Here is a 72089-nt window from a genome sequence, read left to right as displayed (position 1 = left end):
TTAAGAAAACTCATCAGATGAACGAGTTTGGGATGTTTTTAAAATATATTTCCTTATTTTGTCTTTCTGGCTCCATATGAAAAATATTTATGTATATCATTATTATATTATGTATAATTATAAATTATACTGCTTATATTATTCATTTATATTATGTTATTTATATATTTCATTTATATTATTCATTTACAATCAAAAGTCCAAGATATCTATATTATTATTATGTAAAGAAGATTGCATGGCTATTTTTATCCTAACACAGAAAAAGCAATAACAATTTGAAAAGAATAATTATAGCACTTTGGCAACAGAATTAAGTCAAAATCATGTCAAACAGAATATATCTTTTCTTTTTCTAAAATATCTTGCAACTGTCTAATTGTGCCTTTGGTAAAAAGAGGGTTATACACTCTTTCACTGTATATAAACTTAGAAGGGAACTGGGAATTAGAGAAAATTCCTTTTAAGTTAATATTTTATAAAATTAAATAACATTTAAATATGAAAAATAACTTACATATCATTTTACATACTTATTGTTTTTAATTTATTGCCTATTTTCACTAATCCTACATGCTAAGTGAATGCTAGAGGAAGTTTATTGCCTCTGATTACAGAAATTAAAAGTACTGTAAATCCACTAATCTCTAGAAAAGGCAGAAATAACATGGATTATGTCCCCCCAGATATACTCACGGCCTATATTCTGTTTGGTTATTTTTCAGGGGTAGAATGCTATAAATTAAATTTCCCTTTAAACGTTCCTTTTCAGCAAAGCTATGTATTAGCAGATAAGGCAATGCAAATGGATCATAACAGAAATAAACTAAAAAGTTTCTTCAATGCTATATCATTGTCTGCCCCACACCTTCTATGCTATAGATAAACACTGAATTCCCTGTTTGTTTGTTTTATTCCATTTTTTCCCCTTGTAGCCAAGAAGCAAGGAAAATCACTGTCTGAAATCCTTCTTGTGGCATTTGGTAAGATTTCCTCAGCCTGGAGCCTTGGAGATCTGCCCTCCAACTTCTAACATCCACAAACATCACATGATGACTTTCCTTTGGTGAGGGGTAGAGTATTCTCCCTTTGGGACAAAAGGAACAACAAAGTGTGGGGAGCAACAGAAATGTATCCACAGGTACTTAAGGAATAGCTTCCAAATTGACTTCATTAGCTGCCACTGCCCACAATATTCACATTTCATTTATGATTACAGAATTGCATCCCTCAATATTTCAGCCACCACAGCATAGACAGAAGATGATATTCTCTAGCATATAATGCACACAATAGATCACATTTAAAAGTCTTCCTTTACAATAACTGAGCTGAAAAACAAACAAAACAGAAAACAACACTGACATGGAATCTCTTTACAGCAAATAACTGCACTAAAAATCATTTACTTAGTGTGCATGGAAACAATACTGCTCAATGTAGTAGATATTGAAGTTGAGTCATTTCACAAAAAGTTTGTCACAAGAGCATAGAGAATATGTGTAGAGCATATGAAAGACTGGCAATCCATGTGGCAAAAGAAGAAGAGAACGACGATATAGAACATTGAATAAAATAAACCTAGACATGTGTGGTGAAAAGGGAACTTAGAATACAAGGTTGCGGTTGTTCACGTCATTCAAGGAAAACAATGTTTGTTCAACATATTGTTTGTGAAAATTTGTTATCCTACAAGCAAAATATATAAAAAACTCTCAATCTTTATGCATAAATAAGAAATGGATCAAAAATTTATGCAAAAAAGAAAACAAATGTAAAAAAGTGGTTATCATTGAGAAAATTAAAGGTACCAGGAGATACTGGAAAATGTATGGAGGCAGTTTGTTTGAAGGAACATGGGATGTTGGTGGCATGTTTTGATATGAGCATGAAGAATGCTAAATATCTCGGGATGCCAAATACCCCACACAAGGTATTAATAGTGATCCCATTCAGAATCACTGGCCTGAAGACAATATAAGGTTTAGTGAGGTCACATTGGTTTATAAAATTATGTAAATTTCAGATATATATCAATAATTATCCAAGGAACATGAAAACACTAATTTTAAAAGATATATGCACCCCTATGTTCATTGCAGCATTATTCACAATAACCAAGACTTGGAAGTAACCTAAAATAAATGTTTTAAGCTGTAATTGAAATAATATAAAATACACCCATTATAAGTATAGGGTTCAATGAGTTTTGATAAATGTATACACATATGTATCTATCACCAGAATCAAGAAATACAGCACTCTGGAGTGACATCAGCAACATGGTGGACTGAGTTGTTCCCTTTATCTCTTCCCCTTTGAACTACAACTAAATGGACATTCATTGTCCAACAGAGGTTACCCACACAGCACAACAGGACACCTGAAAGACCCATAAAGCTCTACATCTGAAGGTGGATGGACTGACTGTGCCTCCGAGAAGTAGTAGAGATAGGTGAACACTCCCTCATGCTGCCCCATGAAACCTGTGTGGGCACACAAATGCTTTCCTGCTGCCGAGACCAGCTAGGCAGCCAGCTGAAGGGGCAGATGGAATTAATATACAGAACACATCTATATAATAGACAAAACACACTCTATATTATTTAACGGGACAGGGGACCATCAGCATCAAGGACTGAGGTGACATCCCTCTGATCGCCATGTATTTATTTGCAGCCCGAAAAGTACAAGCATAGCAGGAACTCATGCCAGCAGGAATATGCAATTCAAAGCTCAGCAGTTCTAATCTTCCCCCCTTCAATGTACCCTGGCCCTACACAACGCCATTCTTTGAGGGAACATCCTAGGAACAAACAATCTGTCAAGTTATGCAGACAGCGTTCTGTTCCTGCAAGGGCCCAGCGTTCTTAAGCCCCTTGCCTTCATGTTTGGTAAGAAACTACCTTCCGGCCTTTGATTCCAAAGCACAAACTGTCTAACACAGTAATTTATGAGAATCACCAAGTTGCATATTTCTCAGTCACCCATTTTGTAATTTCTTCTTGCTAAGCTTAAAGCCTTGCAATAATGATGCTATGCTCTCCTGCAACACTTTCCCAGCATGGAATGCCCATAGTGACCATGTGGTCCCACAAGTGGGAAGGGACCTTGGCTTGACTGTAAGAAGAGCCAGAGGCAGTTCTAAGCCAGTGCATGAACACTTTCCCAGCTGACAGGGGAGCCCACTATGCTGCTACAGTCCCAATGGGTGGGCCAGGCTCAGATCTCATGAAGAAGTGCCAGTCACCAATCACAGTGGCTGGTCTGATCATAAGAAGAGGTGGCAGGAGACACATCCACATGTATGAAAGTTTGTCAGCCCGTAGGAGCACCAATAGTACTTCTGAGGCCCCACAAATGGGAACACATGTCATTGTGACTGTAAGAAGAAGCAGAGGAAGCCTTGAGCCCATGCATGAATGCTTTCAGAGCTGGGAGAAGAGCCCACTGTGCTGCTGTGGTTGCAACAAGTGGCTCAGGCTCAGAACCCATGAAGAAGCCCTGTCCACCAAGAATAACAGCTGGCACAACTCCCAGAAGAGGTGACAGCAGATCTATGAACATGCATGAATGTTTTCTTGGCTACCAGGTGTGACTATACTGCCACAGTAACCCCACAGGTGGGGATGCATCTTGGTATGACTGTAAGAAGAGATGATGGCAACCCTGAGCTCACCCATGAATGCTTTTCCAGCCAGTTGGGGTGCCCACTGTACCCTGAAAACTTCCACCAGATGGGGTGGGATCAGAAACACAGCTCCTGTTTCCTCCTAGAGGTAGCAGGTGGAATCTGTGACTTGATACTAGCATAAATGTGCTAGCAAAAGATTAGTTCATCAAAGACCATAGGAAACTACAGCAACAATTCAGAGAAGGAAAATAATGAGTTTCCAACATCCAGCTCTGAAGTCACAGGAACTTACAATCTAAATGACAGAAAATTCAAAATAGCTGTCATAAAGGAACTCCATGAGTTAAAAGAAAATTCAGAAAGACAATTCAATGAGCTCAGGAATAATATTAATGAGAAGAAGGAGTACTTCACCAAAGAGATTGAGACTATAAGAAAAAAAAACAAGCAGAAATTCTGGACATGAAGAACACAATTAATAAGAAAAAAAATAAGTTAGAATACTTTAAAAAAATAGAGCTGATGTTATGGAGGAAAGTATTAGTGATTTGGAGGATAGAAATATAGAACTGCTTCCAGCAGAGGAGTAGAGGGAAATGAAACTTTAAGAAAATGAAGGAATTCTTCAAGAAATATCCGACTCAATTAGGAAAAGCAAAATAAAGATTATAGGTATGCCAGAGGGAGAAGAGAGGTAGAAAGGAGCAGAGAGTTTGTTCAAAGAAATAATAGCTGAGAACTTCCCAAACCTGGGGAAGGAACCAGACTTACAAATACATGAAGCTGACAGAACTCTTAATTCCATCAATGTTAAAACGCCCTCTCTGTGGAACATAATAGTACAACTGTGAAAAGTCAATAAAAAACCCCGCAAATATTAATGGCAGCAAGGCAGAAGAAAATAACCTAACAGATTTATCAGCAGCAACCTTAGAGTCTAGTAGAGAATGGAATGATATGTTCAAAATACTGAAAGACAAAAACTTTCAGCCGGGAATACTCTATCCAGTGAAGCTATCCTTCAGATACAATGGAGAAATCAAAGCTTTCCAAGATAAACAAAATTTAAAGAATTTCATTGCCACTAGACATCCCCTATCATTCAGACAGAAAAGCAACGAGGAAACAGTAGACTTAAATGAGATGCCAGAGCAGATAAACTTAAAGATACATGTAGAGTATTCTATCTTAAAAAAGTATAGTAAACATTCTGCTCAAGTGCATATGGAACGTTCTCAAGGATAGACCATACACTGGGAAACATAGAAAGCCTCAATAAATTTAAGAAGATTGTAATCATATCAAGCATTTTTCCAACCACTTTGCTATGAAACTAGAAATCAATTAGAAAAAAAAAGCTGAGAAAGTGACAAATAATAGGGGACTAAACAACATACTACTGAATAACCATTGGATCAATGAAAAAATCAAAGGAGAAATCAAAAATACCTGGAGACAAATGAAAATTAAAATGCAACATATTAACACATATAGGATGCAGAAAAATTGGTACCAGGAGTAAAATTATAGCAATACAGGCCTATATCAACAAGAAACCAAAATCTCAAATTAATTAATCTTAAATTACACCTAAGAATTAGAAAAGGAAGAACAAAGTCAAAGTCAGTAGAAGGAGGAAAATAATAAAAATTAGAGCAGAAATTATTGAGAAAGAGGCTAAGAAAAAATACAAACAATCAATGAAACTAAGAGCTGTCACTTCGAGAAGATAAACAACATTTCAAACCCTTGGCCAGACTCATTAAGAAAAAAAGAGAAGTCTCAAATAAGTAAAATTAGAAATGAAAGAAGAGAAATTAAAATGGGTACAGAGAAATGCAAAGGATTATAAGAGAATACTATGAAAAATCATATGCCAACAAATTAGATAACATAGAAGAAATGGATAAATTCTTAGAGTCATACAGCCTTGCAAAAGTGAATCAAGAAGAAATAGAGAATCTGAATAGAGCAATGACAAAAAAGTGACGGAAACAGTAATCAAAAATCTCCCCAAACACCAAAGTCCAGAAGCAGATGGTCTCTCTTGTGAATTCTAACAAGTATTCAAATATTTACTGACCACCAAACTAATCTGAAATATTAAAGAAGACAGAACGCTTCCTAACTCATTCTATGAGGCCGTTACCCTTATACTAAAACCAGACCAGGATAGCACAAAGAAGGAAAATTAGAGGCCAATATCACCGATGGACATAGTTTTTGCTGAGGATGAAAAACCCTCAGCAAAATTTTGGCAAATCAAATACACCAATACATTAAAAATATCATACACGTTAATCAAGTGGGATTTATACCAGGGATGCTGTGATGGTTCAACATCCACAAATCAATCAATGTGACACACCACATTAACAAACTAAAAATGACATGACCATCTAATTAAACACGGATAAAGCATTTGACCAGATCCCACATCCACTTATGATAAAAACTCTCAATAAAATGGGGAAACAAGGAAATTATCTCAACATAATAAAGTCAAAAAATGACAAACTCACATGCAACATCATACTTAAAGGTGAAAATTGAAACCCATCCTTCTGAAAACAAGAAAAAGACAATGGTGCCCACTCTCACTACTCCTATGCAGCATAGTACTGGAGTTGGTGGCCAGAGAAATTGGGCAAGAAAAAGAAATAAAAGGTATCCAAATTGGAAAGGAAGAAGTGAAACTCTCATTGTTTACAGATGACATGATTCTATACATAGAAAACCCTAAAAATTCCACCAGGAAAGTATTAAGAATAAGCAAAAACTACAGCAAAGTTTTATGGAACAAAATCAGCTTACAAGAAACAGTTGCATTTCTATACATTAATAAAAAACTGACAGAAAGAGAAGTTAAGAATACAATCTCATTTACAAACACTACAAAAGGAATAAAATATATAGGAACAAATTTGAAGGAAGTGAAAGACATACACACTGAAAATGATGACATTATTGAAAGAAATTGAAGAAGATACAAAGAAATGGAAAGATAATGCATGCTCATGGATTGGAAGAATGAACATAGTTAAAATGTCCATATTAACTAAAACAATCTACAGATTCAATGAAATACCAATCAGAATTCCCATGATAGTCCCCATGGAAATATAACAAAGATTTCTAAAATTTATGTGGAACAAGAAATACCTCAAATGGCTGAAGCAATCCTGAGAACAAAGAACAAAGCTGGAGGCATCACAATTCTGGAATTCAAAATACACTGCAAAGCTATAATAACTAAAACACTATGGTACTGGCACAAAAACAGAGAAATGATGAATGGAACAGAACTGAAAACCCAGGAATAATACCACACACCTATGGAAAGCTAATCTTAGAAAAAGTAGCCAAGAACATACAATGGAAAAAGGAAAAGTTCTTCAATAAATAGTGTTGGGAAAACTGGATAGCTATATGCAAAGGAATGAAAGTAGACCATTGTCTTACACAAAACACAAGAATTAACTCAAAATGATTAGTCTTGAATATAAGACCTGCAACCATCAATCTCCTGGAAGAAAATATTTGCCATACACTCTGACATTTGTCTTAGCAGCATCTTTTCAAATACCATGCCTACTCAGGCATGGAAATAAAAAAATAAGTAAACAAGTGGGATTACACCTGACTAAAAATCTTCTGCAAGGCAAAGGAAACCATGAACAAAACAAAAAGATAACCTAACAACTTGGAGAAGATATTTGCAGAACAAGTATCCAAAAAGGAGTTAATTTCCAAAACATATAAAGAACTCATACAACTCAACAAGAAAAAAACAAACACCCTCATCAAAGAATGGACAGACAATATGAACAGACAATTTTCCAAAGAAGGTATACCAATGGCCAACAGGTACATGAAAAGGTGTTCAACACCACTAATTATTAGGTAAATGCTATCAAAGCTTCAATGAGATACCACCTTACACCCATCAGAATGGCTATAATTTAACAAGACAAAAAATAACAAATGTTGGTAAGGATTTGGAGCAAAGGGAACCTTCATACACTGCAGGTGGGAACGCAAACTGGTGCAATCACTATGGAAAACAGTATAGAGATGTCTAAAAATATTAAAAATAGAAATACCATATGGCGCAGATATCCCACCCTTGGGTATTTATCCAAAGAATGTGAAATCAATCATACAAAGAGATTTATGTATCCCTATGCGAACATGAATCACAGCATTATTCATCATAGCCACGATGTGGAAGCAATCCAAGTGCACATCAACTGATAAATGGATAAAGAAGTGGTGTATATATATATACAACGGAATACTACTCAGCCATAACAAAGAGATTGCCATTCCATTTGCAACAATATGGATGGTTTTGAGGGTTTTATATAAACTGAAACAATCCAGATAGAGAAAGAAAACACCATATGATTTCACTCATTTGTCGAAGATAAACAAACACAGAGATAAGCAGAAGAAATTAGTAGTTACCAGGGGGAAGGAATTTGGGGGTGGGCAAAAGGAGTAAAAGGTCACATATGTCTGGTGATAGATAAAACCGAGAGTATTGGTGGTGAGCGTGATTCAGTCTATATAGAAATTTATATGTAATAATGTACACTTGAAATTACACAATGTTATAAACCAAGATGACCTCAATAAAATATTTCTAAAAATGATTCCTAAAATAAAAACATGAAAAAATCCTTGAGATGGATGGTTATGATGGTTTCACAATAATTTTAATGTACTTAATACCACTGAACTGTATGCTTAAAATTGGTTGAGTCGAAACAATTTATGTTATGTGTTTTTATGACAGTTACAAATATTGAGTATACAGGGACATAGTAACTGAGTTGTGGTTTCCAGGCATTTTCTTGTATTTACAAATATAGAATCATTGTTCTTTGCTACTCATCACCTAAAATAGGTCCAAAGAACAAAATAAACTTACTTTAGCAAGAAAGAGAAATAATTATATAAATGTAAATGAATAAACTCTCCAATTGAAAGGCAGAGATTGGTGGAATAGATTAAGAAAACATGATCCATCTATATGCTGTCTATAAGAGACTTGTTTTCGATCAAAACACACAAATAGGTTGAAAATTAATGGACAATTTAAAAAAATTCATGCAGATAGAAACCAAAAGGAAACCTGAGTGGCTATCGTAATGTTGGAAAAATGTATTTTAAAACTAAAAAAAGTTATAAGAAAGTAAAAAGACCTTATATCTTGGTAATATCTCAAGACAATATAACAATTCTGTACATATTTATACTAAACAACAGATCCTCAAAATATATTATATAAATTGTGGCAAAATTGAGAGGAGAAATTGTTAAGTTCTATATCATAATTGAAGACATCAATACCTCACTCTCAATAGTAAATACAACATCTCAACAGAAAATCAACAAGGATTAGAGAGCTTGTAAATCCAATAAGCCAAATAGACTTAACAGGTATGTATATATAGAACAGTCTACCAACAACAGAATTCATTTTCTTCTCATGCACTCATGAAATATTCTCCAGGGTAGACAACATGGTAGACCACAAAACAAGAGTCAATAAATTTTAAAAAGATTAATATTGAAAAATATAGCTTCTCCAACCACAATAGAATAAAGCTGGATATTAATAAATGAAGGAAGCTGGAAAATTCACAAATCCGTGGAATTTTAACAACGCAATCTAAAACAACAAAAGAGTTTAATAAAAAATTGCAAGGAAAATTAAAAAATAGCAGAAATGAAAGAAATTGAAAATAGAGCATTAAAAAATGTGTGAGATGCAGTGAATGTGGTCCTCAGTGTAAATGTATATCACTAAAAACCTCTAATAAAAAGAATACAATTCTCAAGTCAATAGGCTAATTTTATATCTTCAGAAAAAAGAAAGAAGAGGGAATAAAACATGAACCTAGCAGAAGGAAGAAAATATTTGAGGCCAGGCTTGTCACACAGTTGTTAAGTTCACATGTTCTGCTTCTGTGGCCCGGGGTTTGCCTGTTTGGCTCCCGGGTGCTGACCACAAACCTCTCGTCAAGCCGTGCTGTGACACGTCTCCCACATATAAATTGAGGAAGATGGGCACAGATGTTAGCTCAGGGCCAGTCTTCCTCAGCAAAAAAAGGATGATTGGTGACAGATGTTAGCTCAGGGCTAATCTTCCTCAAAAAAAATAGTTTTCATGTAGATAACTCAGAAATAAGTATGGGTGGACAAGGTGAAGAAAACTCAGTACTAAAAAGAAAGATAAAGAATTCAGACAATGCAATAAATAATAGTCACTAAATGGCAGAGACAAACTACATCATGGAAGATTTTCATAAATCGTGGACGTTAGTGTGAAAGCTATAATTATCATATATAATGGGCAAATAATGGAAAGAGAAAATGCTTTAAGAATATAGAATATATTAAAGACAGAACTCAAACAAAATAAAAGTAAAATGTTTATTACAGCTTTAGCATACGAAGAAAATTATATACACTCTCAAACTAGTCATATTTCTCATTTATTCTGGTCATCAAATCTGACTTTTTTTTGTTAGTAAACATGAATTTGAATGTTGATCAAATTAAACAGATATTCTAGGAAAAGTAAACTGTCCCAAATGGTGATCAAGTATTTTTCACAGAAATAAAATTGATTTAGTTTTGAGAAAACCTTACTCTTTTACCCTTGTTCATCATTTATACTCTCCTGTTAATTTAAGCTGTCTTAAAATCAGTGAATTTTATTTTGGCATCATTCCCTGGCTCTCTATTGCTCATATTTTTTACATAGACTTGATCTGGAAGTAGAGCTCAGATGGATGTCTCTGGATTATTATTTTATTGTGGCACAAGTTTGATTTTGTAATCTGGCTCATTAGTTGATGTATGGCATTGTTCATTAACAGCTTTCTGCTCATTTTCAACGCATGTGTCATATTCTCTAACAAAGAAATGGAATTCTACTGTCTTTTTTCCTGAATAAATAAATCTAAATAAATTTTTGCATGTTACTTTTGAACAGATGAGACTTGAAGGAAAATATTAATTCAGTCTTCAAATTAATTAGCTTGTTTGTATGTGAATAATATATTATGCAGACCAAGAACTTATTTTTAATTTCAAATGCAGTACCCTCAACATTAGGCCTGGGCAGATAAAGATTCTGTGATGAGACTCTAATTCAGAGGTCTGAACCTCTGGACAAGAGTCTTGACCTCAAATACTACCTTATCTTCTATTATTTCGAATTTTATGGCTTTGATACTAATGTGATCCATTGCCCTCTTCTTAAAAAATCAACAGACAGGTGCCATCTCAGGGCCTTAATTTCTGAGTTCCATCTACCAACTATCCAGTCTTTGATTGCATTTGTACCTAAACTTGTAATCACTCCCAATCACTGTAATTCAATACAAAGAAATACAAGTCAAGAAAACTGAATGTAGCAAAATAGAAAGTGAAAAATACATTCAATCTTGATTATGTGCAGATTTCTGAGCTGGCTGTTTTCACTGTATACAAAGATTTTATATACATATTTAGTGTTCACAAGAGCAGATTGGTAAGAGGGTTAAGATAGGCAAATGAGAGTTTGAAGGACATTCCATGTCATACACAAGCTTCTTTAGATCAGCTGAAAAATAAAACAACATTCTTCCATGTGCTTTCTTTGTATCATTGTGTATTTGTTGAACTGAAACAGTTCACAGGGGATAATAAAGAAAACTTTAATGCTGGGCTGGATAAATAAGCAACCAAGAGTTCTCATATAATGGAGTCTTAACTTTCACAGTAACGTAGGGACTATACTTTTCTGAACAAAGAAATATTTGTGAGAATATATTTGGTGTTTCAAGTTGTTGAAATAATTATGCATGTCTGTCTAGGGGATAGGATAGTTATGATTTACAAAATTTTCATCCACACTGAGAGCATCGTTGAGATGACGGCTCATTACGATCATAGTATCATATTTACCTTTCCTAATTGTCACCCTTCTGTTCTTCAGCAGAAGAAACTTACACGTAGGAGATGGCCAACCTCACTGATATGTCAGACTTTATCCTAATGGGATTTTTGGAGATTCATAAGCTTCAAATCTTTCATGCTACACTATTCTTAATTATCTACATGACAGCTCTGTTGGGAAATATCCTCATAATCTCCCTCACCTTTCTTGACCAATGTCTTTCTACTCCTATGTACTTTTTGCTGAAGCCTCTCTTTTAGATTGTTTTTTCATCTTGGTCACCATATCAAAATTTATTATTAATTCAATAACACATGCCAGGACGTTCACTTTCCTAGGCTGTGCTACACAATTTTTCTTTGTCCTTTACCTGGCATTTTCAGAGCTGGTCTTAACTGACAGTGATGTCTATGATGACTTTGTGGCTATTTGTCATCCTTTACACTACAAAGTCACCAAGAAGAGAAAGTTCTCTATGAATTTAGCAGTAGCTTTCTGGCTTACTGGGGGTATAATTGGTGGCATGCACATTTCCAGCACTTTCTCATTAGCCTTCTGCAACTTCCTCATAGAGCAAATTTTCTATGATGTTCATTCCTTAATGAAGATCTAATGTATTGGTGCACATTGAAAAATCTATCATAATTGCCCTAGTATTTTTATTGAGCTTGGGATGCTTTGTTTACATCATAGTGTCCTATTCTTATATATATTTTGCAGTACTAAGAAACTCATTGGGACAGGGTAGAGCAAAAGCCTTCTTCACCTTCCTGCCTCATCTCTCTGTCGTGACCTTATTTGTCTCAACTGGCAGTACACCCTATTTGATCCTAAAGTCAGATGTCCTATCACTTTTGGATCTTTTTTTAAATTTAATTCATTTTTAAAATTATTTTATTGAGGTCATATTGGCTTACAACACTGTGTAAATTTCAGGTATACACTACTATGTATGTTTCTGTATAGACTGTTTTGAATTCACCACCAACAGTCTATTTTTTATCTGTTATGATACATGTAAGCCTTTTCATGCCCCTTTCACTCTCCCTCCTACCCTCTTCCCTCTGGTAACCACTAATCTGTTCTCCTCATACACATGTTTGTTTATCTTCCACATATGAGTGAAATCATGTGGTATTTGTTATCTGTCCCATACACAGTGGTGATTCCACCTCTGAATCCTATGTTCTACAGCTTGGGAAATAAAGGTATCAAAGATGATCTAAGAAAGGCAATTTTGGGCAAAATTTCCTTACATTGTACTCTTTTGTCTGAGCTGTCTCGTGTATAATACTTACTATCGATATTTGGTGGGATTTCAAATTGAGATGATGCAACATTTGGATTCATGTAATTGGGTCACAAGTGTGGAATTGTGACTGTGGATGACTCCACACTGGTGTGTATCTATTGTTTGAATCATTGGTCATGAATTTTGTCATTTAGTCTCAACATGTTCACTGTACTTTGGAATACATTTTTGAGAAAGCTAATCATTTTTCCTTTTCTTTTTTTTAACTTTATTCAAAGCAGGTAGTTCAAGTTAAATATTTTCTTTCCCTGGAAAGATAATTTTGAAAAGAATGGCAATTAATCTGATAAACTGGAGCTAATTTATCTCATTCCTATCATTTGAAGGCCTCTTTCTGCAACAAACCAAATCTCTGGAATTATCCTGTTATTTTCCTTTCTGAATCTGGTAATTTCACTCTGACTTCGAATCTCTGAGCTGCTTTACAACACGCATTGCCTTTCTCATTCGGATAAACATCCTTGAACTGATATAGGATTTAGCAAAAGAGAGAGATGAGTGTCAGTCAATATATGTTCATAAAAATATTATTTTCAACTGATAATCTGGCAAAAAAGAAGTGTAAAGCCACAAAACTTCAAGTTAGGTTCTCAGAAGAGACATAGATGATTTCACTACTTAAATTTTCTACGGACAGAATCTGATGTCATGTGGTCACTGAAGAGACTTTTCAGCAGGCCTGGTAAACTCATGACATAGAGCAATGTAAAGGCTGTGAGTTATTTCAAGAACTAGGATGGATTCTTCTGATAGTACTGAGTGATATAGAGCAACACTGGTCAATAGACATTCTTCAGTGGTGAAAATGTGGCTAGTGTGATGGAGGAAATAAAATTTTAATTCAATTATTTTTAATTGATTTAAATCTAAATAGTCACATGTGACAGGTGACTGCCATAGGGGACATTCACAGATTTGGAGTGAAAATGATAACATTCTGACATCAAATAATTAAATACATGTCATATATTTTTTATTCTATTTTGTGAAAAACATTCTTGTTTCAGCCTTTAGTCCACAAGAAACAGTATGTATATAAGATGATGAGGCTCACACTTGCCTTAGAGATAAAAATCCATCCTATCAGGGACCTGCCATCTCACTGACATTTTTAGAAACAGAAGTGAAGAGATTTATTCAAGGTGCTAGTTTCCATTAAGAAAGAAGCAAAAGGATTCTTGAATGTTTTAGAAATTTATTATCTGTTGTTTAATGCTACTCTGAATCATTAGCAATCAAAAAACAAGCACATAATTGAAGCAAAATACTGACCAATTTCAAGGAAAACCCAAGGAGAAAAGGATTTTCTAACCATGATTTTACCTATTCATCAGAGCCTATTGAAATGCTAGTGACCTTACAATAAAGCGTCACATAAAATGATTAAACATTTAAAATATTTTAGAAATTGCTCCTGATATAGCTAGTTTCTCTCAAAAGAGGGTTCTGGCAATAATCTAAAATTTGTTTCTGTTGTGCACAAATGAGTTTGTACTATGATAAAAAATGATGAACAGGGCAGTTTCCTGCATTCTGGTGAGTTTCTTGATTACGGCAAAGTCTTCAACCTCTCCCTGTTGTGCTTTAGCCAGTGTAAACAGAATAGTGTCTTGTGCATTCAAGGGGCCTCACTTGCCCTGTAGGAAACAAGGTATGATGCAAATCCCAGCAAGGATATGGTAAAGGTCAAGAGAATGCAACTTTGTTCTCATAATAATGAAGTGATCAAATAAACCCTTTCTTTACAAAAAATACGTAAATCTTATAGGAGAAAAATAAGTCTTTTTTTCATTTTTAGTTTTTTCGGATGTACGTCACATTTCAAATTCAGGATACATTACATCATGTTCACCACACAAACACTAATTATAGTGCATGCCCTCACATGTGACCCTAATCACCCCTTTTGCCCTCACCCCTCACCCCTTCCCCAATGGTAACCACCAGTCCAATCTCCAATGCTATGTGGGGGTTTTTTTGTCATTTTTATCTTCTACTTATGAGTGAGATCCTATGGTATTTGACTTTCTCCCTCTGACTTATTTCACTCAGCATAATACCCTCAAGGTCCATCCACATTGTCACAAATGGCTGGATTTCACCATTTCTTATGGCTGAGTAGTAGTCCATCGCATATAAATACCACATCTTCTTTATCCATTCATCCCTTGATGGGAACCTAGGTTGCTTCCAAGTCTTGGCTATTGTGTATAATGCCACAATGAACATAGGGCTGCAAGTATCTTTACGCCTTTGTGTTTTCAAGTTCTTTGCAATAAATACCCAGCAGTGGAATAGCTGGATCATATGGTAGATCTATCCTTAATTTTCTGAGGATACTCCAAACTGCTTTCCATAGTGGCTGCACCAGAAAAATAAATAACAACTAAGTGACACAAAAGAAAATATGACAGGAGAGGGAAGACATGCATTCTTATTTTGGTTGACTAAATATAATAGTGATTTCAATTCTTCCCAAATAAATCAATTCAATAACAATCAATATTAAACAATATTTTTGGGAGGGAAACAGAAAAAATTATTCTGAATCTCCTATGGCAGTTGGGAGGCGTAACACCATGAAATGGCCAGGACATTTTAGGGAAAGAACAAAGTATAATAATGCCAACTTGGCTTACAAGATGCCATATTATATTGTTAAAGTAATATATTAGATGAAATCACATACAACTGATAATATTTTACTATTTTGTCCAACGAAAAAAGACCATTTCATGTGTTTAAATATAATACATGTTTAAGCAGTGTGTATATCCTGGAAGAAAGCCTAAAACAGAGTCATGGTAGAAATCTGGACTTGAAGATGCTGCTGGTAAGAGTCTAAAAAGAAGTGTGAAACATGATATTGGAATCTGTAGTTAGAGGAATCCTTGATATTCAGTCACAGAACTCTTAGTAAAATTATGTCTTGCAGTTATATAGAAAACGGAACTCACAAACAGTGAACTTGGACATTTGGCTGAGGAGATTTCCAAGCAAAATGCTGAAGTTGTAACTCAGTTTCTCCTTTCTGTTTGTAGCAAAATGTGAGAGGAAAATGATAAATCAAGGGATAATATGTTAAAGCAAAAATAACCAGAACTTAATATGGGAAACTATAAGCCTATGCACAGAGCAAAAGATGCTAAAATTCAGAAACGTCTGCTGAAAAGATGACATTGGGAAACAGTTGAGTGTTTGGTTGTACTACCTTTTGCAGACACGTTGTCAAGATCAAAACCTCAGTGTATTCAGTCACAAGAGAGTTAGGATATTCGTTACAGATCTTTTCAATCAAACTAGACACCCTCAAGGAAGTTTAGGAGCTGGATCCCAGACATCTCAACAGAAGCCAAAAATAGAGAAGAGGTCATCTCAAAAATTCTGTGAATTTGACTCTTGTCTAATGGAGTTATTTTCCCATACAATTTATGCAAGATCCCCCAGCATTCTGTGATTTTTAGATGAAGAGAACACTGTCAGCTGGGACTGAAATACACAGAGTACAAAATGAAGGAAAGCTGTTGGACATAAAAAGTTTTACTATCATGAAGCTGACTGATAAAGCTACATACCTACTAAAGGGTGCTAACTTTCAAAAAAATAAGAATGTAGCTTAGAATCTGGAACTAAGGGATTAGAGAGCATAAGGAAGAGCACAGATAGTGAAACCAAAAGCCCAGAAGACAGACCTGAGAGCCCAGAGCAGAGAGCTAAACATGGAGGATTGTCCCCAGTCCTTAAAACCTAATTAAGCAATTTTCAATTTTTTAAAAGAAAGTTACATATGCAATAAACATAAGGAAAGTTTTTTCTAATTTATCATTAATCAATTAATTGCAGAAAAACAGTGAGGTAGGTTATTTTCACTCAGATTAAGAAATTTTAAAGATTAATAATAATCACTTAATAAGCGTTATAACAAATGTTTCCTTTTCACTCTGTGTGCCTTTTGTTTCATATTTTCATGTTTTATCACGCTGGCTAGAACTTCCACTATTGTGCTGAATAGGGTAGTAAGAGCAGAATCTTGATTTTCATGGAGTGTGATGATTAATTATGTGAGTTAACCTGGATTGGTCACAGTGCCCACATATTGGGTCATACATCATTCTCAATGTTTCTATTTTTTCTTCTAAATGTTTTATATTCACACTTTATATTTCAGTCAATGATCTATTTTGAATTATTTTTACATATAGTGTGAATTTTAGGTTGATATTTTTTATTTGTCTGTTCATGTCTAATTACTTCATCACCTTTTGTTACAAGAGCTTTACCTTCCTGCACTGATAGATTGACCCCTTTGTTAAAAATGAGCCTATTTCTGTTTCTTTATTCTGCCCCATCGATTTATGTTTCTATCTGTAGTGGATAAAATGGTAGTTCTGCAAGTATATCCATATCAAATTCTCTAAAACCTTAAATATGTTAGTTACACGGAAAGGGTAATTAAGGTTACAGATAGGTTTATGGTTGCTAACCAGTAGATTTTAAAATAAAGAGATTATTCTGAATTATCTGGCTGGGCCAAAAGTAATCACAAGAGTTCTTGGATGGGAAAGATGGGGGCAGAAGTGTCAGAACCAGAGAGATGGTAAAGTGCAAAAAAATTGACCATACATTTCAGGCTTTGAGTTGAAAGGGGAACATGAAGCAAGAAATGTGAGCACTCCTTAAATCTTTGAAAAAGATGAGAAAATGGATTCTCCTCTAGAGTTTCCACAAAGGAATGCAGCAGCCTGATGCCTGGACTTTAGCCTAGTGAAGTGAATCTGGCATTACTGACTACCAGAACTTTAAGTTACTAAATATGTTATCTTAAATCACTATTTTTTGGTAGAAAAATAAAATAAAAATAGATATGGAAAAACAAGATACAAGCAGACTTTAATTTTTAAGATTTTATTTTTTCCTTTTTCTCCCCAAAGTCCCCTGGTGCATAGTTGTGTGTTTTTACTTGTGAGGCCTTCTAGTTGCACTATGTGGGATGTCGCCTCAGCGTGGCTCGAGGAGCAGTGCCATGTCTGCGCCAAGGATCTGAGCTGGCGAAACCCTGGGCCGGAGAAGTGGAACGCGCAAATTTAACCACTCGACCACGGGACTGGCCCCAAAAAACAGACATTTTACTCAAATGTTTGAAAAAGGTTAAACGTTAATGAGATGTTAAAACAGAGTGAAAACACAAATTGCCAACACCAGGCTTCCTAAAACTAAATGCAGCATTACTATATATCTCACAAATATTTAAAAGATAACATGATACAGCATGAACTTTATGTTAAACAATGGCATCATTGACGAGATTGGTATATCTTTTGCGAAAACATGCATAACTTTTATGATAAAAAATTTTGATCAACATCTTTAAAAAAAGCTACACAGAAATTTATAGATCCACATGATCTCATGAGTGAACTTTTATGAAAGAATATTTATGAAGATATAAGATTTTTATTACACAAAGCATTTCAGAAAATAGAGAAAAAGAAGCCCCCTCACTCAATTTATGAACTCAAAAGAATAATTATTATAATTGCAATTATTATATGATTATAAAATAAAATTATATAAATAGTATGCACTTATAATAATATTACACATATTTATAGTATTTTTTAAATTAATAAAATGTAATCATAACTGAAAAAGACATCAGAAAACTAACAACCAAAGAACAATACCTGTCATGAATATAAACAAATAAAATTAAAATTATTTAAACTATAAGCAAAAGTGATAATGCTCTACATAGAAAAATAATACATTACTGATGCTTATTCAAGGAACAAAAATTTGCTTATATCTTTTAAAATTAATTAAATAATTTATTATTTACCTTAATGTATGAGGAAAATTATATGATCAACTCAATAGATGAAAAAACTACTTATCAAAATTTAAAATCTATTCATAATAAAAACCATGATAAATAGAAAAAGCAACTTCCCTAATCTCACAATCTTGCTAATAGTGGATCTTTTGAAGAAATAGAAACATAGTATTTGCTAGCATGGAAGTCTTTATCTGTGGAATACTTTTGGCAGGATGTACCTAACTGCCTAGGATTTCTTATAGTATATAATTGTTGAAACACTTGAATCTATGTATTTATGTGCCATGACTCCCTGGAAAATGTCATGTAAGTTAATCAACAATATGTCTATACAAGACACATACTTTTTTAACTAAAACATTAGATTCAATATAAGAGCTGTGATTGCACACTGCACATATCATATATAGACATCATATGCTAAATTGGGTTGAAAGGATGTCCTGATATGGATAGTACCTATCTGCAAAACTACATTGGAGAGCTTAGATTTCATTAGCTATATTTAATTGTTTTTATATTTGAAATTATACATAAACTTGATACTAAGTGAGATGTCTAAGTTTTGTAAGTGTAATTTGAAAATTCAGTAATTTGTCTTATCTTAGAGGGAACTATATATAATAGAACACAATAAAGGAGAATTTGTGGGACAAAAGAAGAAAGAAAATTTAAGGTAGATTTAAACTTGAAATATAGAGAGACATCAGCAAGATGAAAGACTAAGAAGCTCCTTTCCCCACAAAGACAGCACAATGACACCAAATAGGGACCAGAATAACTTTGAGAACTCGAGACACCAGTTGAAAAGCTACAGCACAAAGGCCACGGTAAAACCCTGAAGGGATTCAAGGAAAAGGGGCAGGAAAATTTAGAGCATTCACATGCTCACTTATGATACAACCCTATCCTTTTAGAGCATTTCAGCTAAGAGGAGCCTTCCATACCAGGGCTCTTCCCGTGGGATTGAAACAAAGAGGAGACTGTATGTTCAATGTTCTCCATGTCTGGTGACAGCCCAGTGGACTAGTCTATGGCTAACCCTGCTCAGAGTGCTGATGGGCCCTGTGGCAGTGTTTATTTAGCAGCCAGTGAAAACAGAGAGAGATACCATGGCACTTTATGGGTGCAGTTCTGCAAGCAGACACCAGGGGCAACAAAAGATCAGAGAAAGTTTCTGAGGTCTTACAAGCTCTTGCTGGGATGAACGGTGAAGGTCTTCAAATTTGTAAAGCCAATGTATGAAAAAGGAAGTGGTGATTGTTTTTTCAAATGCCCAAATCTCATAACAGGACCACAGAGCATAAAAGGAACAGGAAAACAAGGCATGCATAAAGGAGCAAAATAAAACTACAGACATCAAACTTATGTAAAAGCAGATCTATTATCTGCCTGCCAAAGAATTTAAAATAACTATCATAAGAATGCTCAACGAAATAAAAGAGAATACAGATAGACAATGAAACAATTCAGGAAGACATTGCATGAGGTAAATGAGAATACCAACAGATAGAAAATGTAAAAAGGAACCAAACAAATTCTGAGGCTGAAAAATAGAGTAACTGAGCTGAAAAATTCCCATGCAAATCAGTCATTTGAAATCATCATCAGGAGCAAAAAGAAAAAAAAGAAGAAGAAAATTGGGAGGCTAAGGGACTTATGGGATATTATCAAATAGACCAATATTTGCATTATGGGAGTCCCAGAAGGAAAAGAGAGAAGGAAAGGGTCAGAGAGCATATCTGAAAAAAAATAATGGCCAAAAATTTCTGAAATCAGGAAGGAAAAGGAAATAAAAATTATAGAAATTTTAATGAAGTCCAATTTACCAATTATTTCTTTCAGGCATCATACCTTTGTTGTTGGATCTAAAATGTCACTGCAATACTCTAGGTCATCTAGGATTTCTCTTATATTATCTTCTAGGATTTTTATAGTTTTCCATGTTACATTTAGGTCTATGATTCATTTTAAGTTAACTTTGTGAAGAGTATAATGTCTGTGTCTGGATTTACTTATTTATTTTGTTTTTGAAAGTAGATATCCAGTTGTTACACTACCGTTTGTTGAAAAGTTAATCTTGGCTCCATTCTATTGCCTCTGTTCCTTTGTCAAAGGTCAATTAACTATATTTATGTGAGCCTATTTCTGGGCTCGCTAGTCTCTTCCATTGATCTATTTATCTATTCTTTCACCAAAACCACACTGTCTTGATCAATGCAGCTTTATAGTAAGTCTTGAAGTCAAGTAGTGTTAGTCCCCTAACATTATTTCTTTGATCGTTTTTTAATCACACAATTTTATTTTGTAGTTGTTTAGTTGTAGGATTTCTTTATATATTTTAGGTATTTTTTCCTTATCAGATATGTTTTTCAAATATTTTCTACCATTCTGTAGTTTGCCTTTTCACTTTTTTTCGTTAAAGAACTTCAGTCTGACGTAGTCTCACTTGTTTATTTTTGCTTTTGTTCCCTGTTCTTTTGGCATCATATCCAAGAAATCTTTGATAAATCCAAAGTCATGAAGCTTTCTTCCTGTTTCCTTCTAGGAATTGTATAGCTTTGGGGCTTAAGTTTAGATCTTTAGGCCATTTTGAGCTAATTTTTATGTGTATTGTAAGAAAAGATTCCACCTAATTCCAGGTCACTGAAGAAGAACATGTCCATGTGCAGGAGAGTAGCACACCCCAAACTCCCTGAGGACAAGAACAAACTGTACTGGGCTTGCAGCCCTGATCTTGTCCTATTGATCTTTTCATCTGGCTGTTGATTTATATTCTTTGAAATATCCTTTATAATTAATCAGTAATAGTAAGTAAAGCATTTTTCCTGAGTTCCATGATCCATTCCAGCAAATCATGAAACCTGAGGAGGGTGTTGCAATTACCCCTAATTTGTAGCAAACTTGGACAGAAGTGAGAAACCTGAGGAGATGCACTAGCTGTGATTGGCATCTGAAAGGAGGTGGGCAGTCTTGTGTGACTGGGCCCTTAACCTTTGTGATTTGAAGCTAACTCCAGGCAGATAGTATCAGAATGGAACTGTTAATCTGCTCATTACCCACAACTTCAATTGCCACGTGTGTGTTTATGAATTTTCATTCCTTCTACTCTGACCTAACTCCAACTGTATACATTCACCTGCATAAATAAAATACAAACTTTGTTGAACCCTAGGCTTCAAAAACTCAACATCTACAGAATAGATCTAGATTTCTTTCCCCAGTGGTTTTGTTTCCTGTATTTGTTATTCATTTGTTCATTTATCAATTCAAAATATAGTTTCTGAGTTGACACAGAATGTCAGAAAATGGTCTTAATATTTGAGATACAACATGAGGAATATAAACATGGTCTGTGTTCTCATGAAATGTTTTCATTAGCTGCATAAAAGTATAATACAAATTATAAGAAATATTATATTATAAACATTAGAAAAACAAGAAAAATGCAATAGTTTTATATAGAAGGTGATCTACCATAGCTGAGAAGCTGGTAATGTAGACAGAAGGAAAAAGTATAGGAATATACCTTTATAAGAATACACAGGTTTTGAATTGAAGAAGGTGGCAGGATATAGTAAGACTATTCCAAGAAGAAAGAGTTTTATTTGTGTCAACAATCATTTGAAAAATAGCCTGGTCTACATGAAGAAATAAACTAAGTCTGATAAAGTTGCAATATGGACAGTAAGGGAAAGGAGAGAGGAAATATGGCAAGAAAGAGGAAAAAAGAGAGTCAGGAAAAAGATTACGAGGGTTACCAACATTTGGTAATTCATCCTAAAGGCAAAAGAGGAAAAAGAGTAAAGGCAAAAGAGGAAAGAGAAGAGTAAGTATTAAATGCCCAAAACAAAGAAAAATATGTATTCTGATTTTTTATATAAATAAGAATATGCCTGTCTAAATGATGATGTCTGTTGATTGGAATATTCATATATAAAATTTCTGTTTTTATAAGTAATATGGCTCCGATTTGTAAGCCAGACAATTTGTTTACTGAAATGTTCTCTTGAGAACATTATCTCAACACATTTGTTTTGTGTGTTTTTTTCATTCTTGAATTATTTATATATCTCTGGTGGCATGGATTATATGTATAACTTAGTGTATCAAAACATGTATCAAACATTCAATAAATGTTAGTAATTTATTTTTGAAAGTAATGCTTTATATTAGATAAATTCATACTCATATGTTTCTGAAATTTTAATATATTTGATTTATTAATTATGTGAAGTAGTTATAATAAATCAGTTTGATAATCAATAATCAGTTTGATATCAACAACAAAACAATCTATATCATGTTTTTTATAGTTAAAAAAACTGCACAACTTTTAGAAAATTACCTAGTATATAGTGAGTATTCAATAAATGTAGATAGTGATGATACTGTTGAGGAGGATGATTGCAATACGATGGTGATGATGATGAAAGCACATCTCATTACCTGATGACTATATATGACATTATAGTGCGATTAAAGGATTGATTTTGACTAAAGGATTGATCTCTAGTGATGCTGCTGTGTTTTCTTTTAGGCTCAATATATTCATTATACAAATTGATCTTAGGGGCCAGCCCTGTGGCTGAGTGGTTAAGTTTGCGCACCCCGGTTTGGTGGCCCAGGGTTTCACTGTGTTGGATCCTGGGCACAGACATGGCGCTGCTGGACAGGCTTTGCTGAGGTGGCATCCCACGTGCCACAACTGGAAGGAGCCAGAACTAAAATATACAACTATGTACTGGGGGGCTTCGGGGAAAATAAAAAATAAATAAAATCTTTAAAAAAAAGAAATTGAGCTTATAAGTTCTCAATTCTAATTTGAGATATTTTAACTTTTCTTTTAATTAAAATTGTTTTTGTAAACTATTCTCTGGAGACTGTTCTGCTGGAAGTGCCGCCGCTAGGGAAGCAGCAATAATTAGCTCAGGCTTCCCTCCTGTTTCCCCGTTCCAGTAATGTGCAGATGTGATCACTGGAACTTCACAGCTTTGAGTCATCCATTTCCCCACAAAAGTCTTATAAAGTGTCCGATAGTCATGTTTGTATTCTCAGCTCCATCGTTTCTTAGCATTCAGACTGTCGGAAGGAGGAACTAATCTATAGAAGTGATTCCAACCATGGACAATACCTAAATCATGTAGTTACAAAGAAAGAATATTCTGCAACCATGCACTTGAGCACTCATAAAAGGTCTGAGGTACACTTCAACAGGTGAGTAAAAACTTTATAGTCTTCTTCTCTTTTAATTGACGTTCTGATGTTCTTTGCTCTCATTTCTTTTTTTTTTTTCTATTTTCCCCATCACTCTGATTTTCTCCTGTTCTTTCTCCTCTGCTTTTCACTAAATGATAACTTTATGCAGAAACAGGACTTGACTGAAGGTATGTCTTCACTTGAGTGTTTAGTTTTTGCCTTACATTGCCAATGCCCTCAAGACACCACCAATTGCTCATATTGAAACCAACTATTTATTGGACCACAGGAAAAGCTCTTTCAAGTAATACACTTTACCTCACCATTATTTTCCCTTTCTCACCAAATCCATTAATATTTCGTTTTCTTTCTATAATTACAGGAAAGTAAACTGATCACAGTCTTCATACCATGTCACTGTATTGAGAAATTTAGTTCCTATTAACTAAAATATTGAATTTTTGTTATTGCATTCAAAGTGGTCATTATAAGAAATCACGGTGAAAACTCCAACTCTGATCCAAATTATTTCTCTTACTCATACCGTAAAGCAAATAATATGCATAACTCTGAAATTTATCTGTGCCCTTACTTGCTTCCTCATTATGTGGCAAACACTTAATAATAAAGAGAGCGAAAGAATAAACTAATAAATATTTTGGGTGAGGAAAAAAAGCAAAACATAAAAAATACAAAGTCTTGACTTATTTCCAGTATTGGCCCTCTGTGATGTAAATTTTAGCTAGCCTCTGCCACACCCAGCCATCGCATCTACTAAAAAGTAGCAATACACATTCTCACTTATCTAAAATTAGCCCTTCCAACACCTATGTATATTAAATTTTTATGTGTCATAATTTGAGATTGGAAATAACTTTCTGATCCAAACCCTTATTTTTGCCTTTAATTGATAGACTTTATAATACAATATACATACTCCAAAATCTACATAGCCAGTAAATTAAAAAAAAAAAAAACACAAATCTTTTCCAGCAAGGTTCCTGTTTTCTCTGTACTTTGGCCTTGGATTTCTTGTATGAACTGTACAAAATTAGGCTTTTTCTGCTTCTCTTAAAAGGAGTCAAAATTCAGAAGTTCAATTTTGTATCCCTTTTGCTAAGTATTTTCGTTATTTGTCTGAATTTCAAGATAAATATCATCAACAGTGATAAAGTCATATGTTTTGTCCTTTCCCTCCTCTTGAAAGTCCTGTGAGCATCTCATTCACTATGAGATGTGATTCTGTATGGAGATTACATGAGGCTGACTTCCTTTAGTGGTCAGCTGAACAATATAGATGTTGGAACCTGTAAGTCAAGGGTGATGAGCCTATTATGTGATCATATCCAGTTGTTTTTTAACACTTTTTTAAAATGAAAATGATAAAAAGTCTTTAAAAAGGCATTTTGTACATACATATTAATATAGAATTAAACTTTATTGCAACTCTGCCTGCCAGAACTCTGAATGAATACCAGTACATCTGAATGGATTAAGGTAACTGTGATGTGTCTATCCCAAAGAGCACCATGAATGCATTCACATGACTTGTGAACAGCTGAATTCACTGTTAGCCTCCCTACACTGAGGGGAGCCCCACAGGTCTTTCAAAAGAATAGTTTGTACAATCTTTCTGTAGAACTGATTCAACTATTATGAGTGAACCTCACACTTGAGCTCTTACATCTTGCACAGTTCGTCTCAATATACCCTGGGAAAATAATATTTTCCTTTCATTATCATCCCTCTATTCAAAACAAAGATAGTTAATTGCTATATGTGGAGCACTTCCAAATTTAGATGCAGGGACCAATGATAAACCTCTCTTTTTTATTATGCCACTGGAAGTGGGAACAGTATGGATCACAGAAACAAGACCAGAGTCACTGAGTTCATGCTTCTAGGATTTCAGAATGAGAAAGAAGTAGAAATTTTTCTTTTTTCTGCATTCCTGCTCATGTGCATGACATCTCTGATTGGCAACACCGTGATCATCCTTTCGGTGTGCGGTGACTACCGTCTGCATTCACCCATGTATTACTTTGTAGCCAAGCTCTCTTTCCTTGAGATTTCCATCACCTCCACTGTAGTGCCTAAGATGCTGACCAACATGTTTTCCTCAGAAAAGCAATATCTTTTGTGGGATGTCTTACTCAGTCTTTCTTCTACTTTCTCCTGGGATCCACAGAATTCTTCATCCTGGCTGTCATGTCATTTGATTGATATGTTGCCATCTGCAACCCACTGAAATATGCCATCATCATGAACAAACAGACATGCATATTGTTGCTTCTGGGATCTTATGTGGGTGAATTTTTGTCAATTTTAGCATCATCAATTTTAACTGCACCTTTGCCCTTTTGTGGGCCAAATGTCATCAATCACTTCTTCTGTGACAGTGCTCCTGTGCTAAAGCTAGTCTGTGCAGATATCTCTCTGGCTGAGCTGGCTGATTTTATCTCATTGGCTGTGTTGCTCTTGGGCTCGTTGCTTCTGACTGGAGTGTCTTACATATTCATTATCATTACTATCATTAGTATTCCCTCTGTCCAGGGACGGCAGAAAGCTTTCTCCACCTGTGTTTCACACATCACTGTAGTTACACTTTACTATGGAAGCTCCATCTTCATCTATGTCCGTCAAAAAAAGGTCAGCGTGATGGATGTTAACAAATTTGCCACAGTGCTGAACACAATTGTAACACCCATGATGAATCCTTTCATCTACAGCCTCCGAAATGAGAAAGTCAAGGAATCCCTAAGAGATGCCATCAATAAATATGTAGGAATGCTAACAAATTTAAGATCTTTACAATCTCAAAAATGACCTTTTTAAACAAAGATGTGTTCATGTCTGGCAATAAAATGATTTTATCATGTAACTATGTAAAAATTAATATTCTTGCATATGGAAAAAATTTAAGAAAACATATATTACTTCCTAATCCCTGATCAAGTTCACTTAACAGTGATTCCTATAGATCCAAAAATGTACACATCCATTCATAATACATACACATATATTGACAGGTATACACTTATACTCATGTGATTATTATTGTTTCCATTCTCATGTGCCTCCAGTATCTTAAACATAAAAGTATTGCACAGTCTAGTGATTTGAACTCAGACAAAGCCAGAATTGGGTGTCTCTGCTTTAGGTTAGTTCTTAGCTTTATTACAAAATTTTCCTAGTTTGCTTTCTTTTTATAAAATTTATCTTTTTCATTTGATGCATTTGAATTCCCTTTAGAAGGAAATAATACTAAATATGGTCTGACTTCAATTTGGAATTTTTGCATATAAATTATCTCACTTTTTATTTAAATTTGGATTTTAATTATAGATTAATCTCTTCACCACTCCATGTCTGTTACAGTCGATAGCAGTTATGTTCCTACTCCAATGCCAGAGTGTGAGGGTACATCTAACGGTGGCAAAGGAATATGTCAGAACTTATAAGTCTCTACTTATTATGTGGAGAAGGAATAGGGAAGTAGCAGAAATATATCACATTGGTATGTCCACAATACTTTTTCAGAATGGTAGGAAATTACTTCAGCTACTGAAATTCCACCATAAAATTTTTTTATAAGAAGAGATGTTTTGAAAGTCTGTCACTAATAAGGACCTTGCAATTTCAATACAACTAAGGTCAGATTGTACTGCTTTTCACTAATTGAAAACACATTTAAAATAATCTAAATGGATGTGTGAGGAAATCACTCCAAAGTACATGCTTAGATGAACATGAAGTATTATCTATCATCATTCCTAAGAAATATATATATTTACAGAGATTGAAGTGTCTGTCACAAGGAAGAGGTAATTTCAAACATATTCTGTTGTCATAAAAAGCTTACTTAAATATACAAATCACAAATATACTCTTCTCATATACATCATTTTCTGACCATTATATACTCTTTAAATGTTCCAGTCATGCCTTTAGTCTCTGTTTACAGAAACCAGATTAAAGAGCTATAATGATCTGCATTTAATTTGTCAATTATTTCTAGCTTTTTTCCAGTTGATATTTTCTGATCCCTAGCTATTAACTTATCACCTCCAACTCTCAGACATTAAAATCTTGACTCTTCTTCTTTTAGTAAAAAATAATGATTAATAATTGTGCTTATCCCATTTTGTTATCATTCCCTCATGCTAGCAAGGCTTCTAGGGCATGACTGGAGCCCATCCACAGGGTTCAAACCATTATTCGCAAGGAGAAGGAAAGTTAGAATTTTTATCCATAAAAAACTATGGAAGTTATTATTTTACTTTACTGTCATCAATAAAACCTGAAAATATCGTTAGTGATTGCGTGGAAGTGAGCATAACAGCTCTGAAGAAAAACTCTGTAGCAGTGGGCCAGCTTGCTGATCAGAAAGGATGACCAGCTAAGAGAGGTTCCCAGCAACAGATCCCACCTTTTTCATCATCAGCCTCAGACAAGGCAGACCTTTCTTCATGTTCCCCAGATATTGCCACTGCTTGCAACTCTCACATTAAATATATTCGAGGTTTTTTGAACATATGTCACCCTCCTTGTTGCAATTGATTAGTGAGTTTTATTTCCTAGAATACAGAGTTTTCAAAAGAGGACATTAATGGTGACTATTTTATTCATTTGTGTATTTCCATTGCTGGCTAAGTATGTTCAGTTGGTTCAGGGTGATATATCTCTGTCTATATCGATTTATCTATGTACATATATGAAGACGTGTTATATAAAATTTAAAATATTGTTCCTAATTAGTAAATGCAACTGAAACACAATGCTTTTAAAATTGGTTGTATTCATTTGAATTTTTAAAATGTTTTTTGTAAATATACACTTTTGCATCACTCACAGCTATATGTAACAACGCTTTAGGAGGAATGTGAAAAATGAATAAAAAGGTTTAGACATTTCAAATTATATATGTTTCTATTTCCCTAAAACACTAATAAAACTCAAATAAATCATGCCAAGGTAAAGTCATCACATAACTGCTTCAGGTTTTAAGGTGAGTTCAACTATTTCTCAACAGGATAACAGAATTTTTTGTGTCTGAAAGAGGCATTAGAAATATTTTATTTAAACTCTCTATATAAAGATGATGGGCATGAAGCAAAAAGTTATGTGTGATATTCAAGATCACAAAAGAAGTAAAAGTAGGAGTTTGAATTCACATTTTCAGTTATGATTTCATTAGTTTAATATTTACTTTTAGTCCTGTTATGTGCAAGGATGATTCACAGATGCTAAGGAAATACAGTAAAGAAGGAATCTAGGCCAATGTCAAAAGGACATGGGGAATAGGGATGAATAAACAAGCAATAATAGAGTTTCACAAATGATCTTTCATCCTTTATTTTTTTGGCCAATAATACCACCACATTTCACTTATATTATATATGTATATATTAATATATATACTCATTTAGAGTTATTCCTATGAACATTCACACATATTTTAATGAAAATATCTATTCCTACATGCTATTTTATTATGTTAAAATATATATAGCATAAAATGTATAATTTTTTTCATTTTTGAGTGTGCAGTTCATTGGCACATTCACATTGCTTTGAAACCATCACGAGAGCTTATTCATCATCCCAAACTGAAACTCTATGCACATGAAAACAATAACCCAGAGCTCATGTTGCTTCTCAGCACCTCGCACAGTGGCTGCTACATGTCATGTGATCAACAGACTTTTGAATATTGAAAAAAATGCCATCGTTGATATAACTCATAGAAAATTTGGGAAAGTTTCTAGAGAAAGAAATATTTATAGAGAAATGTTACAAGCTTATCTGCTTATAGCTACATTCTTTACCATTCATCACAGTGAAATTACTAGTAATGTTTACACTTCAGAATGTCAGAAGTTGCCACTACCCTAATTTCCATCAGCAATGGGATCTTGGTTGCCACTTGGCTGGTAAGAAATCCAATTTCAAATACTATTTTGAGAAAATGACTCCAAAGAACAGCTTAGGAAAGTGAACTGAAATCCAACAGAGAACTCTTGGAACCACTAGAAAACACATACCCCAGGGCTATCCCATCAGTGAGGCAAGGTACTTGGTACACCAACTCCTTTCTGTCACTGGTGAAGAGCTGGGCACAGAATATATTATATTTTAGTACATCTAGTCTGCTGCACAGCTGGGTTCATGAGGTCAGTAACATTACTCAGGCAATAAATACAGCCATTTGAGTGAAAGTGAGCTTGTATACATATAGTGCTAAGAACTAATTTATATGAGTGAAATGGTATCTGCTGTTTCCTATTGTCATGGCATATGTGGAAAAAGTAGTATACAAATTTCCAAAAAAGAAACCATGCATATCTCATTTGTATTCTTCCAACCATCCAAATAAATAATAATTATCATTTGGAATTAATTTTTCAGAGAATTGGAAGAGACAAAATGCTTCTTTAAATCACTATATTAGGCTAATACACCCTTGTTATTAAAACCAAATAAGGATAGCTCAGTTACACAATGTTAGAGTATACTTGCACTCACCAATATAGAGACAAATATTATAATGAAAATTTTCAGAATTAAAAATTGAAGCATGTAAAAAGATCATGCATATAATCTAGATGACTATATAGAAGAAATGTTATTTGATTTAATGTTTAATTAATATAGGATGTAATTCACCACTTTATTATGAAAGGAGAAAATAAAACATATTTCAGCAGAGGAAAAAACAATCAGTATATTTCAATCAACATTTACTACAAAATGTTTTAAAAATAATAAAAACAGACATGGCCTAGGTTGTCACATCTGATGAGTAAGTGAGGAATACAAATATGATCCCACTACTGCCATTCATATATCCCATTTTGTCCCTGGGTCCAGCAGGCTTGGTTGGAGTTACCTATGGCAAAGATAGCCATACAAAAGGAAGCAAGCTCACTACCACAAGTGGTTTTCAACACTGTGTATCATGTCCACTAAATTCCAATTGGCAAGGCAAGTCATATGGTTTAGACCAAGGAAGGCAATTCTGTCCCACCAACATAGAGAGGGTGCTATCACAATATAAGAAAAAAGACAAATAGGATGAACAAAAATGCAACCTACCACTGGTGGGTAAATCAATATTTACCCCCTGTGAACTGGAAGGAATTGCTTTCCTGAACTTAGGGAAGATGACAAATGAAAAAGATAATTATGGAGACAGCAGAACTGTAGGGAGACAAGATGGATGGCAACCAAGATTGCTTCTTACAATTCTTATTTACATTTTCTGCATTTAGATACTCAGCACTAACCTTTGTTTCAGAGGGTCTCATCCAATAATGGTAATTTTTGGATTAAAACCGTTCAGTGCTCTTCCAGTAGTTTGTTTTTCACAAAAAAGATAACTTCTCTTCACTGTTATGCCATTATGTTGTAGGAATTCAACACACTTTGGCAATTGGCTTATTCTCTTTTTATCTCAAATGCCTTGTTCTTAACTATGCTAGTTACATCATATGGAGTATATTTCCCATTTTGAAAAACAGTGAGACATGAAAAAAAAAGAGTAAAACACAAGTTACCAAAATCAGACTTTTAAAAAGTATGTTACCATAGATCCTACAAATATTGGAAAAGGTAATGTGAAACAGCTTGAAGATATTTATGCCAATAAAACTGACAAATTAGATGAAATTTATAATTATTTTTGCAAAATGTAGTTAATAACAACTGGTTTATAACAATGCTTTAATTTGTCTTATATCTTTAAAAAATTATCCAAGAGGAAACTTTACATCTTTGTGGCTCACCACATGGACACTTCTGAATATTTGGGAAGAATTAATATTATACAAACTGTTTTCATAAAATAAAAGAGAAGAAACCTCTTACAACTCATTTTATGCTACCAAAAATCCACATTCAAGTAATAATAATAATGGATGACAAGGACATTGCAGAGAAACACAAAGACAAATATTCTTCATGAATGTAGACAAAAAAGTCTATAAAATAATAGCAAATGTTGTCAGCATCTACATTTAAATAATGATGTATCATATATTACTTAGTTTTATTACAGATAAGCAATGCTGCTTACTCCAAGCTAATCATCAACAAAAGAAAGCAGGTGTCACTATGCTAATGTCAGACAAAGTAGACTTCAAAGCAAAACAGGTAAAGAAAGACAAAGAGGGACAGTATATAATGATAAAAGGGACACTCCACCAAGAAGACATAACACTGGTAAATATATACGCACCCAACACAGGAGCACCAAAATTTGTAAAGCAACTCTTAACAGAACTAAAAGAAGACATCAACAACAATACTGTAATAGTAGGGGACCTCAACACCCCATTAACACCAATGGATAGAACATCCAGACAGAAAAACAACAAGGAAATTATAGAATTAAATGAAAAATTAGACCAGATGGACTTAATAGATATATATAGAACACTTCCTCCAAAACAGCAGGCTACACATTCTTCTCAAGTGCACATGGAACACTTCATCCAAAAACAGCAGGCTACACATTCTTCTCAAGTGCACATGGAACATTCTCAAGAATAGACCATATTTTGGGAAACAAAGCAAGCATCAATAAATACAAGAGAGTTGAAATAATATCCAGCATCTTTTCTGATCACAATGCTATGAAACTAGAAATCAACTACAAGAATAAAGCAGAGAAAGGTGCAAAAATATGGAGACTAAACAACACGCTACTGAACAAACAATGGATTATTGAAGAAATTAAAGAAGAAATCAAATATTATCTAGAGACTAATGAAAATGAGAACATGTCATACCAAAACATTTGGGATGCAGCAAAAGCAGTCCTAAGAGGGAAATTCATCACAATACAGGCTAACCTCACAAAACAAGAAAAAGCTCACATAAGCAACCTCAAACGACACCTAACAGAATTAGAAAAAGAAGAACAAACAAAGCCCAGAGTCAGTAGAAGGAGGGAAATAATAAAAATAAGGTCAGAAATAAATGATATTGAAACTAAAAAGACAGTAGAAAGGATCAATGAAACAAAGAGTTGGTTCTTCTAAAAAATTAACAAGATCGACAAGCCCTTGTCCAGACTCACCAAGAAAAGAAGAGAGAAATCTCAAACAAATAAAATTAGGAATGAGAGAGGAGAAATCACAACAGACACCAAAGAAATACAAGGGATCATAAGAGAATACTATGAAAAACTATATGCCAACAAATTGAACAACCTAGAAGAAATGCACAAATTCCTGGACTCTTACAACCTCCCCAAACTGAACCAGGAAGAAATGGAGAATCTGAATAGGCCAATCACAAGTAAAGAAATAGAAACAGTAATCAAAAACCTCCCCAAAAGTAAGAGTCCATGACCAGACGGCTTCTCTGAAGAATTCTACCAAACATTCAAAGAAGATTTAATACCTATCCTTCTCAAACTATTCCAGAAAATTGAGGAAGATGGAGTACTCCCTAACACATTCTATGAAGCCAACATCACTCTGATCCCCAAACCTGACAAGGACAACACAAAGAAGGAGAACCACAGGCCGATATCACTGATGAACATAGATGTAAAAATCCTCAACAAAATTATGGCAAACCGAATACAGCAATACATCACAAAGATTATACACCATGATCAAGTGGGATTTATACCAGGGACACAGGGATGGTTCAATATCCGCAAGTCAATCAACGTGATACACTACATTTACAAAATGAGAAACAAAAACCACATGATCATCTCAATAGATGCAGAGAAAGCATTCGACAAGATCCAACATCCATTTATGATAAAAACCCTCAATAAAATGGGTATAGAAGGAATGTACCTCAACATAATAAAGGCCATATATGACAAACCCACTGGCAACATCATACTCAATGGACAAAAACTGAAAGCCATCCCTCTGAGGACAGGAACAAGACAAGGGTGCCCACTTTCACCAATCCTATTCAACATAGTACTTCAGGTGTTGGCCAGAGCAGTTTGGCAGGAAAAATAAATAGAAGGAATCCAAATAGGTAATGAAGAAGTAAAACTTTCGCTGTTTGCAGACGACATGCTCTTATATATAGAAAACCCCAAAGAATCCATAGGTAAACTATTAGAAACAATCAATAACTACAGCAAAGTAGTGGGGTATAAAATCAACATACACGAATCAGTAGTATTTCTATACACTAACAATGAACCAACAGAAAAAGAACTCAAGAACTCAATCCCATTCACAATCGCAATGAAAAGAATAAAATACCTTGGGATTAATTTAACCAAGGAAGTGAAGGATTTATACAATGAAAACTGCAAGACTTTGTTGAAAGAAATTGTCGACGACATAAAAAGATGCAAAGACATTCCATGCACATGGATTGGAAGAATAAACATAGTTAAAATGTCCATACTACCTAAAGCAATCTACAGATTCTATGCTATCCCAATCAGAATCCCAAGGATATTCTTTACAGAAATTGAACAAAGAATCCTAAAATTCATATGGTGCAGCAAAAGACCGCGAATTGCTAAAGCAATCCTGAGTAAGAAAAACAAAGCCGGAGGCATCACAATCCCCGATTTCAAAACATACTACAAAGCTACAGTGATCAAAACAGCATGGTACTGGTACAAAAACAGGTCCACAGATGAATGGAACAGAATTGAAAGCCCAGAGATAAAACCACACATCTATGGACAGCTAATCTTCAACAAAGGAGCTGAGGGCCTACAATGGAGAAAAGAAAGTCTCTTCAACAAATGGTACTGGGAAAACTGGACAGCCACATGTAAAAGAATCAAAATCGACCATTCTTTTTCACCATTCACAAAAATAAACTCAAAATGGATCAAAGACCTAAAGATTAGGCCTGAAACAATAAGTCTTCTAGAAGAGAATATAGGCAGTACACTCTTTGACATCCGTTTCAAAAGAATCTTTTTGGACACTATAACTCCTCCAATGAGGGAAACAATAGAAAGAATAAACAAATGGGACTTCATCAGACTTAAGAGTTTCTTCAAGGCAAGGGAAAACAGGATTGAAACAAAAAAACAGCCCACTAATTGGGAAAACATATTTACAAGCTACTTAGCAGACAAATGATTAATATCCATAATATACAAAGAACTCACACAGCTTAACAACAAATAAACAAACAACCTGATCAAAAAATGGGCAGAGGACATAAACAGACATTTCTCCAAAGAAGATATAAGTATGGCAAATAGACACATGAAAAGATGTTCATCATTACTAATCATCAGGGAAATGCAAATCAAAACTACACTAAGATATCACCTTACACCCATTAGATTGGCAAAAATATCCAAAACGAAAAGTGATAAATGTTGGAGAGGTTGTGGAGAAAAAGGAACCCTCATACACTGTTGGTGGGAATGCAAACTAGTGCAGCCACTATGGAAAACATTATGGAGATTTCTCAAAAATTTAAAAATAAAAATACCCTATGACCCAGCTATCCCACTACTGGGTATCTATCCTAAGAACATGAAATCAGCAATCCTAAGAATCCCATGCACCCCTATGTTCATCGCAGCATTATTTACAATAGCCAAGACGTGAAACCAACCTAAATGCCCAGAAACCGATGACTGGATAAAGAAGATATGGTATATATACACAATGGAATACTACTCAGCCGTAAAAAAGGACCAAATTCTTCCATTCGCATCAACATGGATGGACCTTGAGGCTATTATGTTAAGTGAAATAAGCCAGAGAGAGAGAAAGACGAACTCTATATGACCCCACTTATAGGTGGAAGTTAACATATAGACATGGAGAACCGATCGGTGGTGACCAGGGAAAAGGGGGGATGGGAGGAGGCACAAATGGTGAAGTGGTGTACCCACAACATTACTATAAATAATGTACAACTGAAATCTCACAAGATTGTAATCTATCATAATCTTAATAAAAAAATCCACTAGTTAATCTACATATAATCATTAAATAGATGCAGAAAAATTTGCAAAAATTAAACACCTATTCATAATAAAAATTATAATAAAGAAGGAATAGAAATAACTTTCCTCAACATGGTGAACATGCTATAAAGCAAACTGATTGTATTTGTTACCAGGAGATTCCTTATCTATGGAGAATTTTGGAAAAATATATCTGGTTATCTAGGAATGTGTACAGCATCTGCTGCCTTATACTATGTATTTATGGGATATGGATTCCTCAAAAATGTCATGTAGTGTTACCAGCATAAAACTGGAAAATATTTATGTTTCTTAACCCAGACATTGCAATCTCTGAAAGTGTTTCAATTCCAGATATCATCCAAATACTTGTTTAGTAATGGTTTTTTCATGTTTGATATTCGTTTAATTCATTTGAATATTCACTTACTTTTTTGATTATTTTATTAATTGCAGTAACATTGGATTATAACATTATATAGCTTTCAGATGTACATCATAATATATTTCGAATTCTGTGTAGATCGCATCATGTTCACCACCCAAAAACTAATTACAGTTCATCCCCTCACATGTGAGCCTAATCACCCCTTTTGCTCTCCCCTCCCATCCCCTATGGTAACCACCAATCCAATCTCCAATGCTATGTGTTTGTTTGTCGTTTTTATCTTCTACTTATGAGTGAAATCATACAGTATTTGACTTTCTCCCTCTGACTTATGTCACTCAGCATAATAACCTCAAGGTCCATCCCTGTTGTCACCAATGCCCAGATTTCATCATTTCTTCTGGCTGAGTAGTAGTCCATCGTGTATATATACCATATCTTCTTTATCCATTTGTCCCTTGATGGGCACCTAGGTTGCTTCCAAGTCTTCACTATTGTGTATAATGCTGCAGTGAACATAGGGGTTCAGGTATCTTTATGCCTTTGGTTTTCAAGTTCTTTGGATAAATACCCAGGAGTGGAATAGCTGGATCATATGGTAGAGCTATTCTTAATTTTCTGAGGATACTCCAAACTGCTTTCCATAGTAGCTGCACTAGTTTGCACTTCCACCAGCAGTAAAGAAGGGTCCCCTTTTCCCCACATCCTCTCCAACATTTGTTGTTTCCTGTCTTGTTAATTATAGCCATTCTGACCTGACTGAAGTGATACCTCATTGTAATTTTGATTTGCATTTCTGTGATAACTAACGATGTTGAGCATCTTTTCATATGACTGTTGGCCATCCATATATCTTCTTTAGAGAAATCTCTGATCAGATCTTTTGCCAATTTTTTAATTGGGTTGTTTTGTTGTTGTTGTTGAGCTGTATGAGCTTTTAGTATATTTTGGACATTAACCCCTTATCTGATATATGGTTTGCAAATATCTCTTCCAATTGTTAGGTTGCCTTTTCATTTTGTGGATGATTTCCTTTGCTGTGCAGAAGCTTTTTAGTTTTGTTCCCATTTATTCATTTTTTCTTTTGTTTCCCTTGCCCGGTCAGACATGGGACTTGAAAATATGCTGCTCAGACCTATGTCAAAGAGTGTACTGCCTATGTATTCTTCTACAATTTTCATGGCTTTGGGTCTTACATTCAAGTCTTTAATACATTTTGAGTTGGTTTTTGTGTATGGTGTAAGGGAATGGTCTAATTTCATTCTTTTGCATGTGGCTGTCGAGTTTTCCCAACACCATTTATTGAAGAGACTCTCCTTTCTCCATGTTATGCTCTTGGCTCGCTTATCAAATATTAGCTGTCCATAAATGTTTGGGTTTATTTCTGGGTCTAGATTCTGTTCCATTGGTCTGTGTGTTTGTTTTTGTGCCAGTATCATGCTGTTTTGGTTACTATGGCTTTGTAGTGTATTTTTAAATCAGGGAGTGTGATACCTCCACCTTTGTTTTTTTTCTCAGGAATCCTTTGGCTATTTGGGTCTTTTGTTGTTCCATATAAATGTTAGGCTTCTTTGTTCTATTTCTGTGAAAAATGTTGTTGGAACTTTGATTGGGATTGTGTTGAATCTATAGATTGCTTTAGGAAGCATGGACATTTTAACGATGTTAATTATTCCAATCCAAGAGCATGGAATTTCTTTGTCTTCTTCAATTTCCTTCAGCAATATTTTATAGTTTTTGGTGTATAGATCTTCCACCTCTTTAGTTAAGTTTATTCCTAGGTATTTTATTCTTCTCATTGCAATTGTAAATAGGATTGTATTCTTAATTTCTCTTTCTGCTACTTCCTTGTTAGTGTATAGAAACACAACTGATTTTTGTACGTTGACTTTGTATCCCTCGATTTGACTGTATTCCTTTATTGTTTCTAAAAGTTTTTTTAGAGGAATCTTTAGGGTTTTCTAGATATAAAATCATATTGTCTGCAAAGAGTGACAGTTTCACTTCTTTTCCAGTGTGGCTCACTTTTATTTCTTTTTCTTGCCTGATTGCTCTGGCTAGGACTTCTAGTACTGTTAATTAAGAGTGGGGACAGTGGGCATCCTTGACTGGTTCTTGTTCCTAGAGGGATAGTTTTCAGTTTTTCTCTATTGAGAATGATATTTTCTGTGGGTTTGTCATATATGACTTTTATTATGTTGAGGTATTTTCCTTCAATACACATTTTGTTTAGAGTTTTTATCATAAATGGATGCTGTATGTTGTCAAATGTTTTCTGTGCATCTATTGAGATGATCATGTGATTTTTATTCTTCATTCTGTTAATGTGATGTATCACATTGATAGATTTGTGGATCTTGAACCTTCCCTGCATCCCTGGAATGAAACCCACTTGATCATGATGTATGATCTTTCGAATGTATTGTTGTATTCAATTTGCTGGTATTTTGTTGAGGATTTTTGCATTCATGTTCATCAGTAATATTGGCCTGTAGTTTTCTTTTTTTGTGTGTTGTCCTTGTCTGGTTTTGGTATCAGGATAATGTTGGCTTCAGAGAATGAGTTAGGAAGCCACCCCTCCTCTTCAATTTTTTCGAAGAGTTTGAGAAGGACAGGTGTAAAGTCTTCTTTGAATGTTTGGTAGAATTCACCAGGGAAGCCATCTGGTCCTGGACTTTTTTTTTTTGGGAGGTTTTTGACTGCTGTTTTGATCTCTTTACTGGTGATTGCTCTATTCAAATTCTCTAATTCTTCGTCCAGTTGTGGAAGGTTGTATGTTTCTAAGAATTTATCCATTTCTTCTAGATTATCCAATTTTGTGGCGTATAGCTTTTCATAGGATTCTCTTATTATCTTTTGTATTTCTAAGGTGTCCGTTGTAATTTCTCCTCTTTCATTTCTGATATTATTTATTTGAGCCTTCTCTCTTTTTTTCTTGGTGAGTCTAGCTAAGGGTTTGTCAATTTTGTTTATCTTTTCAAAGAACCAGCTCTTGGTTTCATTAATTTTCTCTCTTTTTTTTTTTTTTTTCTCTCTTTTTCTTTTATTTGTGCAATCATGTTTTATAATTTCCTTCCTTCTGCTGATTTTGGGTTTTGTTTGTTGTGCTTTCTCCAGTAGATTTACATGTGCATTTAGATTGTCTATTTGGGAGTTTTCTTCTTTGTTGAGGTAGGCCAGAATTGCTATAAACTTCCTTCTTAGAACTGCTTTTGCTGTATCTCACAGATTTTGGCATATCGTATTTTCATTTTCATTTGTCTCCAGGTACTTTTTGATTTCTCTTTTGATTTCTTCATTTACCCAATCGTTGTTCAGTAGCATTTTGTTTAATCTCCAAATTTTTGTGGGTTTTCTGGTTCTCTTCCTGTAGTTGATTTCTAGTTTCATACCTTTGTGGTCAGAAAAGATGCATGGTATTATTTCGATCTTCTTAATTTCATCAGACTTGTTTTGTGGCCTAATATGTGATCAATCCTGGAGAATGTTCCATGGGCATTTGAAAAGAATGTGTATTCTGTGCTTTTTGGATGCAATGTTCTGTATATATCTACGAAGTCCATCTCATCTAATGTGACATTTAAGGCCAGTGTCTCCTTATTGATCTTCTGTTTGGATGACCTATCCATTGGTGTAAGTGGAGTGTTAAAGTCCCTTACTATCATTGCATTACTGTCTATTTCTCCTCTTATGTCTGTTAATAATTGTTTTATATATTTAGATGTTCCTATGTTGGGTGCATAGATATTTGCAAGTGTTATATTTTCTTGTTGGATTGTTCCCTTTATCATTATGTAGGGCCCGTCTCAGTCTCTTGCTACAGTTTTTGTTTTAAAGTCTATTTTCTCTGATATAAGTATTGCTACTCTTGCTTTCTTTTCTTTGCAAATTGCTGGAATATCTTTTTCCATCCTTTCACTTCCTTTGTGAGTGTCTTAAGGTCTGAAGTGTGTTTCTTGTATGCAGCATATACATGGGTCTTGGCTTTTTTTAATCCAATTGGCCATCCTATGGCATTTGATTGGAGCATTTAGTCCATTGACATTTAAAGTAGCTATTGATAAATATGTATTTATTTCCATTTTGTTACTTTTTCTTTCTAGGTGTTTTAGTAGTTCTTCTCTGTTCCTGCTTTTTCTCTTGCTCTCTTCCCTTGTGGTTTGATGACTATCTTTAGTAAGATGTGTGATTTCCTTTGTCTTATTTTTTGGTTGCATATAATAGGTTTCTGATTTGTGATTACCATGAGGATCCTATTTAATATTCTATGCATATAACAGTCTATATTGAGTTGATAGACTCTATAGCTTGACCTCTTTCTAAAAGCGTTACTTTTTCACTCACCTCCTCCTACATTTTATGTTTTTCAATTCATATATTGTCTCTTGTTTAGTATGTGTCTATCCATTACCCTCTTATCATTGAAATAGGTGATTTTAGTAGATTTGTCTTTTAACCTTCATATTATCTTCACAGGTAGTTGATCTGCTACCTTTACTATATTTTTACTTTTACAAGTGATTTTATCGCCTGTTTCTTTTTTTGATAATTTTTTAAATCTCTATTTGTGGCAATGGCCTCCCCACTTAAATAAGCGCCTTCAGCATTTCTTGTAGAACTGGTTTCTTGGTGATAAATTCCTTTAATTTTTGCTTGTCTGGGAAGCTCTTTCTCTCTCCTTCCATTCTGAATGACAACCTTGATGGATAGAGTATCCTTTGCTGTATGTTTTTTCCTTTTAGCACTTTAAATATGTCATGCCATTCTCTTCTCCTCTGTAGAGTCTCGGCTGAGAAGTCCACTGATAGCCTTATGGGGTTTCCTCTGTATGTCACTTGTGGCCCTTCTCTTGCTGCTTTTAGGATTCTCTCTTTACCTTTAATTTTGGACATTTTAATTATAATACGTCTTGGTGTGGGACTCTTTTGGCTCCTCTTTTTTGGAGCTCTCTGTGCTTCCTGTACTTGGATGTCTGTTTCCTTTCTTAGGTTAGGGAAATTTTCATTTATTATTTCTTCAAATAAATTTTCTGTCCCTTTGTCTCTCTCTTCTCCCTCTGAGACACCTATAATCTGAATTTTACCATGCTTGATATTGTCCCAGAGTTCCCTTAGATGGTTCTCATTCTGTCTAGTTCTTTTTTCTTTTTTCTGTTCTGCTTGGGTGGTTTCCTGTAGTCTTTGTCTAGCTTGCTGATCTGTTCTTCTGTATCCTCTGCTCTGCTATTGAGTCCCTCTAGTGACTGTTTCATTTTCAGTATTGTATTCTTCATTTCTGATTGGATTGGTTCTTTTTTCTATCTTCCAGCTCTTTGCTGATGAGCTCACTGTGTTCATCCAATCTTCTCCCAATATCTGTGAACATCCTTATGATATTTTGTTTGAGCTCTTTGTTGCATAAGTCACTTGTTTCTGTTTCATTTAGTCCTTTTTCTGGGGATTTGTCCCATTCACTTGCTTGGAAAGTATTCTTTTGCCTCCTCATTATGCCTCTTTCTCTGAGCTTATTTCTATGTATTAGGTGAGTCAGCTATATCTCCTGATCTTGGAGAAGTGGTCTTATGTAAGAGATGCCTTATGAGGCCCAGCAGTGTGCTTCCATCTTGTCACCAGTCCAGATGATCCAGGAGTGACCACTTTGTTGGTTACTTGTGTCTTTCTGCTGTGGCAGGGTTGCTGTTACTGCATGTACCCAGGGAGTCTAGTCTTTCCTTCCCTGGTCATTTGTTTGTAAATCCAGTTTGGCGAGCCTCAGCACCATTGGCTACAAAGTCTATCAGCACACTCCTAGTTCAGTTTTCCTCTTAATTGGGTTGGTGCCCAGTGTAGCTGGTTGCTAGCCTCAGGGGCTTACAGTTGAGATAGGCCCCAGTCCTACAAGGCTGTTTTCAGATCTCTTTGGAGTGCAGTTGAATAGAGTTAGCCATAGGCAGGGAGAACTCAATTGTTTCAGGCTTTGGAATGTGGGACTGATCCTTTTTATGGCTATTTGTGAAGCACAGGTCTTCTGCTGCTGATAAGCCTCACCCCCCACACGACCACACACACCGTCAACACAGTCCTGGTCCATGCACACTTCTCAACTCCCTGGAGCATGCTGAGATGCTGCACTGCAGAGGCCCCGACCTCTCCACCAATGCCCCCCACCATTCAGCTGGTCCTCACACAGGCCCTGTCCCACAGAATCAGATACCCTTGACTGCCTGTAGAGGATCAAAGCACCCAGTCAATGCAGGCTGAAAAGTAGCCTGAGGGCTTGCTGTTAGGTCATGCCAGTTCCTGGGGAAGGCTGCCTACCCTGGCTGAACTGGATTAAATCTCTTCTCTAGTGGGCATTGCATACCCCTGGGCTAACAGGTCAAGGTAAGAATCTCACTGGTGCCCACTGGGATCCGTGTTTGCATGCCTGGACCAGCTTATTACAATGGCCCACACCAATGTCTCCGTCTCCAGAGAGGTCCCTCCTCTCACCAACATACCCACAGAGCCCACCAGTTGAGCCTCATTTCACCAATGGACTGTCAGCCTTCTCTCTGGTGATTTTAGGTTGCTGCAATGAGTGAGTTTGTGCGTGGGCCCTTTCAGACCCAGGTCTTTTTGGCTTTTGGCCAATAGCTTTTCTGGGGGTATCATCGCTGCAGTTAATAACCAACAAGCCAGACAGTAAGACTCTTGTCTCAGTTGGGCTGAGTCTGAAGGATGCTTATAGGAGTATTGGCCCCAGCTCTGGACCTCACTCCTCCAGGGAGGGCGGCATACCTTAAGGTGGCTCCCACCTGGCCAGCTGAGAAGCACAACTGCTCCCAAAGCTTTTTGTCTCTCCAGCAGGAATTTCTCCCTCTTCTGCCTTAGTCCAGACTGTTTCTTGTTGTGGGGGTTCTTTTTATCCAGTTTTCAGTTTTACATCCAGGGTAATTTTTCCAAAAGTATTTGTAACCTGGTTATGTTCATGGGAAGAGATGAGTTCAGAGTCTGCCTACCCTGCCATCTTGACAATAGCTCTCAGAATCAATATTGTTAAGGGATCAATTCTCCCAAAATTAATCTGTACATTTGACACAATCACTATTAAAATTCCAGGAGGAATTTTTTTAACGCACATTGAAAAGCTGAGACATTCATATGGAAATTCAATTGTAAATGCTAAGAATCTAGAAGAGTCAAAATAACTTTGAAAAAGACAGAACAAATTTAGCAAGCAAAAATTGCTCAATTTTTAGAATAATTATAAAGTTATAGCAATCAGAACACTGTGGCATTGATATAGATATAGACAAAACATTACATGGTACAGAATAAAGAGTCCAGAATCATATCTGTTTATATGGATAATTTATTTTTGACCAAAATTCAAAGTAATTTCAATGATAAAGGGACCTTTTCCAATAAATTGAATATCCGTATGCAAAATAATCCACTTTAATCCATGTGTCCTATCATATACAAAAGTTTATTCAAAACTGGATTTAGACCTAAATGACAAGCTTAAATCTACAAAACTTCCAGAAGAAAAAATTAGGAGGAAAATTTTGTGGCCTTGGTCAGACACTGATTTTGATTGTATGAGATCAAAAGTACAATCTACAAAAGAACATTCATAAATTGGACTTCAGAATAAACTTGTTATTTAAAAGACAGAGAATGAAAAAATTAGTCACAGACTGATAGAAAATATTTGGAAAGCAATATCTGCTAAAGGACTTTATCCAGAAGACAAAAAGAAATATAAAAACTCAGCAGTAAAGCAACATATAAACATGGAAAAATTGGAAAATAGATTTTAACACAAATTTCAACAAAGAGATATTCCACTAACAAATAAACACATAAAAATTCCTCAATGTAAAACTTAAATTGGATAGAATGACCAATATTAAAACACTCATCATATCAACTGTTTCGAGTAATGTAAACTAATGGGACCACTTCAAAACCACTCCAGGTTTGTTTTGTTTTGTTTTAGATACAAGCACCACATATCTACCTTATGATCCAAGCATTCCACTCCTAGGTATTTACTCAATAAGAAAGAAAGCATTTTTTCCATGAAAATTGGGTACTAAAATGCTCATTTTAGCTCTGTCAGTATCTAGAATAGGAAATAATTGGGGAAGAAATTGTTGAATATATCTAAACAGTGGAATACTAATCAGCAACAAAAAAAGACCTATTGTAACATACAATGCCAGATGTGAATCATAATAAAATTTTGCTAAGTGAAGGAAGACAGTAAAAAAAAACTAATGTAGTCATTTTATAGTGACAGAAAACACATCAGTGGCTACTGGATGGGGGATGGGAATTTGTTTATGAAACACGTAAGATTTTGTTTAGTGATTGTATCATTTTCTGGCTTAGTGTGGGTGATGATAGCTGATAGATAAACTTCTCAATCTAATATTCTTAATACAATATAAATATAATTTTTACTCATTAAAAATCTAGTTGATATGTTTTCATATCTTGGCTATTGTGGATAATGCCTCAATGAACATGGAAGTGCAGATGTTTCTTTGATATACTAATTTCCTTTCTGTTTGATATATATCCAGAAGTGAGATTGCTGGGTCATATGATATTTCTATTTTCAATCATCTGAGGACCCTCCATACTGTTAATGGCTGTGCCAGCTTACATTCAGACCAACAGTGTGTAAGGGTTCTCTTTTCTCCAAACTCTTGCCAATGTTTGCTTTTCTTTTCCTCTTTTTTTTTTTTTTTTTTTTTGCTGAGGAAGACTCACCCTGAGCTAACATCTCTGCCAATCTTCCTCTATTTTGTATATGGGTCACAACCACAGCGTGGCTGGTGAGGGGTGTAGGTCCATGCCCAGGATCCAAACCCATGAACTTGGTCTGCTAAAGTAGAACACATTGAACTTAGCAACTATGCCACAAGGTTGGTCCTGTTTTTCTTTTTCTTTTGTTTCATTCTTGGTAATTGCTATCTGAACAGGTGTAAAGTGTTGTCTCATTGTGATTTTGATTTACCTTCCCTGGTGATTTTTTATTTTGAGCACCTTTTCATATACTTAATATAGTTTTGTTTATTCTCTTTGGGAAATGTTTACTCAAGTCCTTTGTTCATTTCTAAATTGGGTGTCTTTTGGCTATTGAGTTGTCTGAATTCTTCACATATTTTGGATATCAACTCCGTATAAGATAGTTTACAAATACTTTCTCATTCTCTAGGTTTCCTGGAAGCTGTTATACTAAATGAATCAAGCCAGACACAGAAAGACAAATACTGTATGACATCACGTATATGTGAAATATAAAAATGTCAAGCTCACTGAAGCAGAGAGTAGAATGTTTGTTGCCAGGGGCCAAAGGAAAAGAAAAAGGGCAGACTTTGGTCAAAGCATATAAACATTCAGTTATAAAAGGAATGAGTTCTGGGCATCTAATATGCAGCATAGTGACTATGGTTAATTATATTGTATTTTGTACTTGGAGTTTATATGGAGAAGAGATCTTAAGTGTTCTTACCAAAAAATAAAAAAAATAAAAAGGTGACTAAGTGAGGTGATGGACATGTTAACTATTATGCTTGTGGCAATCATTTTACAATGTATATGTATACCAAATAATCACGTTGAGCACCTTAAATATACACAATTTTTAGTTATCAATTATAGGTCAGTAAAGCTGAAAAAGTCTAGTTGTCCTGTGATGGGGGTTTGACTTAAGGAACTCTGTTTCCTGCAATTATGCAGTGACATAGGCTTCTATACCTTTGACTTCTAAGGTCACCATGAATATTGATATCTAGCTATCAAACTAGAAAGAAACAGAAAATATATCCCCCACAAATTAATTAAAGCAAGATACATACTATTGTTATATTTCATAGTTTATGAAAACAGTTTATGATTCACATTCCAACTTTGCTATTTTGCTCTACTAAATCAGTTTTTCAATTTTGATGACACATCTAGGTATAAGTTTGCAAGTCTGACACAAACTTAAAGGTATTAAAATAATTATATGGTAAGAACATATGTATTCGTTGTGCTATCATAGTTAATCTTTAAAGAATTCAACCATTTTTAAAAATTGTAACCATCTCTTTCTGTGTCCTCCCTTCAAATATTTTATTTTATTTCTTCAAAGCTTTTTATTAATTAAAATGCATTAACTTGCCATTTTTCCTCTTGGGGAGATTCTTCTCCCAACATCACACAATTTTGTACGCACCAATAGACACTCCTGATGCATTTCTTCCACCTTAAAGAAATAGTCGACACTATCCACTTTTAAATACCCCCGTATTAAATGCATTGGGGGGGATATTCTATCTCGTTCTCCACTTCTAGTTTTGTCTTGTCCAAAGCAGGAACATCTCCACCTAATTTTAATGATGGAACAAAGAGTACTGCTTAGGTCACATACATGAATTTCTCAAGGATGCTAAAGTAGGAACAGAGCCTCCTTCCAGGGAAATGTGTATAGGATTAAGGACTATGACAGAGGTGGGATTGGCTGAAAGCCTCATTTAGAATTTATATACAATGCACAGTCCCAGTCTAGGCGTAATAGTAACAAAACATGTGTTTTAATGGATATCAGACTATTTTCCTATTTATTAAATTGTATAAACCCAGGGAGAGGCAAGTGGTTGGCAATCTCAAACCTAAAGTTGTTAATATAAGTATTGAAAACAGATATATGTATATTTTGGAAGAATTTTAATTTAATAAAGGTTTTTAAAATCGTAAACATTGATATCTTTATTTCCTAAATTTTTCAGACAAGGATTAACAAGTAATAGTACTATTTTCCTGAGAAGAATTTATGTAAATCATTTAATTAAAATAATTTGAGTGACAATCCATTAGTTAAAATTACTTTTGTGGGGGCTGGTGTTGTGGTGGTTAAGTTCATGTACTCTGCTTTGGTGGTCCAGGGTTTTTGAGTTTGGATCCAGGGCATGGACCTATGCACTGTTCATTTAGCCATGCTATGTCAGCATCTTGCATACAAAGTGGAGGAAGATTGGCACAGATGTTAGCTCTGCAACAATCTTCCCCACCAAAAAAAAAAAACCCTCAAAACAATAACAACACACACACATATAATTTTTTTAGGGTTTCAAACTCTATAGAGATATAGGAAATGTATGCCAAGAAATAGATTCAAAAAGAACCAAAATTAGTAGTCACAATGTTGAAGAAAAATAGTTACCCAAAGTTTTGTTGAACTTTTTTTCCTAGATAATTACTTTGATCTTATTTATGTAGTATAGATATAGCCAGATTTCTTGGTATTAATAGCCCTCTGTGAAAATTTCTTCCTTGGGTATTCCCTCTATCTTCCAGGAGTTCTCCCCAAGAGCTGTTGAAATAAATTCATACTGCTTGTTTCTCTGAGTGATCATATTTTCTCAAACAATAAAAGGATGCCTTCTATTTCCACCTTCTCTTCACCTCAGATCGCCAGGAGGGTAAGGTTATAGTTTATCAGCTCGTTCTATTGTCCCTGTTGAAAATCTCCACACATCTGTAAAAGGCTACCTCATTATTAACATATTTGGAAAGTACATTTTATATTTAAGAATTGACAAAATCACCAAGGTAATGATGATGAATGAAGTGCTACTAATGAACTAGTGCTAGGTAATGAACTAAATGAAGTGCTGGTTCTATACTTAGAAAGCACACACACACAGACATTCACACACACCACAAATCCTTACAGAGTGTACTTAAAAGGTTGGTTATATTTAATAAACCTAATATTGGCTATGTTTCTGACAAGTCAATGTGTTAATAAAAAAGTCAAACAATTTAAAAAAGCATATTATTGATTCTGATGAATAAAGGCAAAGCAATAGGATACATTACAGCATATGAGGAAGTCATTTGGTTTAAAACTAATTTGTCCTGGCCTTGTTTTTCCAGAAGGGTCTGGCATGGCCTATTGAGCATGCATTGTACATCTGCTTTAAACATTTACAATGTCCTAAAACCAAAATTGATGTCCTTAAATGTAGGGATGTTGCCTCCCCCAATATCATCATTTCTTTAAGGATAAGTATTTCTTCCCAGAAACTACGGATTAATTTTTGACTGGTTGTGTTCACTTTGTGACCAGTGATCTGCTGACCACTGACCTGCTATGCTGGTAAAGCATCTTGTGACTGTAAGAAAAGAGATATTCTCTTCAGATGTGATATATGTTCCTTGTTCCAAGATGATATATAATCACTCTGTATATCTCAATTTTTAGAGTTCTTCCTGTCTTGAGAAGTTCACTCCAAGTCCTCAAAACTGGCTTATATATTAAACTCATCCAGACTTTGATTTGCAAATTGATGAATGATAATTTCATTGACAATTCTTTTACTGAGTATACAGTGTATTTGCAATCTTTACTTTGCTCATTTCATACTGTACTGGATTTATTTTGGTTTTGTAGTTTTCTTATAAAAGATGCATCTAGGTCTCAAGTCTGTAACAATATCTATTGTTTTTCAAATTTACTTTGCTCTTATAACATTTTGAACCTGGCCGAGTAATACTTATTTATATTTATGTAGGTGGAAAACAGAGAAATTTTCGTCTAGACAGGAAACAGACAATGGGAAGGTTTATGAGATGTTTTGCCCTCATGTGAGAAGTTAGCATTTAATTCTTCTGCTATGCCAGAAGTAATAGTTTCACTGTATTATTTTCCTTTAAAGTTTCTTGATAAGCCAAATCAAACTGATTAAGAAATATCAAAGAATATCTATCTTCAAAAAATGGGCAAGCACAATTTTCAAAGAGTTATACACCCTACAATTCTATGTATTAATAATGGAAGACAGTCAAATTCAACCTTCTGTTGTCCATGTCTGTTCTTCACTCAGATGTGTGAGTATTCCAAAAATAAAGAGTAACTTTAAATTGTGTACACAGGTGTAAGTTTGAGCCTATCCTAAAAAAAAAAACAAAAAACATAAAACTGTACATTGAAGCTAAAGAACCTGACCTGGATCAAAAAGCTTATCTAACTAAATTATTCTTGTATTACATGTTTGATGATGTTTTGGAATACTAATTTTATTGTGTTTCATTCTGCCTCAGAATTAGATAAACGTATTTTCTGATTAAAACAATTAATAATTATTATAATTATTCAGAAAGAACATATCATATTTGGAACTCTGAGAAATACAGCACAGTATTTCCTGAATGAAGCACATGGTGTTTTACAGCAATTCCATAAATCAACATCATAAGTTTATGAGTGAAATTTTTGAAAATTGATATTATTGAGTTTGTAGAATATTGAGATTTTTAGAATCACGAAATAGCATTTATTTGCGTATGTGTTGTAATGATGATTTCAAAACTCTAGAATATCTATTGTATAGTTTATACCAGAAATGCTATTGAATGGAAGGTACACTTTTAGATACATTTATATATAACACATCTTGTGTCTCTGTTTGTATACTGCTTTTGGTATTCTATTTGTTAAAACATATTTTAAAAATTCAATTGCTCCTCTCCCCTGTTAAGAAAAGTAAGAGATTAAAACACTTGGTAGTGGCAATTGATGAGCAGTGCTTGAAAGGAGTGGCTCCACAGGCTTCATTTACATAAAACTGCTGATTATACTGCAGAGATTCATGAATCTATCAAAGGAGAATTAAGCTTAGCATTTGTAAAACACAAAGATATTATCTGAAGCATTTTTATCTGGAGTTAACATATTCTTTCAAAGTAATGCCTCATTCAGTAATACTGTAAATTAATTTCCAAATTTAATCTAAATATACCCAATGATAAGTGAAGATTTCTCCTACTGAATGATTTTTCATTTCATCTTATTCTATTAGTAATGCTTATTCAAAAAATGTATTGAGAAATGCTTATATTTTTGAAATGTCAATATCATAAGACTGCTGAGTTTACCATAACAGAAACTATATGACTATTACTAATATTGATTTTTTATTCCAGAAAGCCTCTTGTAGTGGCTACAGGATTCTACAAATTAAAGACATTATAGTAAAAAAGTCACGTGTTAATTCCAATAGCAGAAATATATTAAAAAAAAAAAAACATTTGGAATGCAAAGGAGATTAGCGACTACCTTAGAGAGGAGCAGTGAGAAAACTACCCAAACATTCAGAAATAATTAGGATCAGATTTTAAGGACTGGGTAGTCTTGTTTGATAGAGAGGTAAGGAAACTGAGACACCCAGTAAAGCATGTATTGAAGAGTTATTTCTGGAAGACCCTGTAGTCTTTGAGAAAGAGCAGAAAGGCCATTTGGCTGAGACACAGAATTAAGGGGTTGATTTGGTTATACGTATCCAGAAAAGAATTTCATAACAAGATGCTGAGAATAATTTTCTGATATCCCCTGGAGTGTATAATAGATGGCAGGGAATTTTTATATTATATAAACGTGCATATAAGAGCAATGTAAAATGCTACATTGGCTAATTTAATCAATACAATAATAATAGAATTAACTTTCTAGTTATTGTGCCCTTTAGTGTCAAAGGAAGGCTGTACTTTCAAAACGACTAGGATGCTATGGGGTCACTAGCAGTAGAAGACATATGTGGTTATTCTTTGCCAAGATGAGTGAGGCTGGTTTATTTCTCAAGTCCAATGCCTCAAGGAATCTGATGTCTCATTGAGGCAGCTGTCCCTATTCCTGGATCAGTCTGCTGTTAGTGAGGATTGCCTGTGTACATGGAGGGATGCAGAATCTACTACAAATAGGGCACAACAGAGTCATTTCTACCTAAGAAGCTTAAGCAACTTGTGTCTATGAAAGGAAAATAACTTTGGCAGTCTCATTTCAATGAATACTAGGAGGACAATCTGGTGTCTGATGATAATTTATGAGACACTAAAAATTAAAAAAATATATAATTGGGGCATTTTCTAAAGACTATTTACTAAAAATACAAGAAGAGATTAAGGTTAATAAACATTTCTGGAGTAGATTTATTAAGAAGTGATTATTGCTTGAATGTGGTAGCTAAGGTTTCACTAAAACGAAGAAAGCATTATTAAAGATGTCTGTCAAAAGAAATTTGGGTCATGATGGAGTACACAATAGAAAAGGAAGGTAAATAAATCTAGAAAAAGGGGCCAGACTAGCCAAAATAGATCGTGTTCATTTAAATGTTGTTGTAAATCAGGTTATTGAAGGAGAGGTTGGGCCATGAGTCTAGACCTCCAGAGATTAAAATAGGAGGATAGTTTGGCAGAGATATTTAACTAGAAATTGAAACCTTGAGATCAGATGAAACCATTTGTGGAAACCATAAACAAAGGCTAAAACTGGACTTCAGTGACAACCATGAGAACAAAGTGTATAATCTGCCACTTTGAGAGGTGGTTTAGGTCCTATGTTTGATGTATAGAAAAGGCATATAATTAGTACAGTTTTATAACATGTGGTAAAGTTGCATCAACACCAATTATTTATGTTAAAAATAATTCTAAACCTGGAAAGATATGGCCAGGAGAAAACTTGCTTTTCACTTTCTTTAGTTAATTCATTCATTGGGCAATAGCCTTCAACAATGAAGCTACAATTGTGACAGAATTCATCCATCTTGTTTTGCTCACTACCAGGAACATAAAGATCTTTCTTTTCTTCATATTCCTAAATGTGTATGTGCTGACAGTTTTACATAATGGTTCAGTAATCCTACTGGTGTGGAGTTATAACTGCCTTCCCTCACCATTTATGTGTTCCTCACAATCCTCTTATTTCTAAAAGTCATGCTCACTTCTTCCATCATTCCTAAGATGTCTGCCATTACAATTTCACAAATAAACACCATATCCTTTGAAGACTCTATTATCCAGTCTTTCTTACATTTTCTCTTTGGGACAGTAAAGTTCTTTATCCTGACAGTCATGTCATTTGACTGATATATTGCCATTTATATCCTTCTGGGATACCCCACCATTATGAGAAGCCAGGTCTGCTCTTTGGAAACTTAAAATTACCATTATGTGCTCCAAATGTTAAAGACCACTTTTTTCCCGTGGCACTGACCCCAGGTTGAAAATGTGGTAGAGATTGTTCATTTTATCTGTTCTGCTGTTTTCCTTCTGAGCTATCTCTTCTTTACCCTGACCCCTTATATCTTCACAGTTTTTATGATTGTCAGGATCCCCTTTGCCCAAGGACAGTGAAAGGCTTTCTTTGCTTGTGCTTCTCATGTGATTGTTGTCGCTTCATCTTTTAAGGTGCCCATTTTTTTCCCTATGACCAAGCCTCTAAGGGCAATGTTGTAATTTTCAAGAACTTGAAGACTAATTTGAGTACAATAGTGATATCCTAGTTAAATGCATTTATCTAAACTTTGAGAAGTGAGTTGTCATATAGTCCCTAAAGTAGATAGTTATGCAGCTGAAGAGTACAGACAAATGTTTATTTGATATGTAATATTAGTAATAATATTTTAATTGTCTTTGGAATTGTTTATTTGCTTTTCTGTTTGCATATGACACAAGTAGAAAGCTTTTATAAAGGATATATCTGATAAAGAACTGTTATCTAAAATATACAGAGGTCTCAAAGAAACTCAACACAAAGAAAATGAGCAACTCTACTAAAAATTGGGCAAAAACATGAAGAGGTATCTCACGAAAGGTATACAAATTTCAAATAAACATATTAAAAGATGTTACGCATCATATACCACCGAAAAATATATATTAAGACAACAATGAGAAGTCACTGAACACTTGATATAATTGCTGAAATCCAGAACACTGACATCACCAAATGATGTTGATGTTGTGGAGAAACAGGAATTCTCACTCTTTGCTGGTGGGAATGCAACATGATGCAGCCACTTCCAGAGACAATTTGGTGGCTTCCTACAAAGCTTAACATACTCTTACCATACAATCCAGCTATTGTTCTCCTCGATATTGACTCAAGTGAGTTGAAAACATGTCCACAGTTAAAAATATTCACAGAGATGTTTATGGCAGTTTTATTAATAATTGCCAAGGCATGAGAGTAATGAAAATATCCTTTAGGTGAATGTGTAAATAAACTGTATATGCAGACATTGGAATATTATTCGGTATTACAAGCAAATGAGCTATCAAACCAGGAAAAGATATAGAAGAATCTTAAATGCATATTGCGAAGTAGAGAACGCCAATCTAAAAAGGCTACATGCCATATCACCCAAGTATGTGACATTCTGGGAAAAATAGACTACAGAGACAGCAAATATATCAGTGGTTTCAAGGAGAGAAGGGAGAGGGAGGGATGAATAGGCAAAGAATAGAGGACTTTTAGGGCAAAGAAACTATTCTGTATGAGACTATAATAGTGCATGCATATTACACATTTGAACAACACCAAGAGTGGACCCTAGTGTAGACTATGCACTTTGGGTGATAATGATGTGTAAATGTAGGTTCATCAGTTGTAATAAATATATCACTTTGGTAAGAGATACTGATAGTGGGGAAAGCTTTGCGTGTGAGGGGCAGGAAATATATGGGAAAGCTTCTTGCTTTCTGCTCAGTATTGCTTTCTCCACCTGGCAACAGTTCAGCCAATAAGAAGCCATTGCTACCCAGAACTGTTAATTTCCCCCAATGATTTTCATTTAGAACAGCCCCTCTCTACTCTCCCTTTTTCTCTATAAAAGCAGCTTCCCTCCTTAGTTTTCTGGATTCGCTGTAGCATGCACATTCCAAATTGCAATTCTTTTGGCTATTCATGAATAAACCCATTTTGAGGATAAAAATACAAAGTAAATTTAGTTTTTAAGTTGAAATATATGGTTTCATAAAACTGGGATCCAAAGGCGGTGACCCCCTGAGAGACATCACCTCCTGGAATCAAGGAATGTACCCACACTATGCTCCTTGTGCTTTTCACTTCTCTGAGTTGCCACCTGCTCTCAGTTTGGTGATTGTCGTCTTGTATTTCAAGCTCTACTCTGTTTGTGTTCTGAGCTCTCAGACTTTATTTGGGATCAGAAGACGCTTTGTTCTCTTGAGGGAGGAACATTTTCCTCCTGGTTCAACGTTCTGTCCTTGGGTTCAGGGTATCATCCTTGATTATTACTCAGTTATTTTCTGAAGGTAGTACAGTTCCTTTTGTGGGACTTGGGCTTGCTGAAAATCAAGCAGTTTTCTTTTGTTTTCAGGTTCCTTTTGGAATCAGGGCTGGGATACTAGCAACTTTCTTTTGTTTTTAGATTCCTTTGAGTCTACGACTCTGGCAAACTTTTTGGGTTTTCAGAAGAAATTTCAGAAATGGGATCCCAGTCATTGAAACATTCTGAGAGAAACTCTTATGTTAGAGACTACAGACAGGTTTGTGTTTATGAACATTGAATCCCCTACATGTGCTTTAAACAAAAATATTTATTTATTTTTAAAGAATTGACAACTGAGCTAACATCTTTTGCCAATCTTCTTCCCTTTTTTTGTCTTCTCCTGGAAGCCCCCGAGTACATAGTTGTATAGTCTGTTTGTAAATCCTTCTGGCTCTGTTATGTGGGATGCCACATAACATACCACAGCATGGCCTGATGAGCAGTGCCAGATCCATACCCAGGATGTGGATCGGTGAAACTCCATGCCACCAAAGCAGAGCACACAAAGTTAACCACTCAGCCCTGGGGCCGGCTGCAGCATGTGTATTTTTAACTAAGCAGGGCAAACTGACCAAGGTTAGTCCAGACTTTCAGTGGCCAATATGGGGAAATTCTGCTCTCCCCAAACTATCAGTTCTTAATAAGAAGCTCTAAAATTACGCAAAATAAATGATATTTCTGTTTTAATTAGTATCTGGAGGCTTCTGGACATACACAAACCTATAAAGTCACCTGAATACAATATAGTTTGTCTGAATTAGCTGTAAAAACTAAACATAAAAACTGAGAGAAAACAAAATGGCTTCTGGAGCTTCATGTTCACCTCCCCCTTTCTTCTTTGTCTCAGGTACCATTTTGTTTGTCTTCCCAGACTCCTTTGTCGCACACTATGTCTGGCATCCATCTTGTGCTCAGGCTCTGACCCCAATGCCATCATTCTCTCCTCCTTTCTGCAAATACTTGCCCTGTTTAAAATCAGACTTTTTGAGGATTCAAACGCTAAACCTCTAGTTATTATTTCTTAGATATCTGGGCACAAATAAAAATCTGATGGAAAAATTTAAATAACAATTACCCTAGACTTTTGATAATAGACAAAATGACTCCAAAAACAGTTCTAAAAGGATCTTTGCAGCATGTAAATTAAAGTCTTTTGATAAAAGACTCACTATCTAAAGAAGTAACCTTAAATTAGTCCATCTACTAGAAATACAGTTTGGATGCAACTATTCTTTTGAGTTTTGTACATGAGACATAACTAAAGTTTTCAAATGAAGCCTATGAGAACTCCATTTGTGCCTGTGTTATGTATGTCTATGTATATATGTTACAAAGATGTGATATTTTTCTATCTGCAAATGATGTCAAAACTAATTTGTAAAAAGTTCTTTTTAATTGGCTTGGAACTAAGCACCTACAAATTAAGTATTCCAGAATCTCATAAATATAATAGAAACTAAATCAAATGCTTTTCAAATTTATATGACCTAGAATAAATCTTTAGTAAATAAAAGCTAGCTTAAAGTTGTTTGTGGGGGAAAAAAACGCATGTCTTCAGAGTTGTTAGTATTGGGTGTACTGCAAACATGCGCCTTTACTCTTTGCCTTGGTTTACTAGATAACTAGGTTCATTCTGTCACTGTTACAAAATTTTTCAGCAAGAAAGTAACTTAAGATGATAGTTGGCTGTTTAATGTCTAATCCAAGCATGATTTTTAAAAATAAGTAATTAAAATAAATGTAAATAAGATCAAAGTTTATACTCTGCTAAACTAAGTAATGGAGAGTCAGTGAATACCTAAATCATTTTCCAGAAAAGTACAATACTAAACATTAATTACTGGATATAGGTTTACCTACTTTTGGCTTCCTAGTGCAGAAATTAAAGATCAATTTCATTCTGTTGGTAACCATGTATTGTGCCACATTGGAAGGTTGCACTATTCAAAGGGCACATCCTCCTTCAAATTATGAAATGTATTTGTAAATCAGGCAGTTCATGAATGCTTACTTAGTTTTCACTAGGAATAAGGGATACTAAGGGCTAAGAATTCTAATATACATGATCAGAGCTGTTAGAAACAAACAGGGAAACATCTTTGTATGCAAGAAAGTAGGATGTGGGTTTCAGTAAAAGAAATTATGAGAAATGGAAATGCATTCTGTTGAGGGAAAAGAAAGTAATTTTGTTCCAAAGAAAGGCTAATTATTACAAATAGTAAACAAGAAGACATAGGACAAAATATGAATGTAAAAAGAAAGCTGTAGAAGGTTTATGGAAAGAAATTTTTGGAAAATAATTTTATGAAGAGTGAAGACTACCTAAGATTAGAAGGAGTGAATTTTCACATCAAAATAAGTTAATGCAAAATTAAAATTTGGCTCTTTTTCTGTTTACATGAGAATGTTTCGTGGGATATAGGACTTATGGCAATACAGGCTGTGAGGGCCTTTTTACCTTTAAGCAATATGATTAGAAAATAGAGGTTTTATGTTGTATCAAAATAATTTTCTGTGTTCTTTTTCTCTCTATCAAATCTTTAATTCCTTAGAAAAATTGCATTTTCTTAGGATTGAAGGACTTAAGTTTGGCTTGCAACTATGTAACCTTTTGTATTTGCTTTTGAAACGTGATTGTTTCTTTGGTCAAATAGATACCTAAGTATTATTTCATAATGATCTGTGTCCAAGTCTTTTGGCATTTTTGACAATCTTCCAAAAATGTTCAAATTATAAATTACCTGGATGTAACTTTGGAATTTTCCAGAAGGCAGTGGAATATCTCAAATGATTTATTCCTCCTTCTTATGAAAAGAAAGATATGCACTTATTAGGCTTATCTGGTATGTCAAATTACATGAGACGTAGGGTTGACTGAGCAATAATAAGACATTTTAGGTTATATTGTACTAGTTAATGTTAGTAAAAAGTGTTCTAGAAATTGTTTAAAATATCTAAAAATCAGATTTCCTGATATAATGTTATTACCTGTAATTCTAGTGACTATCTAAAATGTATGCCACAAAAATACCCAAATTTTCCTGTCAATTGTATTTACCCATTGCCTTTAAAAAAGAATTTTTTTGTCTCTTACAGACAGTTATTGTTTTATTCTCTTCCTGATTCTTTCAGAATTTGGAAACTCTCAAGTATTCTTTCCATGACGATATTTGTATATGCATGTGTTCAGTGAAGGTCTGTCCTTGTAACAGGACACAATTGGGAATATTGGCTACATCACCAAAGCTTTGACTAGAATATCATATTTGAGAGAGATACACAGACTCAGATATGACCAGACAGCTTTAAGGAGCTGCTTGAAAAATCAGCCTAGTTCGTTGCTTAGCAGATTCCAGCAAGCAATTTTAATAAAGAGCTTGTATAGTCAGTCACTACTTTTGCTGCATATATATAAATAATCAGTCAAATTTAACAGACAAATTAGTCTTACTATGATTATCTTTATTAAAAAATGGGAGTTATCGTGGCAAAAGAAATTATGTTTGCACCTTTGTAGACATTAAATTCTAGCCCTAGTGTCTTTAATGTTGTGCTATACCTGTAAGTTGTAGTGGATCCTAAATTCTTCTATTTTCCTTAAATCTGAACATGATACTCCAAACTGACATTGGCAATTTTACCGCCCTTGAAATCTCCTCAGAGATGTCTATGCAAGTCCCTCCTCACTACTGAGATTGCAACCAAACTTCAGGGACTTGAGACTTTGTTACACTTCTCACAGCTAAAGAAGACTCTACCTGACATCCAGTTCTTTTACAAATGCTGGAGAAGTCCAAAGTAAATTGACTAGGAAGAGAAGCAGCTCAATTCGAGGCAGATAGATTTTCCATGGTGACTGGAACAAGCCTCTATACCGTCTTTCCACTGCTTCCTACTTTGTTTTCTCTCTCTCTTTCCTGAAGGAGAAGGCCATTCTCCACATTTCCTAATCCCTTGCAAAAGGGGGAGGCCTTTCTGCTAGATTTGCCATCAGAAACCTCAGTCTGTTCCAGAGAGTAATGGCCCCTTAGTTCACACTGTAAATAATTTCACTGAGATTGCAGATGTCATTGTTTGTCTCAATTGATCTGCAGACCCATTCTACTAACTCAGGATGCTAGGCCCACCTAAACTCATTCCTTGTTTTAATTTAACTCATACATTGGAGGAAAAAAACAAGATCTTTTGGATATTTCTGTGAAAAATTCTGTTGGGCTTCCAATGTAACCCAGGCCATCTATAACTTTCGTGATATACCCATTTATTCAGGCAACTTTTGGTATGTAACAACACAGCATCTGAACCTTGGTTATAAAATGCTAGCACCTCTATGTCAATGAACAAGTCCATGGGTGATATCACTTATGTGGTTGCCTTGTGTAATCCCCCTGGTTATGTCTTCATTGGTGGAGGCTTCAGGAATGGCCTCTACAATTGGGCAACTCATTGCCTTGACAGATGCTGAATGCAAGGGCAGTGTACAATTGCTGCATTCACTGTCCTGTTCTATCTGCATTACCAAACAATGAACTCTCATTGGTATCTCCCACTGAATCTCCATAGTCATGTTAAATGAGAACTTCCTGTAGGTGTATGTGACTCTAGGTTTGCCTCCATGAGAAGAGCTTTCTTCCTGTGGATCAGATTGAGTGCCTATGAACAAATGATCAGGAATCTCTCCCTAACTCTAGAAGTGTTGGCTGACTCCCTAGTCAAAACAATTTCAGTTCAGTAATGGTCACTTAACTCAGATAGTTTTGGATAAATGTAGTCAGGTCAAGGTAGTTTTGGGTAAATGTATAGCTCTTGATTACTTGCTGAGTAAGGAGGTGTCTCTGCATTGGCAAACACCTTCTGCTGCACACGGATAAATACGTCTGGGGAAGTAGAAACAGTAGTACATAAGATTAAAGAGTAAGTGCATTGGCTACAACAAATTGCACCTATCAATCCACTGTGTTTTGATTTGTTCAAGTGGTTACCTTCAAGTCTGGGCTACTGGTTTAAAATCATCCTGCAACCCAGACACACAATATTTCTCTTCATCTTATTCTGTATACTTATTATGAACTTGTGTACCTATTGCCTGTTGTACCTCTGTAAAAAATGATGTGCCCTATGAGGTAATGCTGGTTCAGCAATTTGATATGATCTCCAATACCTACAACCCTAAGAAATATAGACTTTAGATGGAAAATGTCTGATAATTCTCCCTCTTAATCTTTCTTGTTACTTCAATGTGGCCTAAATGGTTTTCAACACACTTTATACTTTCCCTGAAACATGGGACAAGTCAATCAAGAAAGGTGCTTCCTGGCACTGAGGGACAAGAGCACTATGCACAGGGAACCTGACTGTTGATCAACATTGCTTTCACAGAAAGATCCTGATCAAAAGGGGAAATGTGGAGATTTAAAGAAATTTTAACTAAAGTTTTCTGGATTTGCTTGTGGTTTGCCATAGCATATTAAAACTGAAACCATAGAAACAGTGATAATCATAAGAGAATACTGTGAACAATTATATGCCAACAAACTGGATCAACTTGAAGAAATGGATGAATTCCTCAGAACATATACCCTACCCAGACCAAATAATGAAGAAATAGAAAATCTGTTCAGACCAATAACAAGTAAGAAGATTGAAATAGTAACCATATACTTCCCAACAATTAAAAAAAGCCCAGAACCAGGCGGCTTCACTGGTTAATGCTACCTAATACTTAAAGAAGAATTGATGCCAATGCTTCTGAAACTCTTTTAAAAAACCTGAAGAGTAGGGAACACTTCCAAATTCATTTTATGAGGTTAGAATTGGCATGATATGAAAGCCACATAAGAATACTAAAAGAAAAGAAAATACAGGCCAATATTCCTGATGACTATAGATGTAAAATTTCTCAAAAAAATACCAGCAAACCAAATTCAAAAGCACATTTAAAGGATCACACACCATGAGCAAGTGGGATTCATCCTTCGATTGCAAGGATAAGTCAACATACACAAATAAATAAATGTCTTATTAGAATGAAAGATAAAAGATATAATATGATCATCTCAATAAATGTATAAACATGTTTGGCAAAACACTTCCATAGTAATGACCCAACACACTGGGTACAGAAGGAATGTACCTCAATATAATAAAGGCCATATATGACAAACCCACAGCTAACGTGATACTCAAGGGTGAAAAGTTGAAAGCTTTCCCACAAGGATTAAGAACACGATAAGGGAATCCACTCTTACTACTCTTATTCAACATAATACAGAAAGATTTAGTCACAGTAACTAGTCAAGAAGAAGAAATAAAGCATCCAATTGGAAAGAAAAAAAGTAAAATTGGCTGTTTGCTGATAGTATGATCTTATAAATAGAAAACCCTAAAGAGTTAGTAAAAACCTCGTAGAACTAATAAATTCAGTAAAGTTGTGAAATACGTCACATGAAAAAATCAGTTGTGTTTCTATACATTAACAATAAACCATGTAAAAAATAAATGAATGAAACAATTCCATATACAATGGCATCAAAAAGCACAAAACACTTAGAAACAAATTTGAACAACAAGGTGCAAGATCTGTACCCTAAAAATTAATAGACATTGATAAAACAAATTGAATACACAAATAAATAAAGATATCTCATATGCATGAATCAGAAAAATTAATTATGTTAAAATGCCCATACTACTCAAAGCCATCTAAAGAGTCAATGTAATATCAAATTCCAATGGCACTTTTCAGGGAAAGAGAAAAGAAAATCCTAAAATTTGTATGGAACCACAAAGACCCTGAATTTCCAAAGTCCTCCTGAGAAAAACAAAACTTAGGCCTCAAAATTCCTGATTTCAAACCTTATTACAATGCTATAATTATGAAAACAGACACATAGGTCAATGTAGCAAAATTGAGAGCTTCAACAAAAACCCATGCCCACATGTCCAACTAATATTTGACAAGGTAGTCAAGAATACTCACTGTGGAAAGGACAGTCACTTCAGTACATGGTGTAGGGAAAACTGGCTATTCACTTCCAGAAAGAAATTGGACCCCTCTGTTACACCACCCAAAAATGTTAATTGAAAATGGATTAAAACTGAAATGCAGTATTTAATATGGTGAAACTCCTAGAAGAAAGAAAACATAGGGGAAAAGCTTCCTGAGTTTGGTCTTAGCAAACTTTTTTTTTTTGATATGACACAAAAACAAAAATCAACAAGTGAAACTATATCAAACAAAAAGTCTTCTGTACAGGAAAAGAAGTAATCAAGAAAACAAAAAAGCAACTCATGGAATGGAAGAAAATATTTGAAAATTACGTATGTGATAAGGAGTTAGTATCCAAAATTCAAACGAAGCCATAGAAGTCAATATAAAATAATAAACAATTTGATTAAAAGATGGATCAGAGGGCTTTAATCCACATTTTTCCAAAGGAAACATCAAAATGGCCAAACGCACATGGAAAGATGCTCAACATCACTAAACATCAGTGAAATGAAAATCAAAACCACAATGAGATATCACCTCACATCTGTTAGAATGCTTATTATCAAAAATATAAGAGATACGTGTTGGCAAGGTTATGAAGGAAAGGGAAAATGTGTGTACTGTTGTGGGAATATAAATTGTTACAGCTACTAAGGAAAACATAATGGAGTTTCCTTAAAAAATTAAAAATAAAACTATCATATAATTCAGTAATCTCATTTCTAGTTGCACATTGAAAAACATAAAATTGTTAAGACCCAACATGTGCACTCTCATGTTCATTGGAGCATTATTCACAGTAGCCAAGATATGGAAACAATCTAAGTTTCTGTCAATGGATGAATAAATAAAGAAAATGTGATATATAAATATACAATGGAGGGCCATTGAAAAGGAATACAAAAGAAAGAATTCTGCCATTTTCAACAACAATGATACATCTGTAGGGAATTATGCTAAGTGAAATAAGCCAGACAGAGAAAGACAAATACTCTGTGTTCTTACTTATATGTGGACTAGAAAACAAACTGAACTCATAGACACAGAAATTAGAATGTTCGTTGCCAGGGGTTGGAAGTGCGGGAAATGGGGAGATGATGGACACATGATACAAACATCCATGTGGAAGATGTCTAAGCTCTGGGGATAAACTGCACAGCACAGCCACTACAATTAGCAATGCTCTATTATAAACTTGAACGGTGTTAAAAGAGCTGATCTTATGCATGGGATATATGAGAGAAGCAAATGAAAAATCATCCCAAAGATTCTAGTTTAGCAAAGGGACCAATAATTATAAATAGAACTGAAAGTGGACTCCTTTAACAGTGTAAACATGGTGTTTTCACAATTTCTGCTCCACCCTTTTTTTCTGACCTCTGCTCTCCATATCTAATAACTTTTTGACAAAACTTACCATCCAATCTATCAAACTTGAAGATAAGCCAAAAACAAGTGTATCAGTTAGTCACTGAAAAAAAAAAAAATGTGAGGTAGAATATTCTCCCTTATGTAAGAACACTGCAATAATTGTCATCCTATAAAATTTATTTTAATATTCTTATTCAAGAAAACATTTTTACATGAGGAGACAAATATACTGCTGACGTTATTGAGGAGTGTATATTAGTGTATACCTATGGATTTTGATATGCATAATTAATATAATTTAAAAGACTAACTTACATTTTACCATTGGTAATAAAGACTAAAAAAAAAAAGAGCTGATCTTAAATGTCAGCACTACAAAATATTGTAATTATTTGAGGGGATAGAGATGTTAACTATCCTTATTTTGATAAGCATTTCATAATATATGTTTATCAAATCACTATGCTGTACACCTTAAAGTTACATATGTTACATCAGTAATACCTCAATAAAGCTGGGAAAAATACGGGAGAAGTACAGAAAAAATATCACACAAGAAATATATAAGCAAACTTATTGAAGAAAACTTCATCCCTACCTTGTTTCATATACCAAATTTAATTTAATAATGATTATACATCTGAATATAAAAGCTAAGACTATAAAGATTATAGAAGAAAATATAGGCAAAGAGACTTAGAGGTGAAATAACCACTAACAAATAGGACCTACTCAAAAAACATTCTGCTCATGGCATATTAGTACATTAAAATATGTTCAACATCATTAGTTATCAAATGCAAATTTAAACCATAAAGATATACACATTTGTGTATTTTCAAATGGCTTAAAAAAAGGCACACGACATCAAACATTGACAAGTATGTGATATAACAGAAACTTTTATCCCTAGTGGTGGTATAAAAGGTTATAAAAATTTTGAACATGCTCTTTGTCAGTTTCTTATAAAATCTAACATACACCTATCCTATGAACCAGCAATTACATCTCAACACATTTACTAATTTTACTAGAAATATATGACCACAACAAGTTTGTGCATGATGTTTACAGTAGGTTTTTTAATAATAATTACAAATCAGAACCAATCAAAATAGTTATGAAGAAAAAATGAATAAACAGACCGCAATAGGTCCATATAACAATATATCACTCAGCATTAAAAAATAAACCACTGATATTCACAACCACGTGAGTGAATCTCAAGAATGTCACATTAAAAGGAAGAAATAGTGGCCTGCCTGGTGGCATGGTGGTTAAGTTCCTGTGTTCTGCTTCAGCGGCCTGGGATTCACAGGTTTGGATCCCGGGCATGCGCCTAGCACTGCTCCTCAAGTCACACTGGAGCAGCAACCCACATAAAATAGAGGAAGATTGGCACAGATGTTAGCTCAACAACAATATTCCTGACAAAAAAAAGAAAAAGGAAGAAAACACCCAGAAAATTTTACATAATAAAGATACCATTTTTATGAAGTCTACAGACCATGCAAAACTTACCTATAGTAATAGATATCACAATGTTGGCTGGCTATGGAGAATGAGGACTAACTGGAAGGGGTGTGAGCAAATTTTCTAGAAGATGGAAGTGTTTAATGTCTTGGTTGGAGTTTTGATCACATAGGTCTATATATTTTTTAATAAAAATGCTTTATTGTGCAAATTTCATGAAGGTCCCAGGCCCAAGGCCAAGCCCACAGCCCCAACAGGACCCTGGCTCTGAGCCTGCCCTGCACTCCCCATCCTAGCCCAAAGTATAAGAGCCTCCTGTGGAGTGTGCAGCTGTCCATGAGTGTGCCCATGCATGGGAAGGGTGTCCCTAGGCCTCAGGCACTCATCCACTGTGGGAGGCTTGAGGTGAAGACTGGAGAGACAGAGAGTAGTCCCCACCTGCGCAGGCTTCGGGCCCACAGGGGTGCACAGAGTCTTTCCCACTGCACACCACGAGGTAGATGTAATGGGAGGGAGCATAGTGACAGTGCTAAGCAGGGAGCCCACCTTGATGGCCACACCAGCTGCCAGTAATGTGACCTCCACCTCTGTGCAGCAGAGAGCTGGCCACAAACTTCAAGTATAAGAACACACCCAGACACAGCATTCATGACAGCACCACAAAGACCACCCCTGCAGAGGTGCCCACCAAGGGTAGACAGGGACACAGGATTCCCTGGTCCAGGAAGAAGGACTGCAAGAAGGGAGGCGACACGTGGCTCAGGAGAGGCAGAAAAGTGAATTTAGAAGTGCAGTGGGCTAGCATCATGAAGGTCACAGAGTGGCTTTGCCCTGACACTGGTGCCACGTGGTGCCACAGTGGGACCAGAAGCGCTGTGCCCACCGTGCTCAGCACCTGGACCACCTCGATGAGGTCTTAATTCACCCTTGCCCAGGGCAAGCTGCCTCCACAGGGTCACCACTAGGAGACCCACATTACCCAGTGCCACAGGCACAGAGAGATAACAGGAGGCTCTGATCTGCAGGGAAGGGAGGGGGCCACGTCAGGGGCAGGATGTTAAGGGGCAAAGAGATGCAGCTCACGTTTCTGGGTAAACCTGTCCCATGCTTCCCTGCACATTCTCATGGAAAGTTCTTTTATCACCACAGGCAGCTCCACCCAGACCCCGCTGATAACAGCCCATGAGTCTATGCCGAAGAGGGCTACCATAAGGTGGGTCGGAACCAGTCTGCCCTGAGCGGGTGCTGCCATTCAGTCCAAGGCCCTCCAGGACAGGGCAAGGGTCACAGCCTCTCCCCTTTCCTACCTAGGTCCAAAGAACATGATTCGGGGCTTCTGAGAACTGAAGACCACTTTTAGCTGAGACTTCAGGACTTCAGCAAGAACCAGGACCTCGGGAACCAAGTCAGGCTCTGAGGTGGGTGTGGCCACTGTCGGCTTTCCCCTGAGGCAGGGACGTGGCACCGCCTCCCCCTTGCAGCATCCCGTGGGCGGTGGAGAACCTGCACCTGCATGCTGCGGGAACGATCAGTCCACCCTCCGGCCGGGGAACAATGGCGCCACCTCTGGCCCAGTGCTGCAGCCCCTGCCCAGAGACCAGCCAGTGAGACCAGGAGATGTGGCTGGGCGAGAGGGAAGTCCGCTTACTGGTTCAACCTTGGGGAAGCCAGGTGCAGAGGCCCAGTACAGCCCACTGTAGGCTTTTATTTTCTTGACTTTGGACTTTATTCTTTAAACAAATCATAGAGAATGGGGAAAAGGTTATTTATAGAAAACAATATCTGTATCCGAGTTCAGAGGTGCAAATTTAGTGATAGAAGAGACTTAAATACATGCTAGCATCAAAGTAGCAGTTCTTAAAGAATTTAGTTCTATTTTCTTGGATTTTAAGAATGCCTAAAATCCTTCTTCATCAAATAGTACATTAAATATCCCATGTCAGTAATTTTATACTCGACAACAAGGGGTACCTCAGCAGACGTATTGAGTGTTACTGTAGGAGTGGAGTGGCTTTTGTAAAAAAAAGTTCAGGTACCTCAGTGCAAAAATCAGCTGAATTGGCTCCTTCATCACTATGGTAACAGCTTCCTCCTCTTTATCACCATTACTTGTTTGTGACAACTTACTGCTTCTATTTCCAAGTTCTCTACTTGCAGAAAATTTGACTTCCTGTTTTGCACAGGAAATTACAATAGTGTCTCTAATATGACTGAGATCTCAGCGTATATGTGCAAATTCATCAGACGACATCTTTACAACAAAAACTGGAGAAGCATGTCCAGTTACCCTGAGACGAACACTTGAAAACATATGGTGGTATGAGTCTTCCCTGCCCAGATACTGACCTTGACCATGAGATGATCCAGCTCTAGCCATGGCGAGATTCTAGGGGGTCTCTCCTGACCCAGTAACCTCCTACATTTGTGTGCCAGGTAAGGAAGTGCTATTGTTTTATCCACTCTTTTAGTGTACTTTGTTACAATTCAACTTGGAATCGGGCCGCAATTATTCATTTAATAACTTATCCCTGGGCTGGCTTGGTTGCATAGTGGTTAAGGCCATGTGCTCTGCCTTGGCGACCTGGGGTTCACAGAATCACATACAGGCTGCAGACCCAGCACTGCCTGTCAAGCCACACTGTGGTGGCATCCCACATAAAATAGAGGAAGATCGGCACAGATGTTAGCTCAGCCACAATCTTTCTCAAGCAAAAAGAAGATTGGCAACAGATGTTAGCTCAGAGCCAATCTTTCTCACAAAATTAAAGTAAGAAAGAAAAATAAATCTGTGGAATACGTAGTGATATTTCCATGTTCATCCTTTTTTTCCTTTTTTGGAAGTTTAGCCCTGATCTAACATCTGCTGCCAATCGTCTTCCTTTTGCTGAGGAAGACTGGCCCTGAGCTAACATGCATGCCCATCTTCCTTTACTTTTTATGTGTGGGACGCCTGCCACAGCATGGCCTACCAAGTGGTGCGTAGTTCCTCACCTGAGATCTGAACCGGTGAACCCTGCGCCATCGAAGCAGAATGTGTGACTATGTTCATGTTCATTCTTGTAAGAGTCTTAAATATTTTATTAATCTTTCAAAGAACCAACATTTATTTGGCTTAAATTCCACTATACTGTGTGTGTTTTCTATTTCATTTTGATTTCTGTATTCATCTTTATTATTGTTTTCCCTTACCTACTTTTGGTATGATATACTCTTCTTTTCTGGTTTTGTTAGGTGAAATTTTGCATCATTTATTTTGAGCCTATTTCCCTGATGAAGGCATTTAAAGCTATAATTTCACCATTAAGTCCTACTTGAGAAGAATGCCACAACATTTTTGTTCTGCTTTTATTGTCAATAGTAAAATATATTCAAGATATTTTCTAATTTATTCTTGATTTCTTCTTAAACCCAAGGTTTATTTAGAAGTGTGTTTATTTTGTTCCTAATTATTTGGGGATTTTTATAAATATTATTTTTCATTGAATTCTAATTTAATTTTATTTTTAGAGAAAATGCTTCATATTATTTATTTCTTTTGAACAATATAGAGAATGATTTAATGGGCCAATCTATGGTGTATTTTGATGAGTTTTCCATATGCCCTTCTTAAGACTATGAAGGAGTTCAAATCATGTCACCCCAAAGTATGCCACTTTGGCATATTGATTATTTTGAGATAAAGGCTCTTGAGAAACGGCAGATGGAAGAAGGGCACTATTATGTTCCTTTTCATTCCTGAAAGGAGGAGCTAAAACTCCGATGTGTAGGATGCCCTCCTGTAGCAGGAGGAAAGAAGATATTCTAATCACCAGAGACGGGGATAGTGGCCGAGAAAAATCTGGACAAAGAAATCACATTAAACAAATCCTTGTCTTTCTAGTCACTTCCCCTCAATTTGCTGTCCCTAGCTCAAACCCCTTTGTCTTCTGAATTCTCCACAGCTTAATTGTTTCTTTGTATAAAAGATACAAAAGCTTTCTACTCTGGTCACTTCTTTGGGTCTTTGTTCTTTTGTGAAGGCTCTCATGCACATGCAAAATATAATACAGCTTGGATAGTTGTCTCCTGTTAATCTGTCTTATGTCAGCTTAATTCTTAGACCTAGCCAGAGAGGCTAAGAGGGTAGAGAAGAACATTTCCTCTTCTACAAGTAGGACACGTGTTCTGAAGATAGTGTGCTGTTTTAATGTTTAATTGGGTAAAATTTATTGATAGTATCTAGAAGTTCTATATCCTTTTTGGTACTTTTACTGATAATTACTTAGTATTTGTCAATTATTGAGAGAGAGGATGTTAAAATCCTTGATTATGATTGTGAATCAAAATGATTTCCTTGCAGTTCCATAAATGTTTGCTTCATGAAATCTAATGCTCTGTTACATATTTACATGTTAGAATGTTAAGAATTCCTTGAAAATGTCTGCTTTTTCCATTATGCAATACTCTTGATTACTTCTTGCAATAATATTCACCTTGAAACACATTTGATCAATATCATTGGTTATTGCACTATCCTTTTGCTTACCATGTGCATGGTATATCTTCTTTTTTCATCCTTTACTTTCTATCTGTACTTTTAGAATGCATCTTTGAAGAAAGTGTAAGTCAGTTCTCCTCTTTTTTAATTTTTTTAAATTAATTAATTAATTTATTTATTTTTGAGGAAGATTAGCCCTGAGCTAACATCTGCCAATACTCCTCTTTTTGATGAGGAAGACTGGCCCTGAGCTAACATCCATGCCCATCTTCCTCTACTTTATATGTGGCCGCCTACCACAGCATGGCTTCCCAAGTGGTGCCATGTCCGCACCCGGGATTCGCATCGGTGAACCCCAGGCCACCAAAGCAGAATGGGGCATTTAACTGCTATGCCACTGGGCCGGCCCCCCGATCTCCTCTTTTATGTGGCTTGACAATATCTTCCTTTATTTGCTGCTGTTTACTGTATTCATATCTTGTTAAATTTCTGATTTGGGTTGTAAATCTACCTTATCATATATTTTCCATTTATCCTGATTGCTGTTGTTCCTGTTTATCCTTTCTTGTACTTTTTGGTTGGTTTCTGTGTTAATAGCAAATTCTTTCAATGTTCCCTTTCATTTCTACTATTGATTTCTTAGGTATACAGCAGTCATTATTATTTTTTGTTTTAGTCCTTGTTTTAGAGTTAATGTCTTTAACTTATCTAGGTCTATAATAAGTGCACTATACACTCAATGCTTCCTCCTTCCAGCTTCTCCCACTAAAACAACAGTGAGATTTCTAGTCTTTCACTTCCGGCATCCTGCTTTCTACTTCTATTCCTATTTCCTATTTCATAAATACAGTAATAATTTGTCAGTTTCTGTCATATATATGTTAATTCTGTTATTCTATATTACAGAACTTGTATGCTGTTTATGTTAAAACAGTCTGTGTTTTTTAAATGGCATAATAAAGCAAAATATTTTAAATTTGCTGAATTATTAACCATTTCTGGTGTTTTCTATTCCATTTAATTTAAGGTTCCATTGAGAACCATCTCTCATCAGCTTGAAGACATCCTTTAATATTTCTTGTTATCTACATGCATTAGTGACAAATTCTTTCTGATTTTTTTGTTTGTTTTGCTTTAATCAAGGAAGTCCTTGTTTTATCATAATATTTTAAGGACATAGATGTTTGAGTTTCACAGTTTTGTTTTGCTTTTTGCTCTTCTCTTTTCCACCCTTAAAACACGTCTTTCCATTGTCAGTTGCCTACCATTGTTTTTGATGAAAACTCAGTGATGATTTTCAGCGTTTTCTATCAGTATTAAATGTACACCCTTTTTAATGGTTATTTGCAAATTTTATCTTTAGTTTATGTTGATAACTGTCTGACTAGCATGTGCCTAGAGGTTGTTATAATGATCTTGTTTGAGTTTTGCTACCTTTCCTTTTTCCAGAAATCTGGCATTTTTAAAATCTAAATTAGGAATTATTCAGTCGTTATTCCTTCATGTTTTTCTCTCACAATTAACTCTTTTCCACTCTGGGACTATAAATATATGTACGTTAAAGCATGTCATATTGTGACAAGTTCCCTTTGGTGCTACTTATTTTCTTTCATTTTTTTTTTCTTCTATCCTTCAGTTTAGATAATTTATATTAGTATACCTACACTTTGAAAATCCCTACACTTTTAATATCCTATTTTTCTGCTATCACTAATCAGCAGTTTCAATGTAAGCTACACTTCCTGGAGCTTATATAAGTATTGTTTGTTCTAAAACAGTATTCCTAATATTACCAGTCCCCAAATGATCATTTTGTGACTTGTTTGAAAGGATTCTCCTCTTTGTCCTTGACAAATCCATAACCTTAATTTTCTCTTTCTACTTGTTTTCTTTCCAATTATCATCTATTATTTCACTTTCCTGCTCATTATAAATCGTGGCATTAGATTTTCCTGAATACGCCTAATACTATATTTTGAAATGCTTGTACTTGAAGAAACTGTGGAATGTAGGAAACAAATCAACATGCAGAAATATCTTTAAGTACTTTATTTAGAAGCTTTTAATCTAAATAGCAATATCATAGGTAGAACCGAACTGAAAAAAAAGATACAACCAAATTAGTGTTCTATATGTTATTCCAAGTAATATAGAATATAAACTCATATTGAAATATTTAAAATTCTATTCCAAGGTAGAATTGCTGTGTAAATGTGTGTATATGTGTATATTGGAAAAGTGTTCTGAAACTTTCTATGCTGCAATCCAAAGAAATGAACTGAATCATATATATGTATATATACATATATATATATATTCTTAACCAAGTAATATATGACATTGAGTTTTCACTAATACTATACTATTGGTTCTATTACTCTTACCCACCATCACCTTCTATTACATCTACAAGTGAAAATTTTAAGTATTGTAACACAATCTTCAAAATCTAACATTCACATGAAAGCAGTGTATTTTGTTTTCAAAATGGAAATATTTTCATAAGTTACATTATCTATAAATTTGCAAACATCATAGGACTTTGCTGGAATTATTGGGAAGCTGAGGATCACCAGGATAAATATGATTCTCAAAGATCCTGTCATTTGGACCTGGTCCCCTTTGAGGAGGTTCTGGCCCTTGGCCAAGTTGTCCTTCATTGCCTCTTACACTGATTCATAACATAGACTGAAGATGAAGGGACTCAGGAGTAGTCTTATGACACTGGAGAGGATAAAGACATCTTTTTGAGATACAGGTTGCTCTTCTGTGAGGGGCAGACATAGACAAAGCTGGAGATCCTGTAACCCATGGAGACCACAGTGAAGTGAGAGGCACAGGTGACAACAGCTTTGCATTGACTTGAGGGTATCTTCAGGACAATGTAGATGATGTATACGTGGAAGACCTCTGTGAGGGAAAGGGAGCAAATGAGCAGGACAAGGGAACTAAGGAAGTCCAGTGGCTCAATGACATGAATGTCAGCACCAACCAAATGGAGGAGTGGGGCACTGTAACAGAAAATTGGAGCCACAATATGGCAGTCCTGCCTTAAGGACAGTTGATGGGAGAATGAGGAGAAAGCCAACCACCCAGGAGAGGATAACGAGAAGTCCACAGAGCAAGCTGGTACTGGATCTCAGGCTATTGAATAGAGCTGCAAATGGCCACAATGCAGTCATAGGACACAATGGCAAAAGTATAAATTCAGTGCATCCAGAGAGGAAGTAGAACTTGCACTGTGCAGAGCATTCATCAACTGAGATGGTCTTTCTTTCTCACAGGAAGACTGTCATCATCTTGGGACCAACACAGGTTGTGTCTAATATTTCCATGAAAGAGAGGTTGCTGAGGAAGAAATACATAGATGACTAAAGCTTGTAATGCACAATAACCAGGATAATGTTGAGAGTGTTTCCAAAGACAGTCATCAA

At 35.2% G+C, this 72089-nt stretch overlaps 1 pseudogene; it reads left to right on the top strand.

Annotated features, from left to right (window-relative positions):
- On the top strand, positions 25794-26749 carry OR6AN5P (olfactory receptor family 6 subfamily AN member 5, pseudogene; annotated as a pseudogene).

The sequence above is a fragment of the Equus caballus genome, chromosome 27, assembly GCF_041296265.1.
Source record: "Equus caballus isolate H_3958 breed thoroughbred chromosome 27, TB-T2T, whole genome shotgun sequence".
NCBI classification, from domain to species: Eukaryota; Metazoa; Chordata; class Mammalia; order Perissodactyla; family Equidae; genus Equus; species Equus caballus.
This window is presented reverse-complemented; position numbering and strand designations above follow the sequence as displayed.